General features: G+C 43.5%; 3 protein-coding genes and 1 non-coding gene across 5 annotated transcripts; all 4 read left to right on the top strand.

The window, feature by feature from the left end:
* Positions 1–28,600: 28,600 nt before the first annotated feature.
* LOC124661856 lies at positions 28,601–30,418 on the top strand. The gene is made up of 2 exons (XM_047199744.1): positions 28,601–29,406; positions 30,000–30,418. Exons 1-2 carry the CDS (start codon positions 28,816–28,818, stop codon positions 30,105–30,107), a joined length of 699 nt encoding a protein of 232 aa, XP_047055700.1. The 5' UTR covers positions 28,601–28,815; the 3' UTR covers positions 30,108–30,418.
* Positions 30,419–30,751: 333 nt separating this feature from the next.
* TRNAS-AGA lies at positions 30,752–30,833 on the top strand. Its single transcript has one exon. It is a non-coding gene; the product is annotated as a tRNA-Ser (tRNA).
* Positions 30,834–33,801: 2,968 nt separating this feature from the next.
* Positions 33,802–42,273, top strand: LOC124662626 (disease resistance protein PIK6-NP-like). The gene is made up of 4 exons (XM_047200438.1): positions 33,802–34,752; positions 35,705–37,510; positions 41,870–42,167; positions 42,233–42,273. The coding sequence occupies exons 1-4, from the start codon at positions 33,802–33,804 to the stop codon at positions 42,271–42,273; spliced, it is 3,096 nt and encodes a 1,031-aa protein (XP_047056394.1).
* A 15,079-nt stretch (positions 42,274–57,352) lies between these two features.
* Positions 57,353–69,896, top strand: LOC124667530 (uncharacterized protein At5g08430-like). 2 transcript variants are annotated; one of them, XM_047204800.1, is made up of 15 exons: positions 57,353–57,532; positions 57,849–58,005; positions 58,060–58,788; positions 59,029–59,156; positions 59,348–59,407; positions 60,627–60,677; positions 61,517–61,587; positions 61,758–61,912; positions 64,847–64,900; positions 67,051–67,107; positions 67,188–67,238; positions 67,966–68,022; positions 68,169–68,213; positions 68,711–68,782; positions 69,110–69,896. In XM_047204800.1, the coding sequence occupies exons 1-15, from the start codon at positions 57,494–57,496 to the stop codon at positions 69,718–69,720; spliced, it is 2,337 nt and encodes a 778-aa protein (XP_047060756.1). In that variant the 5' UTR covers positions 57,353–57,493; the 3' UTR covers positions 69,721–69,896. The 2 variants fall into 2 exon arrangements, with proteins under 2 accessions (XP_047060756.1, XP_047060755.1); XM_047204799.1 differs by having other exon boundaries at positions 69,101–69,896.
* The last annotated feature ends 2,193 nt before the right edge of the window (positions 69,897–72,089 follow it).

Genomic DNA, 72,089 nt, shown 5'->3' with positions numbered 1-72,089 from the left:
GGAAGGTGTTGGATTGCTTCGATTAGTTCCCTGCATGGCGGACACGTAAACATTAAATACGAGCCCTATCGGCTCTCGGGTTGCCACGCGGATCGGCTCAAAGAGCCGATCGCCCCATGGTTCACGTTGGATTTTCGATGACATGGGGATCCTGCTTGATCACAACAAAGCTGAACCAATCTACGACAGTTTAGGGTTTTCACCGTATGATCGGAACATCCTACACGTAGTTGAGCCTAATAGACACGAAAGATAATGGAAAACTAACCCTAAAAGAGGCCTAAAAACCAAGATTAAGTTAATTCCCGGAACATCCCTCTTAGGACTAACAAACCATACCTAACGCACTACCGGATCGTTCAACCCGTTTGCAAGGCCTAACCATACGGATATTAAACTAATCCTTGAAGAACAAGGAGCAACTATAACGGATCGGATCTACTAAGTAACGAACAAGCAAGATGCTTGCCCTTACACTGGATAGGTGTAAGGGCAGCTAGATATTGAGGGACGGCACAGCTAAGCAGATATGCGCAAGAAAAGCATCTATGCAAGCCCCAAAACACCTACGATAAATAGTGCTACTCGCCATCAACAACGCTTCAGTACGAGCAACACAAGGTAAACGAATAAACGTTGTGCTTGCCTAGATCGCAAGATGCGATCTAGGCAGCATGGTGCTTACCCGGGAGAAACCCTCGAAAGAAGGGGTGGCGATGCGCCTGATTTGTGTTTGTTGTGAACGTGATTCTCCTCTTTTTCCGATAACCCTAGATACATATTTATAGTCCAGGGGACTTTCTAATTTGGACGCGCACCTAACCGTGCACGGGTTAAACTCTAACTTCTAACTAAGATGCGATCTAATATATTACAGATACACGGGCAATTAAACCCAAACTCTTCGTGCAAGGCCGCTTCAAAGATGCTCCACGTGTGTATCCTTTAAGCCCATCTTCGCTTACGGCCCATCTCTTGATTTGGCCAAAATCCGGTGATAACACATGCCCCCCTGGTTTTGGTAATGATAATTTCAAAACCACTCTGTTTTTCCTTCGAGGGGTCATGTCGTGGCAGAGCAGAACCGTCGCGATATTCTTCATCATGACACCTTGCCTTCTCAACTTCTCTGCACGATTTGACGGTTTTGGCACCTCATTCTTGAAAACTGCTTAAGCATTAAATCTCTGCTATACCCCCTTTTATTTAGCCACTTCTTGCAGTTTCCGTCTCCATCCCCTTGCTCCGAACCAACCATCAGCCAAAAACCCTCTCTGCCACCATGTCTTCTCCTTCTTCCTCATCGAGCCTCTCCGTCCAGTCCTCCCCGCTCCGGGAGCCGACGCCGGAGTGGGACCCGCAGGAGGCCCATGCGGCCAACATCCGCCGCGCCATAGCCGATGGGGACGAGTCGAGCCACGACTTCTCCGTCTGGTCGGAGGACGACCAGTCCTCGACCGACGGGAGAGCGACCTCCGCTTCCTCGCAGATGGGGAATCGGAGGAGGAGAGCGATGACGACCGCTTCTCCTGGGGCGATTTCACCTCCTCCGAGGAGGTGAAGGAGGAAGAAGAGGAGGAGGAGGACACCTCCTCCGACGAGCCGCCGGCCAAGCGCCTCTGTCCTTGGCCGGGCCACCTCAGCGACTTCGACAGCGATGACGACAACGCTGACGAGGAGGACGGGGACAATGAGGGTCCTGCCGGCGGTCGCTACAGCAGCGACGACGAGCCGGCCGGGAGCAGCGCCGACGGCGGCGATGACGACGATGAGGGCAGCAGCGGCCCCTAGATAGGATAGAGCTAGGAGCAGTAGATGGGGCAATGTATCCCCTAGCAATTTCTTTTGAGAGCAATCAGCTCCTTCCATGTAAGAAATTTGTTTATCAATTAAGAAATTCCCCCAATTTGACTTTGTCGATCTCTTCCATATTGATTTAGCCGATTCTTTCCTATCTTGATTTTGCCGATTGTTACCTTGGTCGAGGCTCAATGAGCCGATGGCAATGCATCAGCCTTTTATAATGAATTGCAAGACAGGTCAACCTAATCATCCCCTCAGATGGTAACTTGCAATCCTTGAATTCAGATCAAACTTCCAATCGAACAGGTCCAGCACACAGCCTTGAGACCCCTAGATCTTTGGACTTCAAAATCATCCGATCGTGATGTTTGACCTGACGGCAAAATTCCTGAATTAACGCCTCCAGGAAAGATCCTGGGACCATAGCTAAAACAACTCAACGTTGAAGCTAATACACCTGCATAACAGGTACCATTTTCTCACAACTCTCCTTGTGATGTTCTATTCCTTTGCAGCAACAAACTGGTCCAAAGCCTATCAATGATAATGGCTCCCTCTTCAAACTCCTCCATCAATTCTGGTGGTTTCCTTCTGAAAGAACTCACCACTTTCCAATACGGTTGTGATGCAGAGCTAGCCGATTTTAACCGAAATCGGCTCCCAAGAGCAAAGGATCTTCAGGGGCAGCTGCCCCCCGAGCCTCGGTCGGGCGAGGACGGTAGCGAAATAGATGGCTGCCAGGACAACTTTGAAGGGAAAACACCCCTCTAGGCTCTGGTTATCCTATTAAGTCCAGTAATCCTGCTCTTGTAGACTTCCCCCAAAGATGATATCATCAAGGACATGCAATCCAGCTGACGAAGCTCCAACTTGGACACCTCCGGGTACACCACCACGTAGCACTAGCCAGATATGTCACCATCGGCTTCCAAGAACAGGCCAACCCTCAACTCCCATCAAATTAAGATAGGAAGGCTTATGCACCAGGAGTCGATGTACCACGAGGGCTCAGCAGGACCAGCAAATCCCTCCTTTGAACCAAGAAGCTTCTCATGCAATGGCTCTTTAACTCCTCCTGGCTCAATTCTTGTGATTTGCTGCTTAGATCAGCTCACCATCCTTGACGATGACTCTGCAGTTGAAGCCCTGGCCAATCGTGACGTTGTCCCCCTTTGGGCCAAGGATGACGATGATGAGGCCGGGAGATTCTCCTTCATCGAGCTTAAACTCTGTAATTCTAAAGTCGATGCCCGAGCATCGGCTGTGCTGAAAATTTTTGTATTTCCGATTTTTTATTGGCCGATCGATTCATGAATCGGCTCCCCTGGGTACATACTTCATGGTGTCTTGTACCTTCTCCGTGTGTATGCCCCCCGAGCCGAATCCTTCAAGTGATTGAAGATATCGGCTTTTCAGCCAATTCAAGCTTGTCTCACCACTCACCATGCGAAATAGCACATCAGTAAACATGGGTGGTGGGAATAGTTTTATCCGATTGCTAGAATCGGCTCCCCTTGCAGTTGGTGATCCAACTTATTTGCTGATAAATGTTGGCCATGGCTTATCCCCAGGACCAATGTCGATCTCTTCTAGTCCATCAGCTGCTGTAAACCCATATCTCAGCTTTCCATTGCCTGCCAAATCAACGATGAACACAGGCAGAAGGTAGGTTGAGGTTAATTGTGGCCGATTGCTAGAATCGGTCTCCGTTTCCATTGCAATGTTGAACGAGGGTTTACAACTTCTTGGCTCTCTGCTATAACAACGTGGCATGTTTGAAGTGAGATCCTTGTTTCTTATTTTTTGGGGCCGATCGCAGGGATCGGCCTTGCCACGTACGTCCATAGACTTGGATCTTGCTACTCTGTCAGGCCAGTGGATAAGACTAGCCTCACCCCGTTTTTTTGTAGCTTCGATGCGCTCACAGTCGTCCAGATTGATCCCGGAGAGCGGTTCTTGGTCATTTGCTTCCCAGATGTTCATGGCAGCCAAAGAGATATCGACTGAATCATCTGCATGAACAACCTCCACTTCATCTCCATCCCATTGTATGATGCACTAATGCATTGTGGATGGAATGCAGCAGTTAGCATGGATCCAATCCCTTCCTAGCAGAACAGCATAAGTGCTCTTGCTGTCGACGATGAAGAAGGACGTGGGGATGGTCTTTCGGCCGACAGTTAAGTCCACGTTCAGAACACCCTTGGCTTCTGACGGTTGGTGATGTCTACGGGTGCTTCTATTCTTGTAGACAGTGTTGGGCCTCCAAGAGCAGAGGTTTGTAGAACAGCAGCAAGTTTCCCTTAAGTGGATTACCCAAGGTTTATCGAACTCAGGGAGGAAGAGGTCAAAGATATCCCTCTCATGCAACCCTGCAACCACAAAGCAAGAAGTCTCTTGTGTCCCCAACACACCTAATAGGTGCACTAGTTCGGCGAAGAGATAGTGAAATACAGGTGGTATGAATAAGTATGAGCGATAGTACGGCGCCGAGAAAATAGCTTGCTTCGGCGTGCGATTGATGGTAGTAATATTGCGGGAAGTAAACAAGCGGTAGTAACGCAGCGGTAGTAACTCGGCAAAACAGGTAAACAAGCAGCGATAGCAGATATTTAGGAACAAGGCCTAGGGATTAGACTTTCACTAGTGGACACTCTCAACTTTGATCACATAACGGAATAGATAGATGCATACTCTACACTCTCTTGTTGGATGATGAACACATTGCGTAGGATTACACGAACCCTCAATGCCGGAGTTAACAAGCTCCACAATTCAATGTTCATATTTAAATAACCTTAGAGTGCATGAAAGATCGACACGACTAAACCAAGTACTAACATACCATGCACACTGTCACCTTCACACCATGTAGGAGGAATAGATCACATCAATACCATCATAGTAATAGTTAACTTCATAATCTACAAGAGATCACAATCATAGCCTACGCCAAGTACTAACACGAGTGCACACACTGTCACCATTACACCGTGTAGGAGGAATAAAACTACTTTAATAACTTCACTAGAGTAGCACATAGATAAATTGTGATACAAAACACATTGCAATCATAAAGAGATATGAATAAGCACTTCACTACGCCATTCATAACAGTGAATAAGTATTCTGTGAAATATAGCCTAAGAGACCCACACGGTGCACACACTTGTCACCTTTACACACGTGGGACAAGGAGTCTCCGGAGATCACATAAGTAAAACTCACTTGACTAGCATAATGACATCTAGATTACAAGCATCATCATATGAATCTCAATCATGTAAGGAAGCTCATGAGATTATTGTATTGAAGTACATAGGAGAGAGATGAACCACATAGCTACCGGTACAGCCCCGAGCCTCGATGGAGAACTACTCCCTCCTCATGGGAGCAGCAGCGGTGATGAAGATGTCGGTGGAGATGGCAGCGGTGTCGATGGAGAAGCCTTCCGGGGGCACTTCCCCGCTCCGGCGGGGTGCCGGAACAGAGACTCCTGTCCCCCAGATCTTGGCTTCGCGATGGCGGCGGCTCCGGAAGGTTTACGTGGGTTTCGTCCAACGTAATAGGGTTTTCGCGACGGAGGCTTTAAATAGGCGGAAGGGCAGCCTCGGAGGGGGCACTGGGGCCACCACACCATAGGGCGGCGCGGCCCCCTCTAGCCGCGCCGGGGTGTGGTGTGGGGCCCCCGGGGCTTCCCTCCGGCGGCTCTCGGGTGTTCCGGATGGTTCGGGAAAAATAGGAACCTGGGCGTTGATTTCGTCCGATTCCGAGAATATTTCGTTACTAGGATTTCTGAAACCAAAAACAGCGAAAACAGAAGCGGCACTTCGGCATCTTGTTAATAGGTTAGTTCCAGAAAATGCACGAATATGACATAAAGTGTGCATAAAACATGTAGATATCATCAATAATGTAGCATGGAACATAAGAAATTATTGATACGTTGGAGACGTATCAGCATCCCCAAGCTTAGTTCTGCTCGTCCCGAGCAGGTAAAACGATAACAAAGATAATTTCTGAAGTGACATGCCATCATAACCTTGATCATATTGTAAACATATGTAATGAATGCAGCGATCAAAACAATGGTAATGACATGAGTAAACAAATGAATCATAAAGCAAAGACTTTTCATGAATAGTACTTCAAGACAAGCATCAATAAGTCTTGCATAAGAGTTAACTCATAAAGCAATAATTCAAAGTAAAGGTATTGAAGCAACACAAAGGAAGATTAAGTTTCAGCGGTTGCTTTCAACTTATAACATGTATATCTCATGGATATTGTCAACATAAAGTAATATAACAAGTGCAATATGCAAGTATGTAGGAATCAATGCACAGTTCACACAAGTGTTTGCTTCTTGAGGTGGAGGGAGATAGGTAAACTGACTCAACAATAAAAGTAAAAGAAAGGTCCTTCAAAGAGGAAAGCATTGATTGCTGTATTTGTGCTAGAGCTTTTATTTTGAAAACATAAAGAGAGTATAAAAGTAAAGTTTTGAGAGGTGTTTGTTGTTGTCAACGAATGGTAGTGGGCACTCTAACCCCCTTGCCAGACAAACCTTCAAAGAGCGGCTCCCATTTTATTTTTATTTTTGTGTGGCACTCCTTCCAACCTTTCTTTCACAAACCATGGCTAACCGAATCCTCGGGTGCCTGCCAACAATCTCATACCATGAAGGAGTGCCTTTTTATTTTAGTTTTATTATGATGACACTCCTCCCCACCTTTGCTTTCTCAAGCCATGGCTAACTGAATCCTTCGGGTGCCGTCCAACAATCACATACCATGGAGGAGTGTCTATTTTTGTTAATTAATTTGGGACTGGGAATCCCATTGCCAGCTCTTTTTGCAAAATTATTGGATAAGCGGATGAAGCCACTAGTCCATTGGTGAAAGTTGCCCAACAAGATTGAAAGATAAACACCACATACTTCTTCATGAGCTATAAAACATTGACACAAATAAGAGGTAATAACTTTTGAATTGTTTAAAGGTAGCACTCAAGCAATTTACTTTGGAATGGCGGAGAAATACCATGTAGTAGGTAGGTATGGTGGACACAAATGGCATAGTGGTTGGCTCAAGGATTTGGATGCATGAGAAGTATTCCCTCTCGATACAAGGCTTAGGCTAGCAAGGTTTATTTGAAACAAACACAAGGATGAACCGGTGCAGCAAAACTCACATAAAAGACATATTGTAAACATTATAAGACTTTACACCGTCTTCCTTGTTGTTCAACCCAATACTAGAAATTATCTAGACCTTAGAGAGACCAATTATGCAAACCAAAATTTAGCAAGCTCTATGTATTTCTTCATTAATAGGTGCAAAGTATATGATGCAAGAGCTTAAACATGAGCACAACAATTGCCAAGTATCACATTATCCAAGACATTTTAGAATTACTACATGTAGCATTTCCCAATTCCAACCATATAACAACTTAACGAAGAAGAAACTTCGCCTTGAATATTATGAGTAAAGCCTAAGGACATATTTGTCCATATGCAACAGCGGAGCGTGTCTCTCTCCCACACAAGGATGAACTTATTCAGAGAACTAAGATAACAAAACAAAAATAAAAGCACACACAGACGCTCCAAGTAAAGTACATAAGATGTGACCGAATAAAAATATAGTTTCAAGAGAAGGAACCCGATACTTTGTCGATGAAGAAGGGGATGCCTTGGGCATCCCCAAGCTTAGACGCTTGAGTCTTCTTAGAATATGCAGGGGTGAACCACGGGGGCATCCCCAAGCTTAGAGCTTTCACTCCTCTTGATCATAGTATATCATACTCCTCTCTTGACCCTTGAAAACTTCCTTCACACCAAACTTCAAGCAAACTCATTAGAGGGTTAGTGCATAATCAAAAATTCACATGTTCAGAGGTGACACAATCATTCTTAACACTTCTGGACATTGCACATAACTTCTGAAAGTTAATGGAACAAAGAAACTCATTCAACTTAACAAAAGCGGCAATGCGAAATAAAAGGCAGAATCTGTCAAAAACAGAATAGTCCGTAAAGACGAATTTTAAAATGGCACCAGACTTGCTCAAACGGAAAAACTCAAAACTAATGAAAGTTGCGTACATATCTGAGGATCACGCTCGTAAATTGGCAGATTTTTTCGAATTTTCTACAGAGACTTGTGCCAGAATTCGTGACAGACAGCAATACTGTTTCTGCGCAGCGATCCCAAATATAACATCAACTTTAACATAGAAAGTTTACTTGGCACAAAAACATGATAAGGAGAGGTTGCTACAGTAGTAAACAACTTTCAAGACTCAACAAAACAAAAATTGCTGTAGTAAAATAAACACATGGGTTATCTCCCAAGAAGTTCTTTCTTTATAGCCATTAAGATGGGCTCAGCAGTTTTAATGATGCTCTCGCAAGAAATAGAAGTTGAAGCAAAAGAGAGCATCAAGAGGCAAATTCAAAACACATTTAAGTCTAACATGCTTCCTATGCATAGGAATCTTGTAAATAAACAAGTTCATGAAGAGCAAAGTAACAAGCATAGGAAGATAAAACAAGTGTAGCTTCAAAAATTTCAGCACATAGAGAGGTGTTTTAGTAACATGAAAATTTTTACAACCATATTTTCCTCTCTCATAATAACTTTCAGTAGCAACATGAGCAAACTCAACAATATAACTATCACATAAAGCATTCTTATCATGAGTCTCATGCATAAAATTATTACTCCCCACATAGGCATAATCAATTTTATTAGTTGTAGTGGGAGCAAATTCAACAAAGTAGCTATCATTATTATTCTCATCATCAAATATAGGAGGCATAGTATCTTCAAAGTAAATTTTCTCCTCAATGCTTGGGGGGCTAAAAATATCATTCTCATCAAAGCCAGCTTCCCCAAGCTTAGAATTTTCCATAGCATTAGCAACAATAGTGTTCAAAGCATTCATATTAATATGTTCCATGGGTTTTTTAATTTTCGTATCAAACCATCCATGTCTTAAATCAGGAAATAGAATAAGAAGCTCATTGTTGTCCATTATGCCTAACTAGTGTAAACAAGAAACCAAATGTCGCAATTGCAGAGTCTAAAGGAAATAGCTTCGAGTACTTACAACGGCGCCGGAAAATAGCTTAGTAGCCGAGATCCGGAGTGTGAGTACCTTTTACCTTTCCTCCCCGGCAACGGCGCCAGAAAAGTGCTTGATGTCTACGGGTGCTTCTATTCTTGTAGACAGTGTTGGGCCTCTAAGAGCGAGAGGTTTGTAGAACAGCGAGCAAGTTTCCCTTAAGTGGATTACCCAAGGTTTATCGAACTCGGGGAGGAAGAGGTCAAAGATATCCCTCTCATGCAACCCCGCAACCACAAAGCAAGAAGTCTCTTGTGTCCCCAACACACCTAATAGGTGCACTAGTTCGGCGAAGAGATAGTGAAATACAGGTGGTATGAATAAGTATGAGCAGTAGTACGGCGCCAGAAAATAGCTTGCTGGCGTGCAGTTGATGGTAGTAATATTGCGGGAAGTAAACAAGCAGTAGTAACGCAGCAGTAGTAACTCAGCAAAACAGTAAACAAGCAGCGATAGCAGTATTTAGGAACAAGGCCTAGGGATTAGACTTTCACTAGTGGACACTCTCAACTTTGATCACATAACAGAATAGATAGATGCATACTCTACACTCTCTTGTTGGATGATGAACACATTGCGTAGGATTACACGAACCCTCAATGCCGGAGTTAACAAGCTCCACAATTCAATGTTCATATTTAAATAACCTTAGAGTGCATGAAAGATCGACACGACTAAACCAAGTACTAACATAGCATGCACACTTGTCACCTTCACACCATGTAGGAGGAATAGATCACATCAATACCATCATAGTAATAGTTAACTTCATAATCTACAAGAGATCACAATCATAGCCTACGCCAAGTACTAACACGAGTGCACACACATCGTCACCATTACACCGTGTAGGAGGAATAAAACTACTTTAATAACTTCACTAGAGTAGCACATAGATAAATTGTGATACAAAACACATTGCAATCATAAAGAGATATGAATAAGCACTTCACTACGCCATTCATAACGAGTGAATAAGTATTCTGTGAAATATAGCCTAAGAGACCCACACGGTGCACGCACTGTCACCTTTACACACGTGGGACAAGGAGTCTCCGGAGATCACATAAGTAAAACTCACTTGACTAGCATAATGACATCTAGATTACAAGCATCATCATATGAATCTCAATCATTTAAGGCAGCTCATGAGATTATTGTATTGAAGTACATAGGAGAGAGATGAACCACATAGCTACCGGTACAGCCCCGAGCCTCGATGGAGAACTACTCCTCCTCATGGGAGCGAGCAGCGGTGATGAAGATGGCGGTGGAGATGGCAGCGGTGTCGATGGAGAAGCCTTCCGGGGGCACTTCCCCGCTCCGGCAGGGTGCCGGAACGGAGACTCCTGTCCCCCGCATCTTGGCTTCGCGATGGCGGCGGCTCCGGAAGGTTTCCGTGGGTTTCGTCCAACGTAATAGGGTTTTCGCGACGGAGGCTTTAAATAGGCGGAAGGGCAGCCTCGGAGGGGGCTCGGGGCCACCACACCATAGGGCGGCGCGGCCCCCCTCCGGCCGCGCCGGGTGTGGTGTGGGGCCCCCGGGGCTTCCCTCCGGCGGCTCTCGGGTGTTCTGGATGGTTCCGGGAAAAATAGGAACCCGGGCGTTGATTTCTTCCGATTCCGAGAATATTTCGTTACTAGGATTTCTGAAACCAAAAACAGCAGAAAACAGGAACTGGCACTTCGACATCTTGTTAATAGGTTAGTTCCAGAAAATGCATGAATATGACATAAAGTGTGCATAAAACATGTAGATATCATCAATAATGTAGCATGGAACATAAGAAATTATCGATACGTTGGAGACGTATCAGTTGGCTGTTGAAATCGCTTAGCGTGACGTTGGTCTTGATCAGATCTTCAGTAGAACGTCCCAAACGTCGTAACATGGAGTACGATATTATGTTGACTACTGCTCCCGTGTCAACCAGCATCTTGCTGATAGGCTGCCCGTTGATATAACCCTTCAGGTATAGGGCCTTCAGATGCCTATAGCTCCTTTCTCGTGGCTTCTCAAAGATAACTGGTCGTGGCCCGCAATCAAACCGTGCCACCGATACTTCCTCGTCTTTTGGAGCACAAAACTCGACGGGAGAACGAACACCATGTTTGTATCAGCCGATGTCCCCGCATCGGCTTTCGTCGCTTGGGTCGCCACACTTTCTTCGGTGGGCGAGCTTCGTCTCCGGTGTTTGCTGAATTTTCATGGCCGGATCGGGCCGTGCTTTTCTCAACGTGTACGAGTACTGCGCCTCGGCTTCTTCCAAGTTTCTGAGCCGTTGCACTCTACGCTTTTGGGAGTGGCTGAGTCCATCAGGACACCACCTTGGTCGGTGATATCTATCTTCTTCTTCTGACTCCTCAAAGTCTTCATCTTGGGATGACTCAGCTCGTTTGTTCTGAGCTGGGAGAGGTCCTGGACGCTTGAACACTGAAACTTCATTTGTTCCCTTCCTCTTCTGCTTACATTCTGGGCAGTTCTCGATTGTAGGCAATCGGCTCATTCCTGAGTCCCAGCAGTGTTTGAAGAAAGGACAATTCCAATGTCTGTCCACGTCCTCTTGCTCCCTTGACCTCCCTCTGGCGTGACGCTCATACACTTCGTATCGACGGTATTTCCTGTCGTCTGCATCAGACCGACGATATCTGTCATCGTCTACGTCGTAGCGTCGACGTCGGTCGTACTGCTGTTCATATTTGTTAAGGAGGTGCGCGGAAAGTGGTCGTTGATACCGCACGCTTATCACCTCTTCTTCAGTCAAATACCGTCTGTCATCATGCTGGGGCCGGTCACGTGGATCGGCCTCCCTTTTATCTTTGCCACGAGAGCGACTACTCTCTGGCTTATCCTCGTCATGGCGATCTGCAAGCCCTTCCATATTGATATCAAACGAGAAACCTGGCTCGCGTCCTATGCACTGGCTGAGATCGACCATGTTGACTTCCGGAAACGGCTGCGTGTCAACTCTCATGGCAAACTGACCGAAGAGTAATCGGCCTTGTTCTATTGCCATCTGAATCTGTCCACGCAGGACCTTGCAGTCGTTGGTGGTATGGGTGAACGTATGATGCCATTTGCAGTATGGCCTGCCGTTCATCTCTTGTGGCGTGGGGATTTTGTGGCTTTCGGGTAACTTTAGCTGTTTCTCCTTCAGCAGCAAATAAAAAATTTGCTCCGTTTTGCTCAGATCGAAGTCAAACCCCTTCACAGGCCTTGGTTGCTTCACCCACTTGCAGGACACGGGCTTTGCCCCCGAGTCCACTCAGCTACAGCGACCTCCTGATCTCCTGCAAAATCTTCATCTTCGTCTGTCTCGATCAGGGCGACGCGCTTGTACTTGTCTTGGTACAATTCTGGATGGCGCTGTTCATATGCTGTCAACTTCTGAACCATGTGCGCCAGTGAATTGTACTCTGCCTGGAAGGTCACATCTCTAAGCGGCGCTGATAGTCCTGCTACCGCCAGCTCGACTGCTTCCTTCTCAGTTAGGCGAACCGAATAACATCGGTTCCTGACGGTCCTGAACCTCTGGATGTACTCAGATACCGTCTCTCCTCGTCTCTGCCGAACTTGGGTCAGATCGGCAAGGCTAGCTTCCGTAGTTTCCGAATGGTATTGTACATGGAACTGCTCTTCCAGCTGCTTCCACGTCCGAACCGAGTCCGGTAGCAACGAGGTGTACCACCCGAAGGCCGGACCCGTAAGAGATTGCGAGAAGAGCCTCACACGTAGCTCGTCTGAAGCTGAGACCATGCCCAACTGTGCCAAGTATCGGCTCACGTGCTCGATCGAGCTGGTTCCTTCTGATCCACTAAATTTGGTGAAGTCAGGGAGCCGATACTTAGGTGGCAGTGGGATCAGGTCGTAGTCGTTGGGATACGGCTTGGAATAGCCGATCATTCTCTTCTTCGGCAGGATGCCGAACTGGTCTCTCATGATGGCGGTGATCTCATCCACCGTAGGAGCTGCAGAAGTTGATCGTTCATGACTTGTACTGGTGGCATATTTAGTTAGCCACGCCTGTTTCTCAGCATCTGCTCCAGAACTGCTTCCTGCTCCAGCGACTCCTCCTGCCGTGGCAGTCCTTCCTGCTGTAACCTGGGTCATCCAGTTGTTGCAGTCCGGCACGTAGGTGCACACGTATCCATGTGGAATTTCCTTGGGCGGCTCATACAGGAATTGGTAGTCGCCTGGATCACCTCCAACCTTGTAGACGACGTACGCCGGTGAACCTTGTTGCTGTGGAGCTGCAAACGTGTGTTGCAGTGGTGGCCTTGTATAGAGCGGTATCTCTCCTTGATGAGTTCCTAGAGCAGGACCTGACGGAGAGTACTTGTGCTTCGTGACTTCTTGCACCACATTGAGCGCGACACGCTCCAGAGTATTCACCAAGCTCTCAGCATGCCGATGAAGAGAGTGAGCAACGGCATAGTTGACTTCCTGTCGCAGGGCTCTGGTACGTTCGTCCGAAGGGAGAGATAGATCTAGTCCATCTAGCGCGCCTTCGGGTTGGAACCCTTTGAATTTGATCCCGTGTGAACGGGTTTTCTCAAAAGCGCCGATGAGATCGGCTTCCAAGATGGCCTTGAGCTCATCATATCTCTTCTTATGCTCAGGAGGCAGATCTTCATACTTGACTGGTTCCGCCGCCTGAGACGCAGATGACGACATGGTTGCTGCGGAAGATTGTCCCGATGTCCCACCGGGCGTGCCAGAATGTGTTGCCTGCCAAAGCACACCGGCGAGCAGTGGTTAAGCAACACGAAGAGCCGGGAGGCTTCCAAGGCGGCAGCGGGCCCTGGTCCCTCGACGTCGTCCCGCAAATGCTCCGGCACACGACCCGGCGGCTGCAAGGGCGTGCCACCTGACCTATACCTGGCCAGGAAGGTGTTGGATTGCTTCGATTAGTTCCCTGCATGGCAGACACGTAAACATTAAATACGAGCCCTATCGGCTCTCAGGTTGCCCTGCGGATCGGCTCAAAGAGCCGATCGCCCCATGGTTCACGTTGGATTTTTGATGACATGGGGATCCTGCTTGATCACAACAAAGCTGAACCAATCTACGACAGTTTAGGGTTTTCACCGTATGATCGGAACATCCTACACGTAGTTGAGCCTAATAGACACGAAAGATAATGGAAAACTAACCCTAAAAGAGGCCTAAAAACCAACATCTTTACTATTAAATTGCAATAGGTGGCTGCCTGGTGTCACAAACGGGCCAAAATTTGTTATTTCTAGGCCCAACATAATTTATACCGAATAATAAAGTACGAAAAGTTACCTTTTCGTCCAACCCCGTTTTATGTTTTGATCCGTCATCCCTCCTGGCCCAAAACAAACTCTAGCGACAAGAAAACCTGCGACGCACAAAATCTTCCCGGTCTCGATCGTGCATTAGACGTCCAGACTCAAAGCCTGGGCAGCCAACAATCGGAAACGAGTACAACTCATGCTTCCTTTCGTTCTTAGCACAATTACAAGATCCTCCTCGCCCAAGGAACGGACGGGGACAGAGGGCGCGGAAGGAGGTCATAGAAGACGTCGGGTCTTACGAGGTAACTCCGTGGTGATGCACCGTTTCCGGTGCGCCGCGAGCCTACGCACGACCGCCAGGCCGATCCGAGGCTGCAGGGGCTACGTCGATCCGTGGCTGTAGGGTGTAGGCATTCATACAATGATACAACCAGACATGGAGTGTGCCGCTATGATGAGGTCACGCTCAGCCTCCATGTCGTTCCGGTGCTGCAAGGGGCCGACGCTCTGCTCGTTTCCGCGCCACCTTATAACGCGCCCCTGAGTGCCCACGCCCGACGGCGGCAACCGCACCCAAGCGGCGGCACTTGCAAGCGCTATTCAATGCGTGTTCGACAAGGGCGGACCAACCCCGGGGCGCCGGCGGCGGAGCCGCCCACGTTGCTGCTCGTGACGCCGGAGCTTGGAGCCCCCGCTACCGCACCCGGTTGCTTGCGGCGGTGGCCGACTGCGGTGTAGGTGGAGGCTGCAACCAGTGTGGTTTTGTGTGTTCGTTGTATCCGCGTGACGACACATAGAGCTATACGCCATCGAACGATCGATCAAAGAAAGCACTGTTTCCGCGCTTCTGCCGACGTCTCCTCCTCAACTCCTGGAAACCCTACGATGACTACAGTCCATGGCCGGACGAAAATGCTACAGTCCGAGGCCTGCGATTCAGCCTCCTACAAGGCATCAACCATCTGCCGAGCTGACAATCAGCCATCACCCGCCACTTTTAATCCAGCCGAGCCGAGGTACTATACTAGAAATTAGACACACTCAGAGACCGCTCGAGGCCGTCTTCGTTTGTGCCACCATGTCGCAGCCCTGCTAGACAATGCAGGGGATGAAGTGCTTCTTTTTTTGCGGGTAAAAAAAACTCTTTTGCTACCAGAACCGTGCGGCCGCCGAATCGACCATGCCACTGTATCATGGGAGCACAGCGGAGTGAGATGTTTGTGGAGGATTTGCGAAAGGTGCTAAGGGTTGATGTACAGGAGGTCGCCGGCGCACAAATGTGTGCTACACCATTGAGGCTTCTGTGTATGTGGTAGACTCTTGGCTGAAGATCTTCGAAAATATAGCAATTGACAACTGATGAAGAGCCTTGACTGTTAGCTGTTGCACGTGCCAAGATTATGGTGTATGTGAGGAAGTATGGCTTGGAAGCTGAGGGCTGTAGCAATATCGGTTGCTAGGAGTCGTCCTTTTGCTTCAGCAAGTAGAGGTGAACTAACGTTTGCGCTTGAGGCTTGACCCATGACAGTGAAGTCTCCCTATTCTCTTATGTAAACTGAAGAAAAATGCATATGCCTTGTTGTGTAGTCATTTATGGGATTTTGGAGCATCTCCATGATGCGACCGTGAACACCTTTAGACATTTAATCTGTAGATCAGCCTGAGTATATCGATTGATCAACATTTTGATGGCACAAGGAGCTCCTCGAGTTCGCGTGGGGGCTGATCCGGGGCTGAACCGCCAACGCGGGGTTAGCACAAAAATATCCATCACACAACACTGCCCTTACTAAGAAAATTTGGCTCTTGTCTCAAAAAATATGCCACAACGAAAAACTAATCTTTACAAAATGAACTCGAGAAAAAAACTCCAAACGTAACGGTGCCGCAAAAAAAATCCAACCATCTCACCTAGCATGGTCCCGAAGGTTTATCTCAGCGCATGCTGACTCGAATCATGAAGGATAGCGAGATCCATCACTCCATGGATGTGGCAACCAAACGAATCAGGAAAATAGATATACAAGTTCATGTTTCAAAACAGAGGAACTCATAGACAAGAAACAAAGAAAGATAGAGGGAGCGAGAGGGTTCATGCGTTGGTTACAAGAAGTGGTAGAACAAATAACACAAACCATCATTGTTATGTTTCAAAACTACATATATCGTGTTTCACGCCACATGTTAAAGATTTTTAATTTGTTGTGATCCCGTAGCAACGCACGGGTATTGAACTAGTTAAGTTAATTGCCGGAACATCCCTCTTAGGACTAACAAACCATACCTAACGCACTACCGGATCGTTCAACCCGTTTGCAAGGCCTAACCATACGGATATTAAACTAATCCTTGAAGAACAAGGAGCAACTATAACAGATCGGATCTACTAAGTAACGAACAAGCAAGATGCTGCCCTTACACCTGGATAGGGCAGCTAGATATTGAGGGACGGCACAGCTAAGCAGATATGCGCAAGAAAAGCATCTATGCAAGCCCCAAAACACCTACGATAAATAGTGCTACTCGCCATCAACAACGCTTCAGTACGAGCAACACAAGGTAAACGAATAAACGTTGTGCTGCCTAGATTGCAAGATGCGATCTAGGCAGCATGGTGCTTACCCGGGAGAAACCCTCGAAAGAAGGGGTGGCGATGCGCCTGATTTGTGTTTGTTGTGAACGTGATTCTCCTCTTTTTCCGATAACCCTAGATACATATTTATAGTCCAGGGGACTTTCTAATTTGGACGCGCACCTAACCGTGCACGGGTTAAACTCTAACTTCTAACTAAGATGCGATCTAATATATTACAGATACACGGGCAATTAAACCCAAACTCTTCGTGCAAGGCCGCTTCAAAGATGCTCCACGTGTGTATCCTTTAAGCCCATCTTCGCTTACGGCCCATCTCCTGATTTGGCCAAAATCCGGTGATAACAAAGCTCTAGCACAAAAATAGTAATCCATGCTTCCCTCTGCGAAGGGCCATTCTTTTAATTTATGTTGAGTCAGTTTACCCACTTCTTTCTATCTTAGAAGCAAACACTTGTGTTAACTGTGTGCATTGATTCTTACATGTTTACTTATTGCACTTGTTATATTACTCTATGTTGACAAATATCCATGAGATATACATGTTACAAGTTGAAAGCATTCGCTGAAACTTAATCATCCTTTGTGTTGCTTCAATGCATTCTACTTTGAATTTATTGCTTATGAGTTAGCTCTTATGCAACTCTTATTGATACTTGTCTTGAAAGTACTATTCATGAAAAGTTTTGCTATATGATTCATTTGTTTAGTTATTATCTTTGTTAGCAATCTTTTGTTCAGATTACTCCATTCATCTCATATGCTTTACAATAATGTTGATCAAGATTATGTTGGTAGCATGTCACTTCAGAAATTATTTGTGTTATAGTTTACCTACTCGAGGACGAGTAGGAACTAAGCTTGGGGATGCTTGATACGTCTCAAACGTATCTATAATTTCTTATGTTCCATGCTACTTTTATTACAATACTTGAATGTTTTATACATACTTTACAGCATTATTATACATTTTCCGGCACTAACCTATTAACAAGATGTCGAAGTGCCAGTTGCTGTTTTTCTGCTGTTTTTGGTTTCAGAAATCCTAGTAAGGAAATATTCTCGGAATTGGACGAAATCAACGCCCAGGGGCCTATTTTTACACGAAGCTTCCAGAAGACCGAAAGGGAGACGAAGTGGGGCCACGAGGGGGCCACACACCAGGGCGGCGCGGCCCAAGCCCTGGCCATGCCGGCCTGTTGTGTGGGGCCCTCGCGTCGCCCCCTGACCTACCCTTCCGCCTACAAATAGCCTTCGTCGCGAAACCCCCTGTACCGAGAGCCACGATACGGAAAACATTGCGAGAGGCCGCCGCCGCCAATCCCATCTCGGGGGATTCAGGAGATCGCCTCCGGCACCCCGTCGGAGAGGGAAATCATCACCGGAGGGGCTCTACATCATCATGCCCGCCTCCGGATTGATGCGTGAGTAATTCATCCTTGGACTATGGGTCCATAGCAGTAGCTAGATGGTTGTCTTCTCCGCATGTGCTATCATTGTTTAGATCTTGTGAGCTGCCTAACATGATCAAGATCATCTATTTGTAATGCTACATGTTGTGTTTGGCGGGATCCGATGAATCTAGAATATTATGTCAAGTTGATTATCAATCTATCATATATGTGTTGTTTATGTTCTTGCATGCTCTCCGTTGCTAGTAGAGGCTCTGGCCAAGTTGATACTTGTAATTCCAAGAGGGAGTAATTATGCTCGATAGTGGGTTCATGCCTCCATTTAATGCAGGACGAGTGACAGAAAGTTCTAAGGTTGTGGATGTGATGTTGCTACTAGGGATAAAACATCGATGCTTTGTCTAAGGATATTTGTGTTGATTACATTACGCACCATACTTAATGCAATTATCTGTTGTTTACAACTTAATACTTGGAGGGGTGCGAATGCTAACCCGAAGGTGGATTATTTAGGCATAGATGCATGCTGGATAGCGGTCTATGTACTTTGTCGTAATGCCCTGATTAAATCACATAGTAATCATCATTGGTATGTATTGAATCTTTATTTGTCAATTGCCCACCTGTAATTTGTTCACCCAGCATGTTAGTTATCTTATTGGAGAGACACCACTAGTGAACTGTGGACCCCGGTCCATTCTTTTACATCTGAATACATTCTACTGTAATTATTGTTTTTACTGTTATTTGCAAACAAACACCATCTTCCACTCGGTACGCTTAATCCTTTGTTTTCAGCAAGCCGGTGAGATTGACAACCTCACTGTTACGTTGGGGCAAAGTACTTTGATTGTGTTGTGCAGGTTCCACGTTGGCGCCGGTTTCACTGGTGTTGCGCCGCACTACATTCCTCCACCAACAACCTTCACGTGCTTCTTGGCTCCTACTGGTTCGATAACCTTGGTTTCTTTCTGAGGGAAAACTTGCTGCTGTGCGCATCATACCTTCCTCTTGGGGTTCCCAACGGACGTGTACATCTACGCGCATCAGAGCAGTATGGAGGGCAAATTTCGTCGATCCCTTTCGCAGCACCTCCCCGGTAATGGCGAATCCCAGCTCGCCTCCGTCGAGAATCCACCTCGGCGACCATCTGAGAAGCTTCAGGGTATGTTGGCGCATCGATTGAGCTATCTATTCCTTCTCGGCATCGTCTGTAGCCTATTCTAGCGTTTTGGCCAGAGCCGCAACCGCAGAGGTGTTCGCCGGAGTTGCTCCGGTGACTAATCCATGGGGGCGAGACCACCATTAACCTTAGGATCATCTTCTGGTTTGAATGGAACAAACCGCGTGTCCGCGGAAACCCTGTAGTGGCGGCGTTGTATCCCTCTGTCGTCGGCGTCAAGCCGCCGTCGAAACTGACGTGGCCAGTAGGTCCCTCTCATGGTCGTTGACCAGTCTTCGTCCGTGTGGCATTCCACATGGACCAGGCCCCACAGGTTACGAATCGGTATGTCTAGCATTTTCCATTTAGCTTAAAATCCAGAAAATAACTGAAACTTTGTAGAAATAAATGAAATTCATCTTAACTCAGAAAAATATAAATAAGATATCAAAATGCTCACAAAAATAAACTCTATTCAATAAAGATATAATATGAAAATGTTTGTCAAAATAATTTTTTATTATTTTAACCTTTATTAATTATGCCTTTTCATTTATTCTAAATACAAATAAAATTCAATAACTAGTTAAGTTTAAAAATTAAATAATATCTAATCAGTAAGTGAATAAAATATTAAGATTATTTTTATTTATCATACTATCATTAACTCAAATATTAGTGGTATTTCATAAACCCTAATTTACAAATTACCATTTACTATTCCTTTTAAATAATGACAAAGAGAGAAAATAATAAAAGTTAATATTATTTTTGTAATCAAAAGTTATTGATTTACTTAAAAAAAATTAGTGAACAAGTTCTAACTTTAAAACTTAATAACAATTATAAAACCGTGACACTTAAATTAAAACCTAAATAGTAATTACCTTAATTACTAAATCTCTTGAAAATGAATAAAATGTTAAACCCTTATTAATTTCATTTCAAAGTACTTAATCACATTAAATATATTGCCAATTATTATTTTAAGAAGTGTATCATAATTTAGAAACCCTAATTCTGCTATAAGTAAGAACTTGATCTCATTATTTTATGTGATCATCCTAAATTAAATTTAATTCAAAAACCCTAGGAGTTTATCACATGTGATTATATAATCCACACCTTACTCATATTTCCAACCTAAGAGAATTGATTCATGCTTTTGATCTACTAAAATAAAACTAGGACAATTCACATGAAGTCATTATTTCATGTCTTATTTTTGAATGAACCTTATATAACCAATTAGTGCCATCTAGGTGTAAACCCTAGCTTATTACTCACATATTAATACCATTGGTCACCATTATTAATACCACACCATTGGAATCAACCTTAACCATCATTACTTAGTAGAACCATGGTGATCAACCCTAATACCAACCTTGTGTAGTAATTCACTTCACATGCTCCTATTCAACTAAACCCTATTTAGGAAATAATAAACCATCTATCTTAGAAACATTATTAGTTACTTAGTGAGGCAAATGAGAAGTTATAGTAAACCCTAACTCATAAGCACCATCTTGATCACATCCTTTGATATGATAACCATGATCCACCATAGTAATAAACCCGCCCATACTTGTTGCATATAGACCCATTCTAATTAAGAATCAACTAGTCTCTATTAGAGAACTAAATAATGCAATAGTAAACCCTAAAAGCACTTAGCTCCTATTTATAATAATTCTTATTCTTTAAACATGTTCTTCAAAAGTTATTCTTTTGAAGTACAAATGTCAATCAAACCATAGAAGTCCATAGTTCTTATTTTAAATACTTATTATTTCTTAATCAACATGTTCTTCAAAAGTTATTATTTTGAAGTATAATATAAGTAATCATCAACCATGTCTTGTAGAACTTAAAACTGACAACTACTCTTGACTTGTTATATAACCACCATTCCTTTGTGTGTATGCTTGTTATAATATATTATATCACTTGTTTAAGAACCATTCTAAAAGTTCAACACACCCTAAAGAAATCTATACAACTCACCCAATCATAAATCATCAAGATTAGGTTACGCTCGGGGCGATTGCATCTCATACTATGCATTATAGCATCTTTGCCAGTTCTTTAAACATTGTCCTTACCGGACGATCATGGTATTTCAGAATTTGGAGTTATCACGTATCGAAGCTTTTGCCTGCATAATCCTGCAGTCAAGAAAGGCAAGTTCATCTCTTGCTCATGTCATTTGATTATTTTTATCAAACTATATGCAAATTACTATACTTATCACTCCTGCATTGAAAAGCAAAATAATATTTTATAATTATGAATATGACTATGTGGTGGGCAATGGAACCATGGTATGTGTTTATTGGTGGAGGTTCCATTGCAAGGGTTCTATTCATCTAGTACTAATTACCAATACCGTCTAGTGATTCTAGCGCCGTACATATCGCGTTAACCATAAGATCTATAATGGCTCTGGTGAATTCAGCTGTATATTTTCCCTCTGCATATCAACGGACTTGATAGAGCCTGACTGGGTGTTGGGATAACACTGCAGTAGGTTGGGAAATCCTTTAAAATCCCCATCCGTGTGGATGAGAGGCTCTACCGTCTATGAGGGATTGTCCATAGTACATCGGGGGGTAAAGCCGTCTGATCGGGAGAAGTCTACCGGGGATGTACGGATGGACAAAAGGGTGGGTATGCAGGGTCGCGGAGAAGGCAGTGATTGGCTTGGATCTTACACCTGGCCTCACACCAAGGAAGTGTGGACGGGTTGCGCACCCGGCTGGTATCAACGATAAGTTCTCTTATGGGAAAAGTAACGCACCTCTGCAGAGGGTATCGAATTGTGGTTGTCACTCCCCGTTCCGGGAAGGGAACTACGAACGCGGCAGGAAAGGAACTCCATGAAGTTATGGTCAACCTGTGAAGACTGACGAGCATAGTTTTCAGAATAAAATAAACCTTTTGAATAAATGTTTACGAAAACTTGCATTCGCCTATGACTTTTTGGTCTATTGCTGTAGCTAGTGCATGATACACCTATTTCCTATAATGAAATTGTTGAGTACGCTCGTACTCATCCCTCTTTGAATCCCCTGCTTAGTTATGGAGGCACCAGAGGAGAAACTACCATGGAACTCGAAGACAAAGGAGTTAACTGCAACAAGATGAAAAATCAATCAAAGAAGTCAATAAAGTCAACTTTATTGACAAAGGAGTTAACTTGTGTACTACACCATGCAGTGGTATGCTGGGTCACCGCACCGACGTGGCGGACACTTACGAACGAAGGCCAAAGCCATTAGGGCTCACATTAGGGCAGCTGGTTTAAAGTGGTTGGCTCGATCGTCATCTCCCTCCTTGCTCCTCTTATATGTCCCATCCAAGTGCTTCCACTCGCCGCCGACGCAGATCTCTGGCGTTAGCTGAACAATCCGGCCATGGTTTCATGGGGTGACGGCGATGAGTCCTCTCTAGAGATGAGCTCTCTTGGCAGTGATGTGAGTCCTCTCTAGATTATGTCCAATTTGCAGGGTTTCGATTTAGGAAATTTGGATTTTGAGCATGATTTTGGCTGATTTTTTCTTGTTTTTTCGAAATGTTAGAGTGTGAACACTACGTACGACTCCGATTTCTGCGGATTAGCTAATTAGGGTGGAAGGTCTATCACTTGCAAACATGATGTTGTAGCTGCCCGATTTGTACCTTTTGATGGTTGCTAGACAAGGGGGGGGGGTTCTTAGGATGTGCAGGCCATGATGGAGAACCAACTTGTGATTTTGTTCTTCGGGTAGACGGTGAGTTGCCACCTGCACTTCGAAAATCACTATCAAAGTTGTGGGATATGTATGGACATGAAAAGGAAGGCAGGGTTAATGATGCTCTGGATAATATGGAGAAGAGGTTTAAGCTCAAGGATGAGATTGAAAAGATGTACATTGACCTGAGGAATGCCCAAGATGAGATGAAGAAAGTTGTGGAGGAAAAGCGGGTCATACTAGCTCTGAAGGCCCAAGCTGAACAAGGTTTGATTGATGCCAGGGCTAGAGCAGAAGAAGTCACTGCATGCATGAACTAGCAATATGCACAAATGCTTGAGAATTCAGGGCAGAGAAGGAGAGGGATAAGTTGAAAGAGGAGAAGAGGAAGCTGGAGTACACTATTGGGGATTTTTTAGGCTGAAGGAAGGGCAAAGCTGAAGAAGATAAAGGAGATGTGTGAAGTGTAGTTGCTGTATTGCTATATTGCATATTAGCTAGCATGTGTATCAGTTTAATACTTTAATTTTATTGCAATTTTTGAATTTAATTCCCTTGGTTTGTAATGTTGAACTAAATCATGCCTGGTTTCTAATGCTGACCTAAATTATGTTTGGTATGTAATATTGAACAATATTTGTTGAATCAGTTTAATTTGATCCTTGACGTTGAAGTGAATTCCTTTTTATCAGGTTATTCATGATTTTAAAATATGTTTTATGTGGAGACTTTGTTATGTGAGGTTTATGTTTTTGTTGGAAAGGTTTCGACATCGACTCGTCGACTTTGTCGAGACCTTTAGGGTTATTTTATAGTTGCAAAGGTCTCGACATCGGCTCGTCGACTTTGTCGAGACCTTTAGGGTTATTTTATATTTGGAAAGGTCTCGACATCGGCTCGTTGACTTTATCGAGACCTTTAGGGATATTTTATATTTGGAAAGGTCTCGACATCGGCTCGTCAACTTTGTCGAGACCTTTAGGGTTATTTTATATTTGGAAAGGTCTCGACATCGACTCGTCGACTTTGTCGAGACCTTTAGGGTAATTTTATATTTGGAAAGGTCTTGACATCGACTCGTCGACTTTGTCGAGACCTTTAGGGTAATTTTATATTTGGAAAGGTCTCGACATCGTCGACTTTGTCGAGACCTTTAGGGTAACAAATAGAAGGAAAATTGAAATGAAGCACAAACTGGTCTTAAGCAATACGACACGTCAGGTTCATAAGCATCTCTAATAACCAAAAAAAACATAGTCTTAAATATCTCAGGTAGCATGGCCTTTAGTTTTATAGGCATCAAAAAATGGTCTTAAACATCCTAGGTAGCATGGCATACATATGAAACTCCATACATGCACATCAGAGAGGTCTTTGAGCTATCTAGCTGGACTCCATACATATGAAACTCCATACATGCATATGACTATGCTGCATTAACCATGCACTTCTTCAAGTCCTCTCCTCTAAAGCCTGCTGTCTGAAAATTGGCATAAATATGCCTCAGGCGGTACCTTTGTGGTGAATTAGGAAATAATGTGGAAACTTCTTTGAGTAATCCCTTTTGCTTATCTGCCATTATAGTTTAGTACCCAAAATGTCCCTGATCTCCACCTAGTGCATACTTCAAGTGCTCAAGAACCACTGCGAATTCTCTGTATCTTCTTTTGCAACCACTCCCCAGACAATTGGATAGATATTGTTATTTTCATCTCTGCCAGTAGTTGAAAGGATTTGAGCTCCAGAGGTGAGATTTATGAATCAACCATCCAACCCAATAAATGGCCTGCAACCTTGTAGAAATCCTTCTCTGGCAGCATTCACACAAAAGAACAATCCATGGAATCTAAGGCTGTAAGATATGTCCACCATATGTCCTTTCTTCATAGCTTCAACCTGCTCCTCTATTGGTCCTGTGACAGTGGTCACAATGCACCTGGAACCAGGGTTCTTGCCAATTAACAGTCTGCAGATAATCCCTTATCCTATAATACTGCTTCTTGTGACCCCCATCACCATCTCAATTGCCTTAGTCCTTGCCCTGTAAGACATCCTCTTGGGAACATCCACTCCGAAGTCTTTATGTGCTTTGTCTTGCAAAGTGGTAATGTAAGTGGTGATGTTTGATTTGTATTCATCAACATATGCACTGCTAAGCCGCTTTGCATTAACCCTTGTGCTAGCTGGTTATGTTGGACAAGTGTGCTTCAACTCCATTTTCTTGATGCAGAAAGTAGACTCATTTTTTATCTTGGCAGTTGTCATACAAAATGGAAGTCCCACTTTTTCTCCTTCACATTCTCTTCATCCTTTTTCTTCTACTTCTCCTTGCACCAAACAATGATCATGTCAGGTGTATTCCTGTGGTAATGGAAATTCTTGACCTGCACAATGTGGAGTATAGCCAATGCTTGCCTGAATTGGTACACATCTTTGAAGCAAAGTCCCACCATGAATTGTTGCTCTGGATTCTCTCTACCATCATCATACCATACCCTCTCCTTGGCCTTCTTTGCTCTGCTCTTTCTCCCTCCTGCTAACGCAAAAGGCAATGACTCATACCCATCATATTCTTCTTCTTTCATAAATCCCTGGTCACCCTCATCATCAGAAGGAACCCAATCTAGAATAACTTCTGCCTCTACTTGAGAATGTGATCTTAATGTTGGACCAGGCCTCTTCACTTGCTTCTTCACTGTTGTAGTTGGTGGAATATCCTCAGACTGAGTTGTGTTGTCAAAAATGTCCCGCACATCACTCTCCCCCTCACAATGGAGCATTGGATCAAGCTTCCTCTTCTTCTTAGCAGCAATTCTTTGTTGCATTTCCTCTTCCTCAGCTCTTCTCATCTTCTGTGCAGCTACTGGGTCAAATTTGCATGGATATAGCCAACTAGCTAGCTCATCTTCAGATTCATTACCATCTTGTTCTGCCATACATGTCTCTATATCCACTACATGTTTCTCCTTCTGACAATTAACACTCTCATGTGTGTGCGCATCTGATAGAAATTGTCATCATCCATTTGTGACTGCCAACCATCACAGAAGGCATTGTCTTGGCTCAGAAAAGGGTGTGTAATTGGCTCTTCTTCCTCTGGAGTCTGGATGAGGATCAATTGTGCTTCCATGCTTTCTCTTCAATGGTGATAAAACAATTGCTCTTTTCCTATTGTCCCTCATCCCAGTGAGCACCAGTTTCTTTGTACTAGCATACCTCAGTAGCATTTCATCAACCTTATAATTGTTGTCTACTAGCTCTAATCCACTAATTCCTACTCCTTCATTTTTAACATAATATAAGGAATCACACAGTCCATATCCCTCTTCCTCCATGATGGACAACAACTTCAGAAACCTTATGTCTGACCTATGTAAAGTTTTCTGAACAAATTTTGCTCCATCAAAATGAAAATACAACTCCCACATCTCTAACTACTCCCTATCATACAAATTAACACTCTAGTCACGCTACATTATCATTATAATCACATAATTAGCAGAAAATCCTAGGTCAAAATCTAAAAGCTGGTACACAGGGGTAAAGAACTCTTACCCGCTACCATTGTAGAGATAATGGCTCATCGGGTCATTCTGCGACGTCATGCCCCCAGATGTCCACCACTTCTCTGTTTCTGGACGCAGGGGGATAGGTGGCATCAGCTGTAGCACCCGCGGCTCCTGCGATAGCGGCGGGGGCACGACGAAGCCCTCCATGCCATCAGCAAGGGCGGATGCGCTACCGCATCGACCTTGGCCACCATCCGCCCGAGATTCGTCGTCCAAGACTGGGTCGCCGGACCAGTCGCCGCCGCCTCCTCCGTCTTCCATTTCTATTCGACCGCGACTGAATTGGCTCACTGACGAGGGAGAAGTCAACTAACAGCTGCCCTAACGCGAGCCCTAACGGCTTTGGCCTCCGTTCGTCAAGTGTACGCCACGTCGGCCCTGACAGTGGGCCACGGCTGCCAGAAACGCGGTTAAGACATCTTCTAAACGTAGAATCAGTGCTCCGTGTGGCGAGTGTGCCCTAAATCTGGTAGTCATGTGACAAACGCTACCCATTTGGTAGTTCCGTGTCACGACCGCCACAATTGTGGTAGTTTTATGTCATTTACTCCTAAAAAAGAAGAGCGCGATAGAGAAATCGAGAGTATTTTTTTTTACAGTCGTGTTTTCTTTTCTTGATTAATCAGATCAAAATTTTGAAGCAAAAAATGATATCCGGTAGCCGCCAGAACTGAAGAAAGGTCTAAAGATCCACATGCTTTGTGGCTCTGGGAGAGTCAGAGTGCTCAATTCCTGAGAAGAATCGAACTACAACCAACAAAATAGACAAAACACATGGGTTTTTATTTGTAGAAGAGTATGGTGACAGGTGCGTGTAACTGATGAGTAGGCTCCATGATTCTCATATGGCACAGCTTCGAAACGTCCAGGCTGGCTCAAAATGGACCAGAAATTTAATCTCCATGTCTCTATCGGTGGACAAGTCCAAACACCATGAGTATCTAAAGCTATACGGCATGTGGTTCTCATATTCTCTCAAGTTTTAGGTTAGAGTATAGAGATATTAGAAAAGGCGTACGGATCATTATGTACGAACTTTTTGAATTCTACGAATATCAAAGAATTACCAACAATTTGATGAGAGAAGGTCCATGAAGTTAAACATCATACTCCAATGGCAAATTCTTTGTTCTGTCGACCTACAAGTTGTAATTTGAAAGCAACATCCACATCTGTTAATAAAGTAATTTGGAAAGCCTAGACACCTCGCAATTTATTTTTGCATACTTTGTCATGCAAAATTGGGTATGGACATAGGATCCACTTCAACATAAGGATTGAATCAATTGCCGAAGTTGCCCCTTTTCAATCAAGGGCTATAAAGGTTACGGACACTATGATTATGCTTGTGCCATGGGAAATTGGAAGAAACGAAATGCAAGGGTATTTTGACACACCACAATGACAGTATGACACAACCACCGCCGCCAGTATCACCTCCAAGATCAAAGAGGAGGCACGAACTTCAAGATTGGCCAAAGCTAAATTTTAAAATAATGTAATTTTGTAAGAGTAGGCATCTGTGTAAAGTCCTAGGAAGTGTCTAAGCATTCCGTCCTTAAAAAATTCTAAACACTTTCTTAATCAACAAAAATGATATTTTTGTCTTGTTTAAGAATATACTCCATATTATAATTTCTCGGAAATAAATTTCTGAGAAACAACATTTGTATGGATTGGACGACTCCGAACGGATCGGACTTCTTCTCAGTCCCAAGCGTGTGCTAAAAATCAAGTTACATTTCCACACAAAAATGCAAGTGGAATTCTTCTCACCATAACAAAGGTTTTATTCGTTTTCAGAAGCGACACCACAGTTCATCACAAAAACAAAGGACCGGATTATCTTGTCTGGCGGATCACTGAAATCGACTGGTTAATGGTGACCACTGATTCATCAGCATCAGCTGACACCAGTAACATTGCTCGCGCGAACAAAAAAGAATCCAGTTCCATTACATTCCTTGCCCTTCCTCTCCAAACGATAGAATCCAGGTTCACCCGTGGGACAAACCACCTCTTTCCTCGTAGCCGCGCGAATCCGCCTTTCCCTTCCCCCACGCGGCACGCCACAGCGCTCGCCCTGTTCTCCAAAAGTCCCAATCTTTCCTTCCGCTCCCACCTCCCGAACCCGAACCCTAGACCTCGAGATGGACCGGGAGGCCGCGGCGGACCTGCAGGAGTGGGAGCTCCTCCTCGCCTCCCCCACCGCGCCGGCGCCGTATGCCGGAGGCGGGGAGGACGACGCGGGCGCCATCAAGTACGACTACTTCGAGCTCGGCTCCGACGCCAAGTACGCCAGGAGGGCGTCCATGTCGATGGCGGCGGCCGAGGAGGAGGAGGAGGGGACGGACGAGGAGGCCGGCAGCGCCGGCTGGGTGGAGCCGCACCCGGACGCGCTCGCCTTCCCCGCCCGCGACCGCGCCGCGCTCTGGTCCGATTCGTCGTCCGACGGCGAGAGGCGCGACGAGGCCGAGCCGTTAGCGGAGCCGCCCCAGGACGTGACGGCGGTCCCGGCGGCGGACGAGGGGACTGTGGCGAAAGGAGGGGCGGCGCCGGCGCCGTGGTGGAAGCTGCCGATGGAGGTGCTGCGGCTGTGGGCGGCGCGCGCGGCCAGGAGCGCGTGGTCGGTGCCCGTCGCCGTCGCGCTGCTCGGCTTCGCCGTGCTGGGCCGCCGGCTCTACCGGATGCGGCGGCAGAGCAAGGCCGTCGCGCGCGTCCGGCTCGTCCTTGACGATAAGGTTAGGCCGCTCGCCTCTCTTAGGGCTATGTCGCGTGCGAATCGCTTGATCCTGCGCCGCGGTGCTTGGGCAAGCGTATCGGTTGTCAGTATTGTGCTGTTGAGACATTATTGGATCGTGTATCGCTGTTAGAACTGATAGAACCTGGAACTCTGCTAACAAGCAGCGCCATCAGAGCCTAGGTGCTCTCATTCTGTAGAATTAAGTACTAAATGATGTAAGAATACTGCCACGTTGAGGAGAAACTCTAGGAAGCTCCTTGTATTGTTTTAGCTGAAATTAGAGCAGAATAATTGTTTTATGGATCGCTTACTTGCCGAATGAGAAAATTAACTCTGGGCTGCTTCTGCTGTCAACTTGTCATTGTTGTGGTATACTCGGTCAGGAAATGCGTAGTACAGTATTTAATATGTGGTGCTATGTGTGACATTTGAACTTGATTGGGTTATTGTTTAAACACTTGGGATTGTTGATGATATCCCTGCCACTATTATATATACATACAGCATTGCTTATCCCTGTGTGAATTTGGCAAATTATTACATAGCCATCTTCTTCTTGGATGAGTACTAATGTTATCATCGTCTCTGCAGAAGGCATCTCAATTCAAGGCTCAACGGATGTTACGGCGAGCTCCAATGATAAAGCCTTTGCTTCCTGCCAATGGAGTGACCCCATGGCCTGTGCTGGGGCACCTGTGAGTTGTGAGATCCGCGGCCGTAGGGCTAGTAATACAATTGTGTGGAGTCACTTGGCTTGTGAGCATACTATAAGCTCCCTACAGATTTATCCCCTACTAGAAGTGCACATGTGTGGAAGACAGAAGATGCTTAAGTGAGTCCCCTTCATCTGGGATGTCATTTAGATCTTTTTTACTTGATGTTTGTGTTGTACCTGTGTTATATTTTCCTTCTGTGACCTTATTTTATCTGATGTGCCTGAACAGTGTGGCTGTGTATATATATATGACACTTAAGTATACAGAGATGGTTACAGAATGGTAATTTGAAAACTGTTGATCTTTCGTTCAGTACGTCTGATCTTATTTTGTGTGTGTGTTTTCTCAGTGGAAACTGGTGTGGCTTAGCAAGTACTCCGTATATACATATCTATGAAATTAACCGGTGTTTCTAAGACATCTTCGGTTCTTCCTATCTTTTTCATTCTAGGATCAATTTGCTTCCACCATTGTGAACGCAAGCAACATGCTGAGAGTTTTCTATCCTAGTAAAGAAAACACCAGATAACTGGTCGTTTTTGTCTTCACGTATGCCTTGTTGTATTAATGATAGGTCGATGCCGCTGTAAATATGATTACACCTACAAGATCATATTTGCCATCAAAGTGGTCGTGCCGGAGTGGTTATCGGGCATGACTAGAAATCATGTGGGCTTTGCCCGCGCAGGTTCGAATCCTGCCGACCACGATTTTTTGTCTATTTCGGAGGATGGTGAGAGTATAAATCTGCAGAATTATGACTAATTTTGTTTTAAACTTATGCAACATGATTTTACAAAAATGCCAAACCTCAATATGGGAATAGGACTCATTATTAGGGCAAGAGCTTGGGACAAATATTTACCTATAAGTATGTAAATACAAAAACCATACACCCCTCAAATGTGTCAAGTTACATACTGTAGTATGGTTGTTACTATACACCAGACCAATTTTTTTTTTTTTTGCGAAAATACACCAGACCAAAATAGTATCGGGCATGACTAGAAATCATGTGGGCTTTGCCCGCACAGGTTCGAATCCTGCCGACCACGTTTTTTTGTCTATTTTGGAGGAACGTGAGAGTATAATCTGCAGAATTATGACTAATTTTGTTTTAAACTTATGCAACATGATTTTACAAAAATGTTGGATCCTCACCATTCTACCACCTCAGCATCATCTCCAGAACCAACATTGCTCCATAGTCCCGTTATACTGTCTAGCTCTAGATATAAAGGAGATTCGTGATATCTATATGTTGGTTGATGTCCAAACCTCAATATGGGAATATGACTCATTGTTAGGGCAAGAGCTTGGGACAAATATTTACCTATAAGTATGTAAACACAAAAACCATACACCCCTCAAATGTGTAAGTTACATAGTATGGTTGTTACTATACACCAGACAAAGACAAAAAAAAAAAAGCCCAGCAATTTCTAGAAAGAATTGTACAAATTGTGGTGCAGTCAACTAAAAATGTCTACAACCTACCGCCCTCAAACCAATGGACAAACCAAGAGAGTCAATCAATCCTTGGAAATGTAGTTGAGATGTGCAGTTCATGATACTCCCAAAGAATGGGCAAACTGGCTTCCTCTATTAGAGTTTTGGTACAGCAAATTTCAAAAAAACCGTTGACCATCGGGGAAATGATTTTTCTCTTGGCTATACGTTGTTAGGTAGGATAAGACTCTCCAGCAAATTGCCACTCCGGATAATAACCCGTTTAGTCCAGCCCTCGAGTGAATTACCATTGGGGAGGGGATTCGAACTCGGGTGGGCTAGCTATGCACTCGCAAGGCTTGCCACTGAGCTAACACTCAGTTCTCAAGTACAAGAATTTTCATCATACCTCATTGGGATGCACACCATTCAAAGCAGTTTCTGACCATGAATCAAATATGGAACATTTTGCACAACGCAAAGCATCCAACCGCGAACTGCTAACCATCAGCACGTACATAACATATTCTGGTTCATTAATGCTTGGGGGCTACTTATACCAAAACATAGTTAAAACGAGTGACCCTGAGTTCACTGAGAATTAACTCAATTCTCGGTGGGGCGATGTCACTGAATCTTAGGGTGTGTTCGGTTAGAATTTGGTGGAATGGAACGGAACGGTTCCGCACCCAGCACTCGTTTTTATGTTCGGTTGGAGAGAAGGAACAGAACTAAGTAATTCCTAAGAAGCGAATATACCTGTAAGATGCGGAACCAACTCGTTCGACCGATGGTTGAATCTGGTGAAACGGCTGCCTACAAGTAAAAAAAGAAAGAGAAAAGCTCACTCTAATTACTATCTCGTTCTTTCTCTCTCGTTCTCTCATGCGCCTCTCTCTCTCTCTCTCTCTCTCTCTCTCTCGGCACGCAGCGGCGGCCCAGCACACGGCGGCGGCCAGCGCGCGTCGGCAAGCACGCGCGGCGACAAGAATGACTGGCGGCGGCCCAGCATGCGGCGACGGCCAGCGCGCAGCGGCAACCCAGCACGCCCGGCGGCGGCCAGCGCGCGGCGACAAGAACGACCGGCGGCGGCCCAGCATGCGACGACGGCCAGCGTGCGGCGGCAACCTGCCCGCGCGGCGGTAGCCCAGCACGCGGGGGCGGCCAGCCCATGGGGGGCCAGACATGCGCGGCCATGCTCCTCGGGTCCATGTTGATTTTGGTCTGGGTTGACTTTGGTTTGCAAAAAACATCATGTTTAAGTCTATGTTGATTTTGATTTGGACAAAAAAATCATGTTTAGGTTGTTCCGTTTCGCTATGAAATTTTAGAACCGAACAGAAAATGAAATCATTCCGTTCCTTCACTTTTTCTGAACCGAACACGGGGTCGGAACCATCCCATGACGTTAAAATGGAACCATTCCATTCCATTTCCTCTGGTTCTCGAACCGAACACACCCTTAGTTGCAACCCATGTTACAACTTATTAGTACTCCATGTCCAAGAGAAAAAATTAACTGTACAAAACTCGAAGTAAATCTAACTGTACAAAACATCTTTTTTTAGATTCAATCCATGTCCAAGTAGTAAAATTTAAGTTACAACATGTGTAAATAGAAAAATCTCAGTGTATCACTTAAAGCTAGAGTGCGAATGTGCGATGCAATCCAATGATCCGGGTCTCGACCGAGAATCAGAATAGTAATAAATATTCATCTAGAGAAAAGAGAAACGACCAAAATGAAGAAAAAAAATCAGGCGACCGAAATTGCAGTCGTACACACGTCCTTCCAGCAGCAAGTTGGAGCAGGGAAATGCCGGCATCGCTGCAACTTGGAGAAGGAGACTGGAGACCTCGTTGATCTGTTAATGGTAGCCACTCGGTTTGCTGGACGAGTTGCGCATGTAGACTCATCAAGGGGAAATAGCTCCGCTTGTCACAAGTTGCCGGAACGCGCAAAGACGTCGCCCGCCGCGACCAATTCATGAACAGATGGACGTATGGCGGAATAATGGAAGCACTGCGGTGCCTCGCCGCGAACACCCACACCCGGGCATGAAATGAAGCAGCTTCCGCGCGCGCGCGGCCGATTGACTTGGGTTTAGTTCCTTGCACCGGCACTCCACCGCAGCTCCTATACATCTTCTCTACCTAGTAGCTTAGCTTGTACACATCACAACACACAACAGCAAGAGAGAGCGCGCGCGCGAGAGAGAGAGAGAGAGATGGAGGCGTTGGTGGTGATGCCGGCGGTCAGCATGGCGAAGGCGGTGCTGGGCACCCTGCTGGGCTGGGCGGAGACCGCGGTGGCCGACAGGATGGCTCTCGTGCTGCGTGTAAAAGAGGATGTGCAGTCCATCCACTTCGAGCTGTCGATGATGCATGCCTTTCTGAGGGCATCCTCCCCTGCGTACCCGGCCGGCGGCGGCGGCAACCGCGGCGAGGACGTTGTGCAGACCACATGGGTTAAGCATATGCGCGACATCGCCTTCGACATTGAGGACTGCCTCCTCGACTTCATGCTGCTCAAGGGGCCTTCGGTCGACCTCCTCCGCGTCGCCGAGCGGATCACGAAACTCAGGGCCAGGGTCGACGCGCTTCACCAGGGCAACCAGCGGTACCACGCTTTCACCCGCGCCGACCGAATAAGCCCGCGCCACGAGCTGCACGCCGACGACGGCTCAGAGCCCACGCTCCTGGGCGACTGGCGCCGTCAGGCCATTATTGGCCGGGACGGCGACAAGAAAGCCCTGACCAAGCTGGTCGTCCGGGCCGGGGCGACCGTGGTGGCGGTGTGGGGCATGGCCGGGGTGGGCAAGTCGTCCCTGGCGCGTATGTTGTACGACGACCGCTACCTCGTCGGCCGCTTCGACCGCCGCGCCTGGGTGACCGTGCCGCACCAGCTGGAGGGCGCCGACGAGTTCAGGCGGCTGCTCCAGGAGCAGATCAGTGTGCACGGGGAGGACAGGTGCCTGCTCGTGGTGGACGACGTGTCCTCGCTCGAGGAGTGGGAGCACGTATCGCGGTGTCTCGCCGCAAACGACACCGGCGGCCGGCTCGTCGTGCTCGTGACCACACACCAACAACACGTTGCCCGGCAGTGCGCGCGGGACGACGATGTGTACGAGCTCAAGCCACTCACACACAAGGAAGCCCGGAAACTACTGTGTCACAAGGTGCGCTCCTAAGCTCAGCTCGCTATATCTAGTACCTTCGAAATATGAGACTTTTTAGAAAGTTAAACTAGATTTTTAAGAAACTTATAATTCGAAACTTTACATAATATATAGTACTCGACTCTCCTTCGATTCATGAAGGTATACATCTAAATTTGACAAATCTCAGATAATCTTTATGAGACGGTGGTAATGCCTAGATACATCTAAATTTTGACAAATCTCAAACAATCTTTATGGGACGAAGGCACTAATTAACACCTGCTTCTACCCATACTTCGCCTTTTTTAGATACCAAAATTATCCCCGACCCTGCCAAATATCGTGATTTTGAAAATTGTTCGGAATGATTTGGCCTAGTTTCATTAAATTTAAATGAGCTTAGACCAAATTTGACTCTGGTTCGAATCTAGTATGTACTTTTGATGTAAAATATATTTTTGGACCCAGCAAAAAGTTGAAATTTCCAGAAACTTTGACCCTGCAGACAAATTTGTACTAACCGGCCAGAAATTTGATATGGCAACTTCCAGATATTTATACTTCTATAAATTTCCAGAAATTTGAACACTTCTGACCAATTTCCAGGATTAACATTTTCCAGATATTTATACTTATAACTTTTATTTGCCTATTTAAGTAAGAAAACATTAATTTACATGGGCATCTATACCTATTCCAAATTCATATTTCTTGGTCGGCAATTATAAAAAAAAGTTGAGGAATCATGGCATGATAAAACTAGAACTATACGGTATTTATGTAAATAGATGTTAAGGAAGGAAATGCGCTTGTATATTTCAAGAAGCAAACTTAGTTGTGGGGAGTTCCACTAAAAAAATGAGATGCACGCTGTTTCTTTACTTATTTCTCTTTTTGGAGCAAGCTAAATGTTCATAGATAGCTTTTCATGATTTAAGTTTCTTATTTTGTGTTCTTTGTTCAACTCAAGGTGTTCAAGGATGCTAACTATAAGTTGCCAAATGGTATGGTGAAGCAAGCCAAATTTATCTTAGAGCGATGTCGGGGCATTCCGCTTGCCATAGTTGCCGTAGGAGGTCTATTGGCTAACCGGCCAAAGAAAAGCAGTGAATGGACGAATCTACAAGAGCATCTTAGGCCAGGATTTGAGTCTGCTGCCCATGATGTCAAGGGAGTTATCTCCTCAAGCTATGACGGACTACCATATCATGTCAAGTTTTGCTTCTTGTACATGAGTATCTTCCCCCAGAAGCATGGGATCAGGCATACCCGCTTATTGCGGCGCTGGATGGCAGAAGCCTACATAGAAAAATTGTATAATAAGACCCATGAGGAAGTTGCACAGAGTCAGTACAATAAGCTAATCAATAGAAGAATGATCGAGCCTTCCAACAAAGCCAGGGCTAGCATGACAAGTGAATGTTGTGGTGTTCATGACCTAGTACTCCAAATAATCTTGCCCAAGTGTATTGAGGAGAACCAGCTCTTCATCATGGATAAGCACTGCAATGAGGCTCCACAGAGTAATGTACGTCATTTGGTAGTGGCAAGGCGGAAGAGGATTGAGGAGAAGATGGCAAGCATAAACTTGACGTGTTTACGGTCACTAACAGTCTTTGGAAAGTGCCCAGAATCTTTCATCACGCATAAACTGCGGTTGTTGAGGGTTCTTGACTTGGAGGATTCAATTGGTTTGAAGAATGAAGATCTGAAGGACATCGGGCAGCTACCCCATTTAAGGTACCTTGGTCTACGAGGAACAGATATTTCAGAACTTCCTTCTTCTCTGCAAAACCTTATGTTTCTGGAGACGTTAGATGTTAAAGACACAAAGGTGACACAATTGCCAGCTGGTATCATCAATCTGGAGAATCTATCTTACCTTCGTGTTGGTGTGAACTTCGCAACGGGGAAGATGGGAGAAGACAAGAATGTCGGCAAACGTAACTACAACTTCTTTGTGACTTTAGCAAACTTGATATTGATATGCGGTGGTTACAAGGAAGGTCGTGAATTGGGTTGTGCAGGTCGATCCTGTGTAAGAGCTCCTGAGAAAATCGAGAAGCTAAGTAACCTTCAAGTTCTTGGGGTGGTGCACATTGCAAGCAGCCAAGAGGGAAGAATGTTGGGGAAGCTGACTAACCTGCGCAAATTGGGAGTGCATTTAGATGCAGCCGGTGAACCCAAGAAGGAGGAATTATGCAGATCAATATCGAGTCTTGTTCAGCTGGAGCAATTGGAAGTGCACTGTGAGTCGCTTGAGTTTCTCAAGAACATGATTGAACCGCCGCCAATGCATCTCCAATCACTACGGTTGTGTGGCCATTTAGGCAATCTCCCTAGCTGGGTGAGGTCCCTCACCGATCTATCCAAGATAAAGTTGATACGGACAGGGTTGAAGCAGCAAGATATTGAGGTGGTCGGGAGTTTGCCCAATGTAATTATTCTTGGGCTCTGGGAGGAATCCTTTGCAGAGGAGTCTCTATATTTTGTCAAGGGTACATTCCACAAGCTCAAACTTCTTGACATTGAAGGACTGGAGGAACTCAAAACCATACGCATCGAGCATGGCGCATTACCAGCCCTCGAGAAACTTCGAGTGAGGAAATGTCTTAAGCTATACAACAATCAGCAGGGCTTGTCTAGTGTAAAGTCACTGCAGAACCTAAACGAACTTGACCTGACAAGTTGTGGTGATAAACCGTCGCTGGAGATGAAACTTCGAAAGCAGATTAGTGGATTTCCCAACCGACCGGTGCTCATAATCGGCAAGCATGTAGAAACGTGGAAAGAAATGATTGTTAACAGTTTATATAGACTCTGCCGATAGGGATAATACCATTTTTACATGTAACATATATCTTCATTTTGTATTATTACTAGAAAAATACCCGCTGTGGATTCTAAATAGCCAAAATACCTCACGTTTATTGTCGGAGAATCCATAACCAAAGGAGCCCCCAGTGGTCAAACAGACAACCACCAGTTAATTAAAAAGAATTTCGTATTATCTTAGCGAGTTGATTTCTAACTGCATTTTATCGCATCTACGTGCACTTGTTTAGAGTTTATTACTCCCTGTTTCGGTTTATAGGGGTTGCACGTATTTTTAAGTCGTAAATTTAAACATGATAATTACAAAACATATATCATTAGAAAGCTCCTATATTCTACTTTTAATGATATAATTTTTGCATTCAACAATTGATATTATGTTAATTAAATTGATAACCTAAAAATATGCGTAAGCCCTATGAACTGGGATGGAGGTAGTAAGAAAGATATGTGCGAAGATAAATAAGGATAACACTAGTATTTACCGAAGGGCTAGTTACTCTTTCAACAATGTCTTACTACCACAGAAACAGAAAAAAGTCACTATTAAAAAAATCATGCCAATTCACTGCAATTGCACTTCTTAAAAACAAATTATGTATGCTATCTCATCTGCACTATAGACGGGTCTCGCTCGCTCGTTAGAAATTAGTCGTATTTATATGAATTTGGATCACAATATAACAAAGTCTATCTTGAGACAAATTTCTTGTTGTCGCATGAACAAGAACATTTTTCTTGGAGAACAAAGTAGCAGCTTCTGCACCAAACAACCACTAGGGCTAAACAGTTATACTAATAAAGCTCGAGTAAAGATCAAACTAGGCAAAAGGAATAGGATTTGTCATCGTGTCAGCAAGATCATATACGTATTGTATCTCGCATACCTTCAATTTACCATGAGCAACAATGTCTGAAACATAATAATACTTGACATCAATGTGCTATGTTCTATTATGGAACATTTGATCCTTGGTAAGCTATATGCTAGTTTGACGGCCACAAAATAGAGTAATGTAAAAAAAAATTCACCACAAAGCTCAGCGTACAAACTTTTCAAACAAACAGACTCTTTGCAAGTTTCAGCAATAGCCATATATTCTATTTCGGTAGTAAATTGGAAAACAACAGGTTGACAAGTTTCCCTCCAACTCACATCACATCCACCAACAGTGAATGCATAACCCATGAGGGACCTCGTTATCCAAAACGACAACAAAATCTGAATTTTACATATCCAGTGAGTCCCTCACCGTTCTTGCCAAATTTCAAGCAAGCACCGAATGTCCCAATGAGTTGCTAAACAGTAAAAGCTTGACATACCCATGATGAGACAAATAGTAAATAGTAAAAACAGTAAAAGTTTCCTTACCAAACCACTTACCAATAGCGCTACGCTCCCCGGTAACGGCACTAGAAAAATGTCTTGATGGCTTCCAAATGCAGGAGATCAATTGGTACTACTTTTCAATAAGAAAGGTTGTCGAACCCATGAGGAGCTGAAGGTATTGATTAGCGGAATTCACAAGCAAACAATAATAAAGATGCAGTAGCTTTTGGTGTTTTGGGTGTATGGTTTGCAATAAAGTAAAATGCAGAAAGTAAATAGAAATATGCAAATGCTCTCAATAGGAGAAAGCCCAATCCTCTACGCAGCAAGAGGATAAGCTCAAGTGTGTATGTGCTTAGATGAGAAAAGTGTTTCCGAGGACAACATGGATTTACTAGCATTAGAGTTCTACACAACATGATCAATATTTTGTCAAGTTTCATTCTATTAGGGGCGGAACCTAAATTAGGTTCAGCCATAGATATGAGCAAATACACCTATTATGATGGGTCCTAGATCCATTTTCATGTGCAAGTATAGAAATAATTAAGACATAAATTTCCCACCATAGCAATAAGATCATTGGTTCCCGACATAAACCCCTCTAATGCAACTCAAAGTATTGGAAAACGGTTTCTGTCATTCCATCCCTTCCAACACTCATTAATTACATTAAGTGTAGCCCTATAATCCCATATAGGTGAAGTAATATGCAGTCGACGTTCGCATAAAACCATCATAGAATAATATAAAAGATAGAAAACTTGACCAAGTACTTATTGCACATCATATAGAATCATAGCCAAATCATCCTATGCCCTTAGGAACATGGAGAACTACTCACAAGTGTCAAACATGATATGGACCAAAGGCATAATGGTTACAACACAATCTGAATATATAATATCTCCACCAAATAAAGATAAAGTACTAATCACAAACATGCAACTAGCCTCAAAACAATATCCGAGGTTCAATTCAACACAAAATATGAGGGGGATGAAGTCAATCTTGGAGATGGTGATGATGGTGTTGATGGAGATGTTGATGGAGATGCCTCCCCCCAAGCAAATGAGGAGTGGTGATGACGATGACGTCAATTTACCCTTCACTGGAGGCACCAGTGCGGTAGGATCTGCCCTCTCCCGGAGTAGGAGAGGACGTTCGCCTTTGTCGTTGCCTCAATAAATCTCGGAAAAAATATGGCTTATGTTTTTGGGCGAAACGGAGGCGTCGGTCAAAAGGGGGACCCGAGACGATGCCTGAGGGCCAAACAAGCTTGGGTGGCGCGCCTAGCCAGGTAGGGCGCGCCACCTAGTCTCTTTTCTCCCTCATGGCTCCTCTCACGTGATTCTTTGGCCCACTGTGCTTCTTCGGGTGAAAACTGATCAGGTATTTTCCCTCAATTTTTAGGTGTCCAAATGGTTTCTCAAACAATAAAAAACGAAAAATGAGGTTTTCTGCCTCCTAGGAATTAAATACCAATGAAGAGGACTTTGTAGGAAAGTACCGAAAATCAACTAAAAATGCACAAATAATGGTGTATGATGGCATATATCAATAAAACCTAAACATATATGTGACAATATTGATGATGTAAAATGCACATATCACCATCCAACCAAACCTTCACCTTAAAACAAGAAAAACTGAGCCTCCCAGCCACGTGGCCCGAGATCCACCCCTCATCCATGGCCTGAAGGCCACATGATAGGGAAAGATCGTCGGCGTCGACGGGAGGTGGCTGGGGAACCCTAAACGTCTCCTGATGGCCTCTCTCGGGGCATACATGTCTGTGTTTATTGATGACCCACAAGTATAGGGGGTGTGTCTTAGTACTTTAGATAAATAAGAGTGTCGAACCCAACGAGGAGCACAAGGTGTTGACGAGCAGTTTTGATCAAGGATTCACTGTAAACACTAGCAAACAGGTTTGCAGGGGTATTTGGTATTGCAGATAAATAAAGTACAAGTAAATAAAATACAGTAATAATAATTGCAGCGAGTGGTCCAATAATTTTTATAGCAAGGACAAGACGGTTGTTGTACTTATGATGACCAAACGTTCCTGAGGACACACGGGAATTTTGTCATGCGCTTTCGCTTCACATAGCTAAATAATCTTCAATGGTTTGGTAAGTGTTGTGTGGGTAAACCTATGCTAATGCACTACCCCATACTTGGACTAATACATACTTGTGATTATACCTCTTGTAAGCATCTACAACTACAATAAAGTAATTAAGATAAATCTAACCACCGCCTTAAACTTTGAGATCCTACACTCCCTCGTGCACCGGTTTCCTAACGGGGGTTTGGGTTTCTGTCGCTCCCGCAACCCCATAATTAGTAGCCAAATACACGATGCATTCCCCTAGGCCCATAAAGGTGAAGTATCATGTAGTCGACGTTCACATGATACCACTAAAAAAATAGCACCACAACTTAAATATAAAATCATTGCATATTACTCAACATAGTTCCACTACTAACATGATGACTTCTCCCATGTTCTCAAGAACTAAACGAACTACTCACGAGACATCATATGGATCATAATAAGAGGTGATATAATGATGAATAACAATCTATACATAAACCTTAATTCAATGGTTTCACTCAATAGCATCAACTACAAGGAGTGATCAACACTGGGAAAGTTTCCCCTATGAACTAGACAAGTATCAAACCCAAGATGTTACAACGCGATGGCATGGAGACGGCGGTGATGATGGTACTGGTGGTGGATATGATGGTGATGATGATCCCGATGAAGTCCAGCTCGATGGCGGTGGTGATGGCGATCTTCCCCCCCCCCCTCCCTCCGGGAACGAATTTCCCCGGCAGAATTCTGCCTGCCGGAGAGCTTTTCTTTCTCTCTGGTTCCTCGCCCCGTAGCGGTGGCGGAATATTTCTTTGGTTGCTCCCCCGATGTTAGGGTTCTTTAATCCTTTGATTCCCTTGCTGCAGCCAATTTATGCCGCAATTGATGATGTGGTAGATTTTGCTGATCAATTCGTTCGACTAGAATCAGAAAACGTCCAACTTCGTAAGGCTGTTAAAACTTCGGCTGATCAAGTGCTAGAAGCTAACATGCTAGCAGCTGAGGCACAAAGCGAGAACACATGCCTAAAGGACGAACTGAAGAAGTTGAAGAATAAGATGAAGGATGAGCAAGAGGCAAGGCACAAGGCTTTCGTTGAAACTAACGAGAAGGAAGATGCCCTCCGCGAGTCCATTGGAAATTTGCTAATTAAGATTTCTTCATGTTTGTATGTTTCTTCTTCATAATACTCTACTGGTGTAATGAATTGTTTATCCATGATATTCCAGGTACTACCGACATGCCTGTCGATCGTACAAACAAACTTTGAGTGGACTCGATGTCGGATGCCCTTCCATTTGCAACTGAATCCAGCAACCAGATCCAAGATCTCTTGAAGAAGACCAAAGGAGCTTTGTCGAGGTTATTCTCGATGATGTTTCCAAAGCTGGACCAGACCAAGACTCTTGGAGAGATGGCAGACACTTTCTTCGTCGACTCCTCTGATGCTATTGAGTTATTAAAGTGACGTTCTCGTCTTTACGGAGCAGTCCTCACTTTACAACTTTCGATGGGGCATGGACTTGGTTTTGACCTGGAGAAACTATCCAAAGAGCTACCAGTGGATGTCAATGGTTGTCTTGTTGACCTTGAGCCTTTCAAGCAACCCTCACTATCGTGCACGAATCGAATCCTAAAATTAGTTGATGAAGACAAGAAGAAAGTTGTATCCGAAACTGCACCAAGTTCATCGGCACAAACTTGATCAAACTGGGCGTACTAACTTTTTAGTTGTAACCTGAATACATTCGACCCTTGCTCTATAGTGAATTAAGCTGGCTCTGTTGTCGGCACTTAACTTTCATCATATCCCTTTGAATGAAATGCTTTGCTGTCTCCCGATGGGAGTTTTTCTGCATTCGATAATTTCCTTTCGACAATTTTCTGAGGATGTATATTAAATATTTTGTTGCAGACTCCTCGACTTCTTCACGAGTCGAGAGTTCTTTGAATTCTTCTGCTATTGATGAATCAGAACTTGTGCGTCGTCTGCGCGATCAAATTTCTCGACTGAATAAAGATATAGCTGGCCTTCGTACTATGGCAGCATTGGTAAAGAAGAAAAGTGAAATTGCTGTTGTAGTCGAACAACATGATTTAGATCGCCTTCGTGTGGCTACCGAAAGCCTGAGCTATATAAGCAGTCAACCACCTCTTTTTTGTTTTATTGGTATTTCTGTAAACGATCTTCTGTTGACTTGGTTGTTGTCTCCAAAATAGAGCACGAGTAAATAAAATACATTAATAATTATTGCAGCGAGTGGCCCAATCCTTTTTATAGCAAACTACAAGACGGTTGTTGTACTTATGATGACCAAACGTTCCTGAGGACACACGGGAATTTCATCATGCGCTTTCGCTTCACATAGCTAAATAATCTTCAATGGTTTGGTTACTGTTGTGTGGGTGAACCCACTACCCCATACTTGGACTAATACATACTTGTGATTATACCTCTTGCAAGCATATGCAACTACAATAAAGTAATTAAGATAAATCTAACCACGGCCTTAAACTTTGAGATCCTACACTCCCTCGTGCAACGGTTTCCTAACGGGGGTTTACGTTTCTGTCGCTCTCGCAACCCCACAATTAGTAGCCAAATACACGATGCATTCCCCTAGGCCCATAAAGATGAAGTATCATGTAGTCGACGTTCACATGATACCACTAGAAGAATAGCACCACAACTTAAATATCAAATTATTGCATATTACTCAACATAGTTCCACTACCAACATGATTTCTCCCATGTTCTCAAGAACTAAACGAACTACTCACGAGACATCATATGGATCATAATCAGAGGTGATATAATGATGAATAACAATATGCATTTCCCCCTTCCCCCTCTCGTGAGTGAACAGTAACTTGAGAGCCTTTTCTCTTCCGCCGGCTCCCCTCTCCCTCTCCTCCGGCGGCCTCACCGGCCGAAGTGACTGGGAGAGGGGAGGCCGGCCCCCCTCTGTATATAGTAGCCTAGGAGTAGTTTATGTTCCCTTTGTGGTGTTTGGCGATATGCCGGCGGATGGAGAGCTCCCGGCGTTTCTAAGCGACGTTAGGCGGCCGGTGACGGAGATCTTGATGGTGGCAGTGGCGTGGTGCTGGTGGCCACTGCTCAATATTCTCCTTCCCCTGTCCAGGAATAAGCTTGAAGGATCCTTTACTCTTCTTAAGCTACATGATAATAACCTTGTGGGGACTTCTTTCTTCTCCCCTCTCGGTCTCTGTTGCTTGCGTGAGGCAGCTCCTTGTGACGGTAAAGCAAATGTCCGTTGGGAACCCCAAGAGGAAGGTATGATGAGTACATCAGCGAGTTTTCCCTCAGTAAGAAACCAAGGTTTATCGAACCAGTAGGAGATGAAGGCCACGTGAAGGTTGTTGGTGAAGGAGTGTACTGCGGCGCAACACCAGTGATTCCGGCGCCAACGTGGAACCTGCACAACACAATCAAACTACTTTGTCCCAACTTAACAGTGAGGTTGTCAATCTCACCGGCTTGCTGAAAACAAAGGATTAAACGTATGGTGTGGAGAATTATGTTTGCTTGCAGAAAACAACATAGAACAATGATTGCAGTAGATTGTATTTCAGATGTAAAAGAATGGACCGGGATCCATAGTTCACTAGTGGTGTCTCTCCAATAAGATAAATAGCATGTTGGGTGAACAAATTACAGTTGGGCAATTGACAAATAGAGATGCATATACATATCATGATGACTACTATGAGATTTACTTAGGGCATTACTAATACGTCTCCAACGTATCTATAATTTCGTATGTTCCATGCTTGTTTTATGACAATACCAACATGCTTTAGTCATACTTTATAATGTTTTTATGCATTTTCCGGTACTAACCTATTAACAAGATGCCGAAGCGTCAGTTCCTGTTTTCTGCTGTTTTTGGTTTCAGAAATCCTACGTAGGAAATATTCTCGGAATTGGATGAAACAAAAGCCCACAGTCTTATTTTCCACGGAGGGTTCCAGAACACCGAAGAGGAGACGGAGAAGGGCCACGAGGCGGCCACCCCATAGGGCGGCGCGGCCCCACCCCTGGCCGCGCCACCATATGGTGTGGGCCCCTCGGGTGCCCCCCTACGCTGCCCCTTCGCCTATTTATTCCCTCCGCCGCGAAAACCCTAGTATCGAGAGCCACGATACGAAAAAAGTTCCAGAGACGCCACCGCCGTCAATCCCATCTCGGGGGATTCTGGAGATCGCCTCCGGCACCCTGCCGGAGAAGGGAATCATCACCGGAGGGCTCTACATCACCATGCCCGCCTCCGGACTGATGCGTGAGTAGTTCATCCTTGGACTACGGGTCCATAGCGATAGCTAGATGGTTGTCTTCTCCTCTTGTGCTATCATGTTTAGATCTTGTGAGCTGCCTATCATGATCAGGATCATCTATTTGTAATGCTACATGTTGTGTTTGTTGGGATCCGATGAATATTGAATACTATGTCAAGTTGATTATTGATCTATCATATATGTGCTATTTATGTTCTTGCATGCTCTTCGTTGCTAGTAGAGGCTCTAGCCAAGTTGATACTTGTGACTCCAAGAGGGAGTATTTATGCTCGATAGTGGGTTCATGCCTCCATTGAATCTGGGACAGTGACAAAAAGTTCTAAGGTTGTGGATGTCGTTGTTGCCACTAGGGATAAAACATCAATGCTTTGTCTAAGGATATTTGTGTTGATTACATTACGCACCATACTTAATGCAATTGTCTCGTTGTTTGCAACTTAATACTAGAGGGGTGCGGATGCTAACCTCGAAGGTGGACTTTTTAGGCATAGATGCATGCTGGATGGCGGTCTATGTTCTTTGTCGTAATGCCCTAAGTAAATCTCATAGTAGTCATCATGATATGTATATGCATCTCTATTCTGTCAATAGCCCAACTGTAATTTGTTCACCCAACATGCTATTTATCTTATTGGAGAGACACCACTAGTGAATTGTGGACCCCGGTCCATTTTTTACATCTGAAATACAATCTACTGCAATCACTGTTCTCTGTTGTTTTCTACAAGCAAACATCATTCTCCACACCATACGTTTAATCCTTTGTTTTCACCAAGCCGGTGAGATTGACAACCTCACTGTTAAGTTGGGGCAAAGTATTTTGATTGTGTTGTGCAGGTTCCACGTTGGCGCCGGAATCCCCGGTGTTGCGCCGCACTACACTCCTTCACCAACAACCTTCACGTGGCCTTCATCTCCTACTGGTTCGATAACCTTGGTTTCTTACTGAGGGAAAACTTGCTGCTGTACGCATCACACCTTCCTCTTGGGGTTCCCAACGGACGTGTACTTTACCGTCACAAGAAATTACGACAAAAAACATAGACCGCCATCCAACATGCATCTATACCTCAAAAGTCCACCTTCAGGTTAGCATCCGCACCCCTTCCAGTATTAAGTTGCAAACAACAGACAATTGCATTAAGTACTGTGCGTAATGTAAACAATACAAATATCCTTAGACAAAGCATTGATGTTTTATCCCTAGTGGCAACAGCACATCCACAACCTTAGGGGTTGCTGTCACTCCCCTAGATTCAATGGAGACATGAACCCACAATCTAGCATAAATACTCCCTCTTGGAGTCACAAGTATCAACTTGGCCAGAGCCTCTACTAGCAACGGAGAGCATGCAAGAACATAAATAACACATATATGATAGATCAATAATCAACTTGACATAGTATTCCATATTCATGGGATCCCAACAAACACAACATGTAGCATTACAAATAGATGATCCTGATCATGATAGGCAGCTCACAAGATCTAAACATGATAGCACAAGAGGAGAAGACAACCATCTACCTATCGCTATGGACCCGTAGTCCAAGGATGAACTACTCACGCATCAGTCCGGAGGCGGGCATGGTGATGCAGAGCCCTCCGGTGATGATTCCCCTCTCCGGCAGGGTGCCAGAGGCGATCTTCTGAACCCCCGAGATGGGGTTGACGGCGGCGGCATCTCTGGAACTTTTCTCGTATCGTGGCTCTCGGTACTAGGGTTTTCGCGATGGAAGGAATAAATAGGCGAAGGGGCAGCGTCGGGGGGCGCCCGAGGGGCCCACCCCATAGGCCGGCGCTGCCAGGGGTGGGGCCGCGCCGCCCTATGGTGTGGCCGCCTCGTGGCCCCTCTCCGTCTCCTCTTCGGTGTTCTGGAAGGCTCCGTGGAAAATAAGACCGTGGGCTTTTGTTTCGTCCAATTCCGAGAATATTTGTAAACTAACTTTTCTGAAATAAAAAACAGCAGAAAATAGGAACTGGCACTACGGCATCTTGTTAATAGGTTAGTCTCGGAAAATGCATAAAAACATTATAAAGTATGACTAAAACATGTTGGTATTGTCATAAAACTAGCATGGAACATAAGAAATTATAGATACGTTGGAGACGTATCAAGCATCCCCAAGCTTAGTTCCTACTCGCCCTCGAGTAGGTAAACGATAAAAACAATAATTTCTGAAGTGACATGCTACCAACTTAATCTTGATCAATACTATTGTAAAGCATATGAGATGAATGAAGTGACTCAAAGCAATGGTATATAGTTTGCTAACAAAAAGATAATGACTAAACAACTGAATCATATAGCAAAAACTTTTCATGAATAGTACTTTCAAGACAGGTATCAAAAAGACTTGCATAAGAGTTAACTCATAAAGCAATAAATTCTTAGTAAAAGGCATTGAAGCAACACAAAGAAAGATTTAAGTTTCAGCAATTGCTTTCAACTTGTAACATGTATATCTCATGGATAGTTGTCAACATAAAGTAATATAACAAGTGCAATAAGTAAGCATGTAAGAATCAGTGCACACAGTTGACACAAATGTCTGCTTCTAAGATAGAAAGAAGTAGGTAAACTGACTCAACATAAAGTAAAAGAAAGGCCCTTCGAAGAGGGAAGCAGGGATTACTCATGTGCTAGAGCTTTTTACTTTGAAAACATGGAAACAATTGTGTTAACGGTAGTAATAATTCTTATGGGTTATGCATAAAACTTCCTATAAGTTGCAAGCCTCATGCATCGAATACTAATAGTGTTCGCACCTTGTCCTAATTAGCTTGGATTTCCATGGATTATCATTGCATTACATATGTTTTAACCAAGTGTCACAAAGGGGTACCTCTATTCCACATGTACAAAGGTCCAAGGAGATAAATCGCATTTGATTTCTCGATTTTGGTAGATCTCAACTTAAGGACATCCATACCGGGACAACATAGAAAACAGATAACGGACTCCTCTTTTTAATGCTTTAAGCATTCAACAACAAATAATATTCTCATAAGAGATTCTGAAGATTAATGTCCAAGCTGAAACTTCCACCATGATACATGGCTTTGGTTGGCGGCCCAATGTTCTTCTCTAACAACATGCATACTCAAACCATTCAACTCATGGCAAATCTCTCTTACTTCAGACAAGACGAACATGCATAGAAACTCACATGATATTCAACAAAGGTGTGACAAGTTGATGGCGTCCCCAGAAACATGGTTACCGCTCAACAAGCAACTTATAAGAACTAAGATACATAGCAACATATTCATTACCACAATAGTTTTTTAGGCTACTCTCCCATGAGCTATGTATTGCAAAGACAAGGAATGAAATTTTAAAGGTAGCACGCAAGCAATTTACTTTGGAATGCCAGAAAAATACCACATATAGGTAGTTATGGTGGACACAAATGGCATAGGTTTTGGCTCAAGGTTTTTGGATGCACGAGAAGCATTCCCTCTCAGTACAAGGTTTTGGCTAGAAGGTTGTTTGAAGCAAACACAAGTATGAACCGGTACAGCAAAAACTTACACAAGAACATATTGCAAGCATTATAAGACTCTACACTGTCTTCATTGTTGTTCAAACACTTTTATCAGAAAATATCTAGACCTTAGAGAGACCAATCATGCAAACCAAATTTCAACAAGCTCTACGGTAGTTCTCCACTAATAGATTTAAACTACATGATGCAAGAGCTTAAACATGATCTACTTGAGAGCTCAAAACAATTGCCAAGTATCAAATTATTCAAGACAATATGAGGCATTTTCTATTTCCAACCAAATGACAACAAGTACAAGTGCTGCGGCTTTCAGCTTTCGCCATGAATATTAAAGTAAAACGAAGAACACAAGTGTTCAAATGAAAAAGTGGAGCGTGTCTCTCTCCAACACAAGGATTGCTGGGATCCGAATTTATTCAAACATAAACAAAAATAAAAACAAACAGACGCTCCAAGTAAAGCACATAAGATGTGACGGAATTAAAATATAGTTTCACTAGAGGTGACCTGATAAGTTTGTTGATGAAGAAGGGGATGCCTTGGGCATCCCCAAGCTTAGACGCTTGAGTCTTCTTGAAATATGCAGGGATGAACCACGGGGGCATCCCCAAGCTTAGACTTTTCACTCTTCTTAATCATATCATATCATCCTCCTCTCTTGATCCTTGAAAACTTCCTCCACACCAAACTCAAAGCAATCTCATTAGAGAGTTAGTGCATAATCAAAAATTCACATGTTCAGCAAGGACACAATCATTCCCAACACTTTTGGACATTACCCAAGGCTACTGAAATTTAGTGGAGCAAAGAAATCCACTCAAACACAGTAAAAGAGGCAATGCGAAATAAAAGGCAGAATCTGTCAAAACAGAACAGTCCGTAAAGACGAATTTTTTCGAGGCACTTAACTTGCTCAGATGGAAAAACTCAAAACTAATGAACGTTGCGTAAATATCTGAGGATCACACATGAATTTTCGCAGAATTTTTTGATTCTTCTATAGAGAGAAAAACGCGAATTCGTGACAACTAAGAAATCTGTTTCTACGGAGAAATCCAAATCTAGTATCAACTTCCTATTAGAGACTTTACTTGGCACAACAATACAAGAAAATAAAGATACAAAGGTATTGCTACAGTAGTAACAAGCACCTTGACTCAAATATAAAACAAAAATTGCAGAAGTAAAATAATGGGTTGTCTCCCATAAGCGCTTTTCTTTAACGCCTTTCAGCTAGGCGCAGAAAGTGCAAATCAAGTAACATCAAGAGAAGAAGCATCAACATCATTACCACGGGCTTTACGCCTACCTCTCTTACTCTTATTCTTACTCTTTGGTCTAGGGAATATATGACCGCCTCCGGGTGCAGAGGTTAAATTTAAGGTGCCTTTTTCCACATCTATGGTTGCTCCCAATAGTTTCAGCAGGGATCTTCCAGGTGTGATTTGTCCTGTCCCTACACATTCAATAACGAGATAATCAGTGGATACTGTTCTTCCAAGAAAGGTGGTGAACACACCTTCAGCTATCCCCTCAGGAATTATAAGAGAATTATCAGTAAGGGTTATTCCTTCTCCACCTTCAGTAAGTCCCCATAGTGTCAAAGATTCATAAATACTTTGGCATAAGGCAAAACTCAGACATAATATCACAACGGGCATAAAAAGTTTTACCACAAATAGCAACCTTAATAGTAGGTACCCACATTGAAGGTTCAAAGCTTACTGGAACATAATCATAATATTCACGAATCTGATCATACCCTTCTTTTAAACAAGATATATTTGTCTCGAGAGTGTTTAGTCTATTATGAATGCTAGCAAGAGATGAATCAATTTTACTAGCTGAGCTAAATGATGCAACCAATTTTTTTATGACATTAAAAGCTTGATCCCCATGGCAGTGAAGGAAATCTCCTCCCACTACAGCATCCAAAGCATACCTATAGCTAGCGAAGAATGAGCCCAAAATAAAAGTTACTAAGAAGCAAACTTAGAGTCATTTTAGGTTCAGTTTTTCCATAAGAATCAAAAATTCTAGACCAAGCATCTTTAAAACTCTCCTCATCCCCTTGTTTAAAAGTAAAGATCAATTCCTCGGGTGACGAAGTAACAAGTACAGGACTAGACATGATAACAAAATAAATTAAATGCAAGTAACTATTTTTTGTGTGTTTTTGATATAAAGAAAGCAAACAAGACAGAAAATAAAATAAAGCAAGACAATAAACAAAGTAAAGAGATTGGATGTGAGAGACTTCCCTTGCAGCGTATCTTGATCTCCCCGGCAACGGCGCCAGAAAAGCTTGCTGCTTGCGTGAGGCAGTTCCTTGTGACGTTAAAACACACGTCCGTTGGGAACCCCAAGAGGAATGTATGATGAGTACAACAACGAGTTTTCCCTCAGTAAGAAACCAAGGTTTATCGAACCAATAGGAGATGAAGGCCACGTGAAGGAGTGTAGTGCGGCGCAACACCAGTGATTCCGACGCCAACGTGGAACCTGCACAACACAATCAAACTACTTTGTCCCAACTTAACAGTGAGGTTGTCAATCTCACCGGCTTGCTGAAAACAAAGGATTAAACGTATGGTGTGGAGAATTATGTTTGCTTGCAGAAAACAACAGAGAACAATGATTGCAGTAGATTGTATTTCAGATGTAAAAGAATGGACCGGGGTCCACAGTTCACTAGTGGTGTCTCTCCAATAAGATAAATAGCATGTTGGGTGAACAAATTACAGTGGGCAATTGACAGAATAGAGATGCACATACATATCATGATGAATACTATGAGATTTAATTAGGGCATTACGACAAAGAACATAGACCGCCATCCAGCATGCATCTATGCCTAAAAAGTCCACCTTCAGGTTAGCATCCGCACCCCTTCCAGTATTAAGTTGCAAACAACATACAATTGCATTAAGTACTATGCGTAATGTAAACAATACAAATATCCTTAGACAAAGCATTGATGTTTTATCCCTAGTGGAAACAGCACATCCACAACCTTAGGGGTTGCTGTCACTCCCCCATATTCAATGGAAACATGAACCCACTATCTAGCATAAATACTCCCTCTTGGAGTCACAAGTATCAACTTGGCCAGAGCCTCTACTAGCAACGGAGAGCATGCAAGAACATAAATAACACATATATGATAGATCAATAATCAACTTGACATAGTATTCCATATTCATGGGATCCCAACAAATACAACATGTAGCATTACAAATAGATGATCTTGATCATGATAGGCAGCTCACAAGATCTAAACATGATAGCACAAGAGGAGAAGACAACCATCTAGCTACTGCTATGGACCCGTAGTCCAAGGATGAACTACTCACGCATCAGTCCGGAGGCGGGCATGGTGATGTAGAGCCCTCCGGTGATGATTCCCCTCTCCGGCAGGGTGCCGGAGGCGATCTTCTAAACCCCCCGAGATGGGGTTGACGGCGGTGGCGTCTCTGGAACTTTTCTCGTATCGTGGCTCTCGGTACTAGGGTTTTCACGACGGAAGGAATAAATAGGCGAAGGGGCAGCGTCGGGGGGGGGGCGCCCGAGGGGCCCACCCCATAGGCCGGCGCGGCTAGGGGTGGGGCCGCGCCGCCCTATGGCGTGACCGCCTCGTGGCCCCTCTCTGTCTCCTCTTCGGTGTTCTGGAAGGCTCCGTGGAAAATAAGACCGTGGACTTTTGTTTCGTCCAATTCCGAGAATATTTGTAAACTAACTTTTCTGAAATCAAAAACAGCAGAAAAAAGGCTACTCTGGGACGAGTGGATGCTCTTAGATTGAGAAAATGGAATAGGAGGAGGTTCGACACGATGGTCATCTTGACGGCATGGCTACTCTGGAAGCAGAGGAATTCCATGGTGTTTGGCAATGTGAGGGAGCTATGTAACCATAGGCGGACCTAGCATCCCTCCAGCCCGGGCGGCCGCCCAGGCTTCCGGTCGGCCGACAGGCTTATTTTCGTCCGTATTTTACATGTATTTGATACAAAATTAGCACACTAAACCTATTTGCCCAGGCTTTAAAATTTTCCTGGGTCCGCTTATGTATGTAACGTAGGTTAGTTGATTGATATTGTGCATGACGAGTTCAAGTTACGGGAGAGTGTGAGAGGGAGAGAGAGAGCAGGAGTAGGAGGGAGCGAACACCTGGAGAGAGAGAGAGAGTAGAACTATTTTTTTTGAAGCACAAATTATATATATTAGGTCAGCAAGCCGCCTCATTAAAAACCTCCCAGTCCCCTTCAGTACCCTGGGAGGAAAAGAGTGCGTAAGAAACTTGCTGCCTCAGAAAACAGTATGATTACAAAATGATCACCCGATCGTAAATAAGAACAGGATCTAGAAAAGGGGGAGGATCAGAAAACCAAAACTCCCTAACTTCCTGGGTGTAACCATGGCGAGCCAACGAGTGTGCAACCTCATTAGCTTCTCGCGGGCAGTGTGTGAACGTCGCCATACCAAGAACCGTTAACAGATGTCTGCAGTCATCAATAATCACCGCTCCCGTTCCTCGATATTCCGATGGATCTCGGACAGCTTCCACCACCTCCATCGAGTCAGATTCTACAGCTAGAGACTGAGCTCCAAACTGCTCTGCCAGTTTTAGTCCATTCAAAAGGGCTAAGGCCTCCATTGTTGCCACGTCAATTGCATGGTCATTATACTCACAGCAGGCCGCAATAAAATTTCCTCTGGAATCTCTTATAATTGCACCGGTTGCTCCTCTCCCCGTCTCTGGTTCATAAGCAGCATCCACATTTAGCTTGTAGACTCCAGATGCAGGTTTTGTCCATCCTCCTCTACGGATCATATTTCCATTACCCTTCATTTTTGTACTGTTGGCAACAATGCCTTTGATATTCAACACTGTCCTCACAATATTTGGTACAGGTTCTTTATTTTTTATCTGCCTCCTAGACCACCAGATGTACCAACTTGCTACCATGACAGTAGCCACTCTATTGTCCAAAACACATGCAATACCGCCTGGCTTTTCTGAACAGAGAAGTTCCTCCAGGATGACCGACCCTGATCGGTCCATTACTATGGCCGCATTAACATTTTCCTGGAGCCCCACGCCTTGCCAAACCTCTTGTGCTCTAGGACAACTAAACAGCATATGGCGGATATCTTCCGCGTTGATCGAACAGACAGGGCAATTGACTGAAGAACCAATGTGTCTATTCGCTAAAACACAGTAACATGGTACAATCCCATGTAAGGCACGCCACATAAAAATCTGAATTTTGCGTGGGACTTGTGTGCTCCATATTTTCTTCCAAACCTCATGAGGAGATGACCTATCCGAACTGTCTGAACGGTTCACTCTCCTTCTGTATGCATGTCTCCATTCTGTATAATATGCCGATTTAACCGAAAAACATCCAGATTTGCTTAGACTCCAAGCTATAAAATCCGACTGTCCAAAATTCGGAAGGGGAATCCGAATGAGAGAGAGAGTAGAACTAGGTTTTGTGTGGAGGGAAGGTGTGTGCCAGCTCCGATTGTTAGAAATTGGTTTCAGATCTCTCGTAATTGGTTCTATTCTATACCTAATAATAAAGGGAGGATTGTTTCCTTGGTCCAACACTTTTTTGGATAAGTTTACCCTCCCACCAAACCCCATATTACGAACAGATGCCACCGGGTGACGAACCGTTTTTTCTGCCGTTCGCTGAGTTTCCACGTCGTCCCGTGTTTGTCGACCGATCTGCGTCGTCTCGTGTTTGTCGACCGATCGCTGGGCTGATCTCTTTCTACCGCCGCTGCAGCCCAACACATCCAGGCACGGCTATTTTTTGTGTCATTAGTCCCACATCGCTTTTCTATACCAAGTCTGAGCAGTTTATATACACAAGTTTTTAGGTTACATCAAGCTGCCTTGGAAACTACAAGCAGCATCAATCGGAAGCGATTTAAAGAAGGAAATTGAAAAGGCTATGCGGGATCGGAGAAGTTGGACAATTGGAGGCCGAATAAAAGCAGAAAAAACATACGGGATCCAAAGAATACGGGCAGAGGCTGGCGATGGAGCGCAGCGCAGCTGCTGGCTCACGGGAGGGGACGCGCGTGAAGGGGAACGGATGTAGAGAGGGGCGGCGGAGGAGCCCGTCCTGGCGTCCTCACTTGATCGTTGGTTGGGCCAACGTGGGCCAGACGAGGCAGCTCCGGCTAGGCCTGGCCGGGTGGGAGATCTTCTCCTTTTTTTTATTCAAAACATTATTTTATTTCTGTTTGTTTTAAAGCTGTTTTCAAATAGGTGGAAGGTCTTCTCCTATTTTTATTCAAAATATTTTATTTTATTATATTCTATGTGATATAAATATCATTCAATAAAAATCAACCCAATATCTATAATTTTTTTTAGATCTTCGACATAGCAGGTTCTCAATTACGGGTGACATATCTATCTCAACGTCTCAGCGGTAACAACTGTACCGCCTCTAGGAAAACCTGTTAGGGGTTTTCCAACTCTCAATTATGCGATGGAATTATGACAGTTCTTAATTGTTCGACAGTTGCTCATTGTGTTACCCGGTGCAACGCACGGATATTTTTGCTAGTCTCTTTCTATAAAAATATGGCACGCGCGTTCTCGAAAAAAAATAGTACTACTAGTAGTAGTCTTGGTCGCACGAAATGTACTGATACATACACGGACCTGGCCCCGCCGGACCGGACGCCCGGGCGTGGCGCTGCACAGTGCGAGACTGCCAGTGCGCACGTCTCCTCCTTCCACATCAGTCCGTGACGCCAGAAACTGTGGACATGGCAAACGAATGTGGAGGTTCCTAGGCTGGTACTGTAGACGTGACGCGCCCTGCTGCACTTCTGCCAGGTGTCGAAGGGCACCCGGCACCCACACTTGGCTGGCTCGCCCCGTAGCCTGCAACTCGACTGGAGACGCCGCTTGACGCTCTCTCTCGTCACACTCAACCCCGCCCACCGCCCCGCGCCGCTCATAATAATCTTCGCCGATTCCCTAGCCCCCGCACCCCGCGCCGCATTAATTTCCAGCCCCCGAATCCCCAAACCCTCGCCCCATCCCGCCGCGCCGCCTCCCCAATCATCGCACAAGGATTCGCCGCAATCCGCCCCCCTCGCCGCCGCCGTCTCGGTCGCCGTGGGGGTTCTGGGCGGGGGGATTGGGGTTCTAGGCGGAGGGGGAGGGACGGGGCGATGGGGAGGAGGTGCAAGCAGGCCGCCGATGACATCGCCGAGGAGTTCTGCTTCGTCTGCAAGGACGGCGGCGACATCCGCGTATGCGGCTTCAAGTAAGCCCATCCCCCCCTCTTCTGGTTTAGTTTTACCACGGGGGTTCGGTTGGGTTGGGTTGGTTGTTGCGGCAATCTGCGTCCTGAAAAGGGAGGCTTGTTGCTGCTTCTGCTTTTTTTTTTTTTTCCCCAGGGGGAAGATTGCAATATTATTACCGATCATCTGTGTTCTCCACTCATCTGTGTTCGTGCAAATGCCCCCCACTCATCTGTGTTCTCCATTTACCAACCGATCAGGGCATGTGTGATGTCCTCGTTTGTGCGCACACCTCCTGTCAGTTTTCTGTCTCCGCCTCCTCCTGTTCCGTTTGGGCAAAAAAAAAAAGGTCTGGTTATGTAGTCGTTGGTGGATCGTGCACTGCTATGTGCTACCTCCTGCCTCTGGCACGTTCCTCCCTGGTGTGTTTGGGAGAGGGCACCATGCGGTTAGGTAGATGATGATGATGATGATGATGCAACTGTGATGTGTGGTGAATACAATCTGCTTACTAGTTGCTGGGTTGGAAACAACATCTTCTGTATCATTTCTAGTCTAACTGTCGGCGATAATTTCACTGAATGTGCCTTGTGATGTGTTTCCAGGAACTGCCTCAAGGCTTACCATCCGCGCTGCGTGGGGAAGGAAGACGACTTCATCAGCTCCAATGACCAATTCACCTGCGGTGAGGGCTTATGCTTTTACACTTCCTACTTTTTCTACCATGCATGACTGACTGCTATGGGAATCAGCGCTACATTGGTGCACACATGTTTATGCTGCGTGCTCATATTCAATTATCCATTCCCCTGTCATGGCCAAGAATCCTGTATCATATTCTGCATTTGGGAAGCCCCTGCTCTTCATGTTCATCTCCTTTTTTTTTCCTTTCGTTGTAAAAAAGAAGCTGCTGGGTGCTTAACCTTATAGAATATAATATGCTTTGCCCTTGTTCCAGCATGATGTAGCATGACGCGCAACTGTGTTCCAGCGCCGCAATGTCTCCAACTAGAAACTTTCCTATACATAGTGGCCCTGAATTTTTGTTATGATGTAGGCAGTAGGCATAAGCAAAGGACGTTTCAACCAAACCTCACATTCTTAGTGTTCACTTTGCTGTATACCATACACTTCAGTATATAGCTCCCCTCCCCTCCTGACTTCACTTTATCGAAATGCCTCGTTTAACTTCTGTCCTGTAAAATAATGATATTGGTTCTTGCTGCTAACATTTAACTCTTTACAGATTGCCACAAATGTGCTAATTGCAAAGGGGATGCACTCTATGCATGCTTCTGTTGTCCAACTTCCTCTACTTGTCAAGACTGCCTGGCAAAAGTTGACTTTGTCCCACTGAAAGAGAGCAAAGGATTCTGCAGCAGCTGCTTAAGTATGGCAATAGTCACTGAGAAAGACGCTGGCGATGAACAGGTAACTAGATGCATATGGGATATGGCCATTATCATACCCACAGCCTGTTTTTGTATTACAGTTATTAAGACCTTCCATTTTTCAAAGCAATACCAAGTTTCACTAGCATCCCATTAGTCAATTATCTGCATGTTGCCCCCTGTACCTGTTTTGGATTCAACAGTCCTGCTGCTCACCGTAAAGCATATTCACCGTATATTTATCTGTATGCTGTCCCCCTGTACCTTTGTTGGATTTCTTTGTAGAAAGAAGTCAGGCTAGTTTTTATTTTTTCTTCCTTTTGTCTTTTCTTACAAGTATCCATGTGCTTCTCCAGCCTGCAGATGCCCCAGAGCCAGAGGACTATGAATTATTGTTTAAAGATTACTGGGAAGTAATTAAAGGCAAAGAGTGTCTCACATTGCTCGACTTGCAAGCAGCAAGTATTCTTCTGAAAAGACAAAGCTGTAAAGAAGGTAGGGATTCAGATGAACATCACAACACTGATGAACATCACAACACTGATGAACATCACAACACTGATGGACATCACAACACTGATGGACAGTCATTGGGTAATGATGATGCTGGGCAAACATTTCTGCTTGAGCCAATGGACAAACCAAGTGAAGTGCAAGCACCACCAAAGAGAAAGAAGTCAAATAAGAAAACATATGTTGGCTGGGCTTCAAAAGAGCTAACTGAATTCCTATCCTGTATCGGTAAGGATTCAACAAAGCCTCTTGATCATTACGGAGTTACTCGAGTTGTCAGGGAGTACATCCAACAGAATCTACAGGAGAATACAACAACACCAAAGCCTTTTGTCCCAAGCAAGTCGGGACAAAAGGAGAATAAGAAAAAAAAATCTGTGGATTGTGATGTTAATCTGCATTCTTTATTTGGTAAAAACAAAGTGAAGTTAAACATGATCCATAGCCTGCTGGAAACACATCTCGCTGTAAATGCCATTTCAGAGGATGAAAGCGATGGATCTGGGGATGACTATGGCTTGACGGTAAAAAAGAAGCCGCGCAATTGTCTGGAGCCAAAAGTTCTTAATAAGGTTTCAGGAATAGACAAGAGATGTGTTGCTGCTCTCAATCAGAATAACTTGAATTTAATTTATTTGAGAAGAACTTTGGTTGTGAAACTTCTGAGTGAGCTAGACACGTTTCATCAGAAAGTTGTCGGTTGTTTCGTTAGAGTGAAGAATGATGTCAAGAGTTATACTTATATGATGACTAAGAAACATTTCCAGCTTGGCCTAGTTACAGGTATTTTTTAATTTCAAGCACTCGTCTTCTGATGCTTTCTATAATTTATTTGTCAAGCATGCCCAGCATACTTGTAGTTTTAGAGAGAACCCAAATCATGCTGCAGCCTGCAACATCCTTTTATTTACTTCATCAGAAAAACACATGCATTTAGAAGCGGGCTGACTTCTGCGTTCTGCTGTTTTGTCCATTCTATGAAAGGAAGCAATTTTCTCACCTGCTTGTTTTTATCCATAACAGGCATTAAGAAATCTTCAGAAGAATACAAGATTAATAAGGATAATAAATGTACAGACATTCTTTTATGTGTTTCCAGTATGTTGGATGATGTCAAGATCTCATCGCTGTCAGATGAAGACATTGAGGAGGTATGGTTTAGGATTTATGCTACTGCATACCGGTGGAAAATTGTAGCGAGTGCTAACATTTTTTATGAGTTAGAGGCTGTTATTGCTCAGCAGATTCTGCAAAGTTGCTTCACCTACTCCAAATACAGCCTTTTTTTTTTCTTTTGAGTATCGGGCTGGTCAAATGATTATTCTTCTATCCTTGGCAACAGGATGAGTGCAACGATCTTCTTCTCTCGGCAAAGAAAGATCACTTCAAAAGGCCTACTGTTGTAAGTTCACCTCGCTTGAAGCTTTTTTTTTTTCACTGTAATGTTTGGCCATAAGATATACTGGGTGCACCTGACATACAATTTTCTTTCGTTGGATAAAATTATATTTAGACATGCATTGCTTTAGTTCATCTGCTGCTACTGCTATTTAACTATTTTGTCTATCTAGCCCATTGAAGTTGCATGTGTAAGATCAGTCTATATGTCTACTTGTATGTGTCTAACCTTAAAATTTATTTTTTCTGTGAGATTGAGAAACATATTTTGTTCCTCCCCTTCATGCTTTCATTTATACATGGTTAAACATCAACACTGTCCTGTTGCCATACTAGCATGTCAAAGAAACAATAATCTTGCAGTTTTTCTGCCCCCTCCGACCCATATTAGTTGCCACTAATATAGATGTATCTAGACATATTTTAGTTGTAGGTAATCCATACTAGTGGCAAGCAATATGAATCGGAGGGAGCAGCATATTTGAGTTGTCAAACAAAATGATATAATGGGACATATGATTGTGTCAGGAGTAGGTTTGCTCCTTGTGCAATGCGTCTGTTGTCAAATTGGTATATGCATCATTTCCTTTGTCCCTGTTCACATCTGATGCATATGAGACTGTAGCAAATACTTGGGAGGAAAAACAAGCCTGCATTATGTAGTCATAAGGAAGTGACTTTCAGTAGTCCCGTTGGATACTATCTCTTTAACTGGAATCATGTAAGGACAGAGATAGAAAATGTTGTGTATCTCATGATGGCACTCCTGTGTTTGTTAGTTGATAATGTCGTTTTAGATAGTAAGGTCTCCAAATCCACTCTGGATTACAAATATCTGTTGTAAAATATTGTAGAAATGGCTTAATTAGCAATTATAAAGTTATTTTAAGACAGATCTACCCATATGTTTTTCATAAAATGAAGTCCAGTCTAACATTCACAGTTATATTCTTGGCAAATTTGGACTCCGCGTGTCACAGGGTATCCCTTTTTGATTGGAGCTGGTAATGTAGCGAGTGTGCATGAGATCTGTCATGATATATTTTGGTGCCGTATAAGCCATCTTGTTTATCTGTGCTTCTTAGTTCCTAGTATATGGAAAAAGTTTAAAAGGCTTATTTAGGATCCCTTTTAAGTGTCATTCAGTCTCTTTTTTTACTTGAGCTTCTAACAAGCATATGTCAAGCTACTCTCTTAATGCCATGAGTTTGTCCTTTTCACAGGCTGAGTTAGAGGAAAAAGAGGCAAGCGTACATGCAGACATAGTAAATCATGTAAGCGCATTCTGGTGACTTTAATTTGGTACTTTATTGTGCTAAATGTTGAATGTAAATAAATGCAACTGGACAAACTTTATAAATAATTGGTTAGATGCAAGCAATTTAGTAAGAGACCGAGTGATTATAAATCATTTTGAATGAAATGGTGCATGATTTAGCAAAAGTTTCTTAATATACTCTCAAGTCTTAACTCTTAACTGCATAAAGGAGTATCATAGTTTCAACCTTAGCTTGTGTTTGAACTGGTATATATTTAGTTGTTTTTCCTTTGTCTTATGTTTGATATTTGAAGTGCTCTGGCATTGTGAGTCTAGAGTAGACGGATCTGTACATGTTCAACTCAGTTCCTGAGCAGTTTAGGCCTTTTCTGAAATCCTGATAAAGGTAAACAGTAATACGGAGTATTTTTTTGTTGTTGTGGGAATATTATGAATGCAGTATTTTTTGCTGAAAAATAAACAATGTTCTAGTGGTGAACCTGACCTTTCAAGATCAGGGTTTAGGTTTGGCGCTAGACATGACGCCTCTAGTTAGGAGGTAGAATATCATTTTTGTAAAAGTTGGCTGGATTAATTAGGACATATTTAATGTGGTTATTAGAGTTTCCCCACCATTCCTCAAAAGGAAAAGTGTTATATCTTTTAGTGTCATGCTAGCTTCCTTGCATGCTAAAGTTTGTTACGTTTGTTTGATAGATACCATGTGAAGCCTGAAAGAAAATTCGGAGTTCTCATCTCAAATTGAATACCCGTGCTCCCTACTGATATATTGCGTGATATCTGTATGCTAGTTATGCTTCTCTACAATGATTGGCTAAATTGCCTTTTCTTCAGTGGATTGACAGGGAGCTTCAAAAGATAGAAAATGAATTGGAGAGAGCGCATGTGAAGGGGTGGCGCCAAGAATATCCTTTCCAGATTGACTAATAATATGCAGCATAACTAATAATGCTTGTGATTTATGGATTTGTCTTTTTTCTTATTATGTTACTGTAGCTTATTGCAAACCTATGACTTAAAACACTGGAAAGAAACTTTATGTGGTGCTTTTTTCCTTGACTGATTCTCCTTTTACATTCTATGACCTAAGTTGCCGAAAAAAAGTTCTAAGCACACCAGTTGAAAGACAACGCCGTCTTGAGGAGATCCCAGAAATTATTCCAGACGCAGAAGAGAGTAAAGATCCTGAAATTGAACCAGCAGCTAGTGGCCCTGTCCAAGCGGATCGAGGTACAAGCACTAATTTCTGTTCTTAATTATATAACATTTTTTTCTCTTCCATTCCATATGCTTCATTAAAGTGTTACATGCTCCATGCCTCCATCCAACATTTCCCCCTTGGTTCCCGTTATGGAAACCAACATTACCGAAGTTCATAAACTAACACCTGGGAAAAAAACAAACAAATGGAGATACTTTGTTTTCTCGAATTTCTTAGCTAATTCTTTTGAAAGAGTTGTTAGCTGTTAAACATACTGTGAACAACTATTTGATTTTGCCACTGCATGATTCTTGTGTTTGCCTGGGAAGACTGATTTGGCGTTTACAAGTAGCCAAGTGATTGCAACATAGTGCCGAGATGAGTGATGTTTTAGTGGATATTACTAATACTGACTAAATATATGAATTTATGTATGTTGCTGTTAATGCATATAGTATTCTATGTACTTGGTATGATGGATATGGCCAAACATCAGCCTTTGAAAACCCTCTGTAAATTAGAGCCTTCTTTTGCTTTTTATTTGAGGGGACACAAGTCCTTTTTTCTGGTTGTATGTAATTCAGTTGATACAGTATAACATGACTATAAAGGGACTATCCAACTTCAACTCCGAAATACACACTCTGTTCAGTGTTCACATCCACAATTCCACATCATCCCTAAACTGGAACGCAGCAGTGTAATTTATCTTAGATGACTCATCTATTAGTTGGTCTGGAGTTATTTACCATTGAATTTGATTGTGTTCTAAAGCCTTCCTGGTCCATTGTTAACTTGTTGACTTGTTTGCTAAAATAGTCATGGTCATTAAACTGTATCTTATTTAGGTCCAACTGCCAAGTAACTTATCAGTGCACAGGTGTTTCAAAGATCCCCATGAAGGCGCCCTACTTCAGTTATTCTATGTTCCTTTTGAAATAGTAATCCTTTTTGTGAAAAAGGAGTTGTCAGCTATTTTGTAACGTAGTGGATACATAACATGTACCTATGTGTTGGACGTATGATTAAAACACAGGTCTTGTGTTTCAAAAGTTATGCTCATTTTTTGGAAAATATTTGGAATTTATGTTTTTGTTGTATAAAACTATGAATATTACTTTATTGGACCTGTTTACTAAATATCGGAGTAAGTTGATTGAACAACTTATGTGTACATTGGCCACTGCATTTCACCCAAGTTTTTTCTTCTTTGAGAAAACATGAAAAATTGATGGCTCCATGCATTGCTAGAAACTACTCCCTCCATTCCACATATTACTCCGCATATAAGGCTTGGTCAAAGTCAATCTTTGCAATCTTTCGCCGACTATCTATGATATGTAAATAATAATATATTTTTACATTTAGTTGATCAAACTTGGCAAAGTTTGACTTTGACCAAACCTTATATGCAGCGTAATATGAAACATAGGGAGTAGCAAAAGAGCAAGGTTTATGTGGATGCCTTGGGATAGGCCAACCTTGCACACACGCTGACAGCTATCCTAACTGCCAATGGAAAGAAGAAGGCGGACTCGTGACACCCGCCATTTCTTGACGTAGATAGTAACCAGCTGACCTCTTCGACCTCTTCTATCGCATGGCTAAATGTTACGATGCCTATCTTCTGTATTTTAAAAAGTGCATGTTACCTTCTGAATCAACTCCTTTTAACACTATAGATGCACCGTGGGTGCTATCAAAAGACATTTGAAGTCCTAGAAGAAAGCGGGGAAAAGTTTTAGCTACCTCTATCGGCTGAGCCCATTGAGACCTGAAGTTCATAAGACTCGCCTGCACCAGGAGGCGCTCCCTGCAAATCCTCCGTAACACCGCTCCTGAAACTGTTCGATCGGAGGAGTGGACAACACGCGTAGGTAGTATGTACATGTTAGTAAATTCTTGACACGTTGATAGTGGCTAATATTGGGCAATAGTGCACCAATGCATGCAAGTAGCAATAAGGCCTAAACTGCTTGGTAGAATACCATTTTATCTGTTGAGGCCTACATGGTTAGGTTGGGGTCAGACAAAACCTTTTTTTTTTTCACAAAGGGCCGGGCAATATTTTAGCAACCATCTCAATTATCAATCTCGAGTATTATCAAAATTTATCTATTGAAGCCTAAATGATTTGAGCAAAATATCTTCGCTTCATCTAGGTGATCAAACTTAAGTATGGTCTGATTTTCTTTGATTCTCAAGCTTTGCCAAATAAGGAAATAAATCATGATGAAACCGTACTCTAAGCTCAGCTCACAGTTTGTGCGCAATTTGACTGGAGCAACTAGACAACCTTGATATTATCCTAGCAAGTTCAATTTTAAAGATGGTATAACTTTCTGTTCGATAGGTAGGTTTGGCCTAGATTGGCTTGAAATGCTGTTGATGTTTTGCAGCTTGTATTGTGGCCATATGACCACTGGTGACTCAGATCGCATGCTTCGTATCGAACACTGGGTCTTGCATCTATAGGCATATTAAAATAGGCAGTGAATATTACTTTTAAGCGAAAATGGATATTGTGTGACCAAATTTGTCGCCAGATACCTTCCCAAATTTTATGTTCTTTTTGTTACTTTTTATTTGTTTAGATACTTCCTATATATATTCATAACAAGTACTTGAGTATCTGCATTGCTGCAAACTTGCAATATTTTTACATGTTATAATCTGGATCCAACTTAAATGATGTTCCAGATTTCTTTCCGGTTTTATGTTCTCTTATGCTTTGCTTCTTAGGTTAGATACCTTGTATGCATTTTTAGTTAAGCTACACATTATAATATATTTTCAGAAGTGTAACGCTGCTAGTATAATCTGGACTCACCATATCAGATGGTATTCACTCCGCTAGCCTCTTAGGGTGGATGTGAGAGCACCTTTAAACTTGTTTTAGTACTATAATAATAGATTACTCATTTGCTATGTCAACAAGAGGCTAATGTTGAACCATTCTGCAGGTAGCAGACGGAATATTGCTGCTTGCTTAAAGGATGCAGAAGAAATATCTAAAGGTTTGCTCATTTTATCTGGTTTAGATTTAGTTCAAGCGTGCTCAGTGTGTACCTGTGTATGTCTGCGAAGGCAAGTGCGATCGCAACCATGTTTGCACTAGAAGCTGAGGAACTCTGACAAAAAAAAAGATCTTACGCTGTACCCTGGACCTCTGTTGCGCGACTTCAGTCGTGGAGGGGTTGTCGCACAACAGAGGCAGGGAAGAAGTAACGTGGGGAAGGATATTAGATCTGATTCTTTATTGATTGTCCTTAAGGGTCTAGAGGCAGGCATTAAATAGCCCATGCATATTACTAGGCCTAAGGCCAGAATCCTAACATACTTGGAAAGGACTAAACAACTTGGAAACTAACTCTAGAGATACGATCATATTAAATTAAAAGGATACAGAATGATTCCCTACTATTCGCTGCACCAGCTAATGTCTTCATGTGACATTTCTCCCCCCTCGAGTCAGCGCGTCCTCGAGCTGATAAGCTGGTTAGGGCTGCTAAAAATCAGCCATTATCGGCTGCATTGTCATCATAAAGGAATGGATCAACCTCCATGATATACAACTTCTTGCAGCGGTGACCTGGGTCCTGGGCCAAACTGCTCCTCAAAGTTGAAACATAGGCCCTGAGCTCGGCGGGTTACCATCTCCGCCTGAGCTAGCGTGCGCCGTTGGCGCCCAGCTCATGCTGCAGCCACTCCTCCTGGTGATGGGAGAGCTGGAACAGGGAGGATGTCAGAGTCTGAGAGTCCTGAAGCAGACCATTATTGGCTCTCACGGCTGGTTCTGGACCTGGGGTACCCAGCTTGCCCAGCGTTCACAGGTGCACGCCAAACACATTGCCTCCAGGAGAGAAGCTGGCCGCCACATCTCCACATCGAGTGTGAGGGGCTCTCGAGGCAGGCATTAAATACCCCATGTACATTACTTAGGTCTAAGGCCCGAATACCCCATTTACATCACTTAGGCCTAAGGCCTGAATACCCCATGTATTAGATCTGATTCTTTATTGATTGTCCATAAGGGTCTCGAGGTAGGCATTAAATACCCCATGTACATTACTTAGGCCTAAGGCTCCTATCAAACTTGGAAAGGACTAAACAACTTGGAAACTAACTCTAGAGATACGATCCTATTGAATTAAAAGGATACATAATGATTCCCTACAATTCGCTGCACCAGATAATGCCTTCACGGGACATTATCCATCCTTTTGGTGAACGCATATGAGAACCTTTTTTTAGCTGCGATCTTCTCCTCCCTCTCGTGCTGGCTGAGGAGACAAGACCTAGCTGACTTGTTTCAGTTTAACACAAACATATAAAGGAAACATTACTCCTGCAAAACTGCCAAAAAAACACACGCTTCATGAAACTTATCAAAGAACTACGGTTCACGTCCTCCCTGCCCCCGCTTTTACAGAAAATCGTACTCCTGCGATAGCTAACATACCTGACATGTGGGGCCCACACCGTGCACTAATTTTTTCTCCATGTTACTGGATTTGCAAAGCTGGTGTATCGTCTTGTTACTATGTGTTTATATCTGACTATCTGTGTAACATAGCATACGGCGTAGCCTTTGAAAAACAAAATTTGGTACAGTTGGTGACTTAGTGTGGCTGTATTCGTGGTAACATAGTTGGAGAAAGGATCACATGCTCACTTGTTTCCAGCTACAATGTTCCCTGCGGTAAATAAGCTAACCTATGGCATCTGCAACGACAATCCTGAGATCAGAGTACCTTGAGAAGTTGCATGTTTTCTTTTAATTTGGTTTAATTATTGGATTCAGTCCTTGCTAAATTTATTGAGTAACTTTTGTAATTCTTAGCATTTGCTTTTACTGCTACTTTTTCTCTAAAAGTAACCATGTGCGAGTATCCTATTATGAAGAGATACATAAATTAGATCATTTTTCGGATTATGTGCCATTTTATTTTCCACTTAACATCTACCTCGTAGATTGTTTGCATGTTGTAGCTATGCCTTCCCCTTCAAGTAAGCTATCATTTGATATAATACTGCTATCTGCGCCTCTACCTTTGTCTCTAAATAGTTTGTATTGTGAGCTCTAGTTGTTAACATTAGATAGAACTAATCTCACGAATGTCATCTCTTCATAATATTAAGGCTTACTTACCTTTCTTTACTCCAGATGCAGCAAAGCAGTTGCCTGTTTCACTGGAATTCATCATAGAAGAACCACGAGAAGGTTTTTTTAGTAGTCAGTTATGATGTGTTGGTAGCTAATTCTTACAATAATATTTATTTCTTTTCTCCCTTTTATTGCAGCAAAGCAGTTACCTGTTTCTCTGAAAGACATCATAGACGAACGAGGAGAAGGTTTGTTTTAGTAATAAGTTATGATGCGTTGGTAGCTAACGCTTTGGAGTTTGAAGAATATTTATTTCTTTCTACCTTTGATTGTCTTGTATTTGGTTGGTTTGCCTGTTCTATTTGTAGTAGTAAGACCTATTTGCCCATATTTTACTCATCAGTTATGATGTTTAGGTAGCTAATGCTCAGAAGAATATTTCATTTGTCGCATTTTTGTCAATTTTCCATGTAAGGTGCAATTTTTTTTTAGCAATGTTGTTGGAGCTTTGCGCTAATCATGTATTTTCGTGTTACTCTGTTTAAAATTTCTATTCTGCCCCTTTTAACATTAGCGTTCTCCGATAAATAAATACTTGTTATTTGTACTGGATGGAATATATTGCAGGTTTGGTCTGATTCTCTTCTTAACTAAGAACTGCTTACTTTCTTGTCTCCAGATGCAGTAGAACAATTGGATTATCCTTTAGCCACCTTTTAGAATAATAATGCCCATATTTTCTCCTCCTTTTATCTTCTGGGTTTGTGCCAATTTTCCAAGGTGCACTTCATGAGTTGTTTCATATTGTTGGAGTTGAAGGTTTACCATGTTTTCTCCCTTAGGTTTCTGTTCCATGGATATATTTGCCATTCATCACTTCTGCTTTTCTACCTTGAAACAATCTGTTGCTTAAGTCTTTACTTGCTATTAGATGAAACTTTTTAATATGAAGACCTACTTGCCTTTCTTTTCTAGGTGTAACACAGCAAGTAGCTGATTCTTTGGAAGTAGGCATAGATGAATCACCAGAAGGTTTGTCTTTGGTAATCAGATATGGGTTTTCTGGTACCTCGTGTTTGAAGAAACTATTACACCTTTCTTTTCCTTTGTTTACCTTACATTTTTAATTGTTGACTAACTGCCATCTATGGGCTACTTGCATTCTTCTGTCTGTCCAGGTGCATCTTTGCGAAATTCTGCTGCTTGTGAAGTTGCTTTTGAAGGTACTCTACACCGGATCCTTTCTTTCCTCACTTGCATCTTTTGAATTCTTAGTAGTCATTTCGAAGTCTACTCTTATGCTGCAATCTGCAAGTGAAATTGCAAACTGGTATTCGCTTGGTGCTAAGAGAAATAAAATACTTAAATATTGGACAAATCGTATGGGACAAATACTACTAGGCTGCACATATATGTCGCCTGAAAGATAGTTGTATATTTGTAGCTAATGGTGGAAAGCAAAAGTAGAAACCACACTACGAAATAGTGCATCTCAACAATCATACTACTTTCTTGTGTCTAACATGCTGATATAATGTGTATAAATTAGTGTATTCACATTTCAATATAGTTTATGTGCTTCGGAGGATCGGTGGTCATGTCTGTTATGAGCTGTCGTCTCGTTGTACTCTTATTTATCTTCTGTCATGGATACTGATTTATTGATTGCAATTGGTATAGTTCGATTTGGATCTTTATCTACCCACGTTAATCCATGCAGCTGGCGGTAAAGCCCTCTGTAATGGTGGCACTCCTGGTCCTGTAATGTCTATTCCAGTGCACAACTGTCAAGGTTTCCTATTCCTACTCACCCCTCTTGCTAATTATGTGCCTGTTAACTTTCCAGATTACTTTTTTCTGCATATTGAGACATTTTTCATTAATTTATAAGTTTTGACCCATTTATAATGCAAGTATAATTAGATGGTGGTGCAACACGAAAGGAAATAGTTTGCATTTGGCTACTACCATTTTACCTGTTCACTATATATAGTTTACTCTTCAGGTTGATTCCTCACCATATAATGCATTGAAATACTATACTTAACCCTTTGACAATTATTGCTTTTCTACATGTTCCCCCTTCTCCAATAAAAATAATCTTCTGAAGTTAATGCAGATGGTGGCACAACTCAAGTCATTAATATAGACAGTGGCAAGGATGGAAATGGTTCTAGGCATCACGTTGGTTGTGACAAAGAGGTCATCAATCTGGACAGCGATGACGACGAGGATATTCATATGGAGCAGCGTGTGCCAGAACGGGCAACATGTGGTGCACCTGAAGCCACGAACGGGATCACTGCACGTACACATCATGCCCCGGAAGCGGTCGATCGGAACACTGTGTACACACATCATGCCTCTGAAGTAGCCTATGAGTTCGCTGCACATAAACATGATGCTGCGAAAGCCGGCAATGGGGTCACCGTACCTACAGTTTGTGCTTCCAAAGATCTCAATGGAATCACTGTGCCTGCAGTCAGCACTTCACAAGCCATGACTGAGGGTGTGGCGCCTGCTCGCATAACCCTGAACGGGGCCACCGAGTCTTTAAGGATGTGGCATTACATTGATCCTACAGGAAAAGAACAAGGGCCACACTCGATGGATCAAATGCGGAAGTGGCAAGAAGCCGGCTACTTCGATCAGGCCTTCCTCGTGTGGAGAACAGGGCAGACACGGAGGAAAGCCATCTTGCTTGTAGAGGCCATGCGGATGACGTTCTAGTGCGGCGGCCCCTATGCATTGCATTTTGCTTGGAAAACCTTAGGCTGACAAGGTGTTTTTTGTTCGTTGCTTTGCCAAGTGTAACTGAACCTGGGATCATTTATGTTAATAAGTTAGCGTGGATGTTTAGCTTGGGCAGGAGATGGTCTAGAGTGGAATAACTTTTCTTTTTGTCTTTTTCTCAGTCGGCAGCGGTATAGTCATTTTAGCAGATTGTGGTGTCAAAATCACCTCAACCAAAGAAATGTAACAAATTTTGCAATTACTCCCTCTAGTTTGTAAGTCACAATTTTTGAATATCTTGGTCCAAGATACTAGCTGATTGGGTCTCATTTTCTCTCTCATTGGTGCATGCATTATCTTTCTCTCCCTCATTGGTGCATGCAACCCATTTCTCTCCCTCGTTAAATAAAATTATGACTTAGAGGTGGGGGTTATGGAACAAATAGTTTTTAGAAATATGCCTTACTCTCTACGACGGAGGGAGTACTTCACATATAATTGAATTTTTTATTTGTTTTGCTTGTCAGGATTGGATCTTCATAGCAACAGTTTGGACCTTTTTGATTCATGCTCGCACTTTGCGGAATTAAAGTTCAGGTTTTTTTATTACATACCATGGTGAATGTTTTGTTCCTTTCCAGGGTCAGCACACATAATAATGCGCCTTCAAATTTATCAGATGATAGTATATAGACAGATAATAATGCGCTGCTCGCCCATGCTTGTGCTGACATACCATGATTTTGAGTGATCAGTGAAAAAGGAGGGCCGGGAAAGCGACAGGGCATCTCTCTTTGCAGCCCAATAAGCATCCAACGAGCTAAGATGCATCTTTAGGCGCCCATTTCGAGCCCATCCAGGGAAAATGGCCGCGACTTCTATTCTAAGATATAGTTATCGCTAGAAAGTTTTGGAGGATTCTCTTTCTCTTTTAGCAACTAGGCTTATCATAAAGCCGAAGACATCTAAATCATCTTCTGTAGAGTCGAACACACACACACGCACGCACGCACACACACACACTTCTGTAGAGTCGAACACACACACACACGCACACACACACGCACGCACGCACGTATTTATTTATTTATTTATTTCAACAATAAGGCAAAACTTTATGCTCTTAAATGAAGCATATATTTTTGGACGAGGCGTTTTTTGCACCAAGGAGCATATGCTACTGTTTTTAGAAAAAATAGGTTTTAAATGCGTTTTCAAAATGTCAAAAAGAAGACAAAAAATACAGCATGTACATCTCGACTTTATACGTACTCGCAAAGTCGTTGCACGAATAACCGATATTTGTTGTGTAGTGTGTAAAAAGACAAAATTTGGAAAGCTCTTCATGGGATTTTTTTTTGCATCACAGGACACAAAAAAAATTTGGTTGGAAAACTTGGCGTGCACACATAGAATCTCGAAATGTATGCGTGAAATTTTTGTATAATTTTTTTTGACAATTTAAAATATTTTTTTGGTGGGAGAAGCATATGCACCCATGATCAAAAGTGAATCTCCACATCCTTACTTGTTTTTTCGGTAAAGAAAATATATTAATATCGATAGATACCAATTACACCCAACCTCTGCAACAACGGAATACCCTAGCTAAGGTATTCCAGTGCTAACAGCAACAATACATCCACCACCAAGATAACACTTGAACTCCAGACTCTCCAAAGCGACGCCTCCAAGAAGGAACAATGCATAAGCGCCATCGTCACCCGATCAAAAGATGTTAGGTTTTTGAAAGAACATATCTCCTTATGTAAGTGGTTTTGGTATTGATGACAATAATTATATTCGACTAATCATGTTGCATAAGATTTGAAGGTTATAGCGATGATCTTTGTGCCCAAAAGTTGAAGAGCTTGAAGAGATTATTTCGGGAAATAAAATGACATTCTTTGTTGGATTTAGTTGGAAGAAAAATGGAAGAGAGATTAGATGGAACAAAGAAAAGAAGAAGAGAAAGGAAGAAAAGAAGAAGAGGAGAAAAGGAGAGGAGGCGCAGCGCGGCCGGAGGCGCGGGCGGTACCACCGGCCTACCCATGGCCGGAGCCTCCGGGCGTGGTACCGCCCGTGGTACCGGAAAGTGGCTTTGTCTCGCAGAGATGAGCCAGGGCGTTGGGGACGCTCGGCGGTACCCCGTCCGGTACCGCGGCCGGAGGCTCCGGCCTCCCCCTTCCTGGCCCGCAACTCCAACGCCTGCCTGGCCACGTGGTCGCCTCCGACCCGCACCGCGTCGACACCGGCCGGTAGTATCGGCCCAACCTGGCCGGTACTACCGGTCAGGCCACCTCCAACGGCAGGATCCCTTCGGGGGTATAAATACCTCTTCTTCCCCAATGGTTCCTCTTGACAAA

Source organism: Lolium rigidum, chromosome 6 (assembly GCF_022539505.1).
Source record: "Lolium rigidum isolate FL_2022 chromosome 6, APGP_CSIRO_Lrig_0.1, whole genome shotgun sequence".
Lineage (NCBI taxonomy): Eukaryota > Viridiplantae > Streptophyta > Magnoliopsida > Poales > Poaceae > Lolium > Lolium rigidum.
This window is presented reverse-complemented; position numbering and strand designations above follow the sequence as displayed.

Bases quoted from the DNA above. Each gene is read 5' to 3' on its own strand.
- LOC124661856 (XM_047199744.1), top strand. From the start codon at position 28,816: ATGGACCGGGAGGCCGCGGCGGACCTGCAGGAGTGGGAGCTCCTCCTC. The intron at 29,407-29,999 runs GTTAGGCCGCTC...TCGTCTCTGCAG, and splicing joins GGCTCGTCCTTGACGATAAG to AAGGCATCTCAATTCAAGGC.
- LOC124667530 (XM_047204799.1), top strand. From the start codon at position 57,494: ATGGCAATAGTCACTGAGAAAGACGCTGGCGATGAACAG. The intron at 60,678-61,516 runs GTAAGCGCATTC...CCTTTTCTTCAG, and splicing joins ATGCAGACATAGTAAATCAT to TGGATTGACAGGGAGCTTCA. The intron at 68,214-68,710 runs GTACTCTACACC...TAATCCATGCAG, and splicing joins TTGTGAAGTTGCTTTTGAAG to CTGGCGGTAAAGCCCTCTGT.
- LOC124662626 (XM_047200438.1), top strand. From the start codon at position 33,802: ATGGAGGCGTTGGTGGTGATGCCGGCGGTCAGCATGGCGAAGGCGGTG. The intron at 37,511-41,869 runs GTAGAAACGTGG...CCCTTGCTGCAG, and splicing joins TGCTCATAATCGGCAAGCAT to CCAATTTATGCCGCAATTGA. The intron at 42,168-42,232 runs GTTTGTATGTTT...ATGATATTCCAG, and splicing joins GCTAATTAAGATTTCTTCAT to GTACTACCGACATGCCTGTC.